Source organism: Pangasianodon hypophthalmus, chromosome 19, assembly GCF_027358585.1.
Source record: "Pangasianodon hypophthalmus isolate fPanHyp1 chromosome 19, fPanHyp1.pri, whole genome shotgun sequence".
NCBI lineage: Eukaryota > Metazoa > Chordata > Actinopteri > Siluriformes > Pangasiidae > Pangasianodon > Pangasianodon hypophthalmus.
This window is the reverse complement of record NC_069728.1, coordinates 20084242-20155057: the sequence shown is the minus strand read 5'-3', so window position 1 is coordinate 20155057 and position 70816 is coordinate 20084242. Positions and strand designations below refer to the sequence as shown.

The 70816-nt window shown below is 41.1% G+C and overlaps 5 protein-coding genes, 1 pseudogene and 2 gene segments (V, D, J or C); 4 read left to right on the top strand and 4 right to left on the bottom strand.

The window, feature by feature from the left end:
* Positions 1–5814: 5814 nt before the first annotated feature.
* Positions 5815–6641, bottom strand: LOC128321771 (Ig kappa chain V-V region MOPC 149-like). The segment is given in 3 exon segments: positions 5815–5912; positions 6085–6177; positions 6329–6641. Coding segments are annotated over 3 exon segments (504 nt in total).
* A 4752-nt stretch (positions 6642–11393) lies between these two features.
* Positions 11394–13072, bottom strand: LOC128317079 (uncharacterized). The gene is made up of 6 exons (XM_053242316.1): positions 13021–13072; positions 12761–12919; positions 12296–12490; positions 12052–12144; positions 11690–11727; positions 11394–11513 (listed from the first exon to the last, which is right to left on the bottom strand). The coding sequence occupies exons 1-6, from the start codon at positions 13070–13072 to the stop codon at positions 11394–11396; spliced, it is 657 nt and encodes a 218-aa protein (XP_053098291.1).
* A 4374-nt stretch (positions 13073–17446) lies between these two features.
* Positions 17447–20688, top strand: LOC113523941 (uncharacterized). Its single transcript, XM_053242266.1, has 5 exons — positions 17447–17517; positions 17619–17960; positions 18112–18204; positions 19700–19737; positions 19909–20688. The coding sequence occupies exons 1-5, from the start codon at positions 17466–17468 to the stop codon at positions 20026–20028; spliced, it is 645 nt and encodes a 214-aa protein (XP_053098241.1). The 5' UTR covers positions 17447–17465; the 3' UTR covers positions 20029–20688.
* Positions 20689–29504: 8816 nt separating this feature from the next.
* On the top strand, positions 29505–31017 carry LOC128321648 (uncharacterized). The gene is made up of 4 exons (XM_053241964.1): positions 29505–29561; positions 29663–30004; positions 30156–30248; positions 30420–31017. The coding sequence occupies exons 1-4, from the start codon at positions 29510–29512 to the stop codon at positions 30536–30538; spliced, it is 606 nt and encodes a 201-aa protein (XP_053097939.1). The 5' UTR covers positions 29505–29509; the 3' UTR covers positions 30539–31017.
* A 4969-nt stretch (positions 31018–35986) lies between these two features.
* LOC128321649 (uncharacterized) lies at positions 35987–37057 on the top strand (annotated as a pseudogene).
* A 3664-nt stretch (positions 37058–40721) lies between these two features.
* On the bottom strand, positions 40722–47327 carry LOC117599699 (Ig kappa chain V-III region PC 7183-like). The segment is given in 3 exon segments: positions 40722–44478; positions 44630–44971; positions 45073–47327. Coding segments are annotated over 3 exon segments (564 nt in total).
* A 6665-nt stretch (positions 47328–53992) lies between these two features.
* Positions 53993–56708, top strand: LOC113524711 (uncharacterized). The gene is made up of 5 exons (XM_053242270.1): positions 53993–54044; positions 54146–54490; positions 54642–54734; positions 56245–56282; positions 56453–56708. The coding sequence occupies exons 1-5, from the start codon at positions 53993–53995 to the stop codon at positions 56570–56572; spliced, it is 648 nt and encodes a 215-aa protein (XP_053098245.1). The 3' UTR covers positions 56573–56708.
* A 9529-nt stretch (positions 56709–66237) lies between these two features.
* LOC113525605 (uncharacterized) lies at positions 66238–68024 on the bottom strand. Its single transcript, XM_026912163.3, has 4 exons — positions 67941–68024; positions 67490–67813; positions 67246–67338; positions 66238–67065 (listed from the first exon to the last, which is right to left on the bottom strand). Exons 1-4 carry the CDS (start codon positions 67990–67992, stop codon positions 66917–66919), a joined length of 618 nt encoding a protein of 205 aa, XP_026767964.3. The 5' UTR covers positions 67993–68024; the 3' UTR covers positions 66238–66916.
* Between the last annotated feature and the right edge of the window lie 2792 nt (positions 68025–70816).

Below are 70816 nucleotides of genomic sequence, written 5' to 3'. Positions count from 1 at the left end.
GCAAATATTACAGCTGAGGTAGTATAAACAGTATAAACATAGTAGTAGCAGCAATAATAAGACATGTGCAAAACATGTGCAATGCATGTGCATAGAGGATGTTCCGTTGTGTGTATATATATGTATATATATATATATGTATGCGTGAGTTCCTTTGGACCAGTTCAGTTGTGTGTGTGTATATAAGTGTGTGTGTGTATATGTATGTGTGTGTGTGTGTGTGTGTGTGTGTGTGTGTTCCTTCAGTCCAGTTCTAGGTATTTAGGAGTCTGATGGCATGAGGGAAGAAACTGTTGCACAGTCTGGTTGTGAGGGCCCGAAAGCTTCGGTACCGTTTACCAGACGGCAGGAGTGTGAAGAGGGGTGTGTGGGGTCATCCACAATGCTGGTGGCTTTGCAGATGCAGCGTGAGGTGTAAATGTCTGTGATGGAGGGAAGAGAGACCCCGATGATCTTCTCAGCTGTCCTCACTATCCGCTGCAGGGTCTTGCGATCTGAAACAGTGCAATTCCCAAACCAGGCAGTGATGCAGCTGCTCAGGATGCTCTCGATAGTCCCTCTGTAGAACATGGTGAGGATGGAGGGTGGAAGATGTTCTTTCCTCAGCCTTCGCAGAAAGTACAGGCGCTGCTGGGCTTTCTTTGTTATGGAGCTGGTGTTGAGCTACCAGGTGAGGTTCTCCGCCAGGTGAACACCAAGAAACTTGGTGCTCTTGACGATCTCCACGGAGGAGCCATCGATGTTCAGCGGAGAGTGGTCATTCTGTGCTCTTCTGAAGTCAACAACCATCTCTTTAGTTTTGTCCACGTTCAGGGACAGGTTGTTGGCTTTGCACCAGTCCGTTAGCCGCTGCACCTCCTCTCTGTATGCTGACTCGTCGTTCTTGCTAATGAGACCCACCACGGTCGTGTCATCGGCGAACTTGATGATGTGATTTGAGCTGTGCATTGTGAACAGCAATGGACTGAGCACACAGCCCTGTGGGGCTCCGGTGCTCAGTGTGGTGGCCGTTCCCGATCTGGACTGACTGAGGTCTCCCGGTCAGGAAGTCCAGGATCCAGTTACAGAGGGAGGTGTTCAGGCCCAGCAGGTTTAGCTTTCCAATCAGGTGCTGAGGAATGATTGTATTGAATGCTGAACTAAAGTCTATGAACAGCATTCTAACATAAGTGTTTTTATTGTCCAGGTGGGTGAGGGCCAGATGGAGGGCGGTGGTGATGGCGTCATCTGTTGAGCGGTTGGGGCGGTAAGCGAATTGCAGGGGGTCCAGTGAGGGGGGCAGCAGGGTCTTGATGTGACGAGCCTCTCGAAGCACTTCGTGATGATGGGTGTAAGTGCAACGGGACGGTAGTCATTGAGGCAGGACACTGAAGACTTCTTTGGCACGGGGACGATGGTGGTGGCCTTGAAGCACGTCGGAACAACGGTGCTGCTCAGGGAGGTGTTGAAGATGTCCGTGAAAACATCTGCCAACTGGTCTGCACATCCCCTGAGCACCCTGCCAGGAATGTTGTCTGGTCCAGCAGCCTTTCATGGGTTGACTCTGTGTAGAGTCTTACTCACGTCAGCCGTGGTTAGACACAGCACCTGGTCATTGGGAGAAGGGGTGATCTTCCTCGTCGTCACGCCGTTCTGTGCCTCGAACCGAGCGTAGAAGTCGTTCAGCGCATCTGGGAGGGAGGCATCACTGTCACAGGCAGATGGTGATGACCTGTAGTTGGTGATGTTCTGGATGCCCTGCCACATGCGCCGGGTGTCTCTGCTGGTCTTGAAGTGGCCGTGGATTCTCTGAGCGTGTGTGCGCTTCGCCTCTCTGATGGCCTGGGATAGTTTGGCCCTTGCTGTTCTTAGGGCCACCTTATCGCCTGCTCTGAAGGCGGAGTCGCGGGTCCTCAGTAGCGCACGCACCTCTGCAGTCATCCATGGCTTCTGGTTGGAGCTTTAGGTGATGGTCTTGGAGGCGGTGACGTCATCAATACACTTGCTAATATAGCTGGTCACTGATGTCGCGTATTCCTCCAAGTCAGTGAAGTCGCCGTCAGTTGCCGCTTCCCTGAACATGTGCCAGTCAGTGTGTTCAAAACAGTCCTGAAGAGCACAGATGGCTCCTGCTGGCCAGGTTTTCACCTGCTTCAGAACCGGTTTGGAGCGTCTGACTAGCAGTCTGTATGCTGGTATTAGCATAACAGAGATGTAGTCTGAGTAGCCGAGGTGGGGGCGGGGCTCTGCGCGGTACGCGCTGGGGATGTTTGTGTAAACAAGGTCCAGCACGTTTTTCCCTCTCGTTGCAAAGTCCACATGCTGATGGAATTTAGGGAGCACTGACTTGAGATTTGCATGGTTGAAATCTCCGGCAACAATAAACAGTCCATCAGGGTGTGAATTCTGCAGCTCGCTAATAGCCCCATACAGTACACAGAGCGCCTCCTTAGCATTAGCGTTAGCACTGGGGGGAATGTATACACCGATTATGAAAACAGTAGTGAATTCCCGTGGTAAATAAAAAGGTCTACATCTAACAGTCATAAACTCCACCAGCGATGAGCAGTAACTAGAGACTAGCACAGAGTTCTTGCACCATTCCATGTTGATGTAAACACACAAGCCGCCCCCGGAGCCTTACCGCACAGAGCTGTGTTTCTGTCGGCACGAAACGAGGCTAGCCCATCTAGCTGAATGGCGGCGTCCAGAGCTCTGTCGCTGAGCCACGTCTCCGTGAAAACAAAGACACAGCAGTCTCTAAACTCACGCCGCATTTGTTTTTATCCTAGCACGAACCCCCGCCCTCTTGCCGCGCTTCTGCTTTCTCGCGCACCGCTTGCGACGTCCCCTCCCCCGGCCACCGGCATCGGGCGACGCCGAGGGCTGGAGGCCTGGTCCCCGCAGCAAGCCGAGATCGCGTAGCTTCTCCAACAGATCATCTTGCAGAGAGGCTGTATTGTAGTGTTTGAGGTTTATAAGTGTCTGGCAGTGGTAAACACGAACACCGGTAGCTCCGATGTCCATGTGCCATTAAAAAGTCGGCCTAAGGACGAAAAAAGCACCATTTTGTATCCGGAGTGGCCGCTGCGTGCTACTGCCGCACCGCCATCTTGGATCCAGCCCTAATTGAGACTGAGCATTAGAGCATGTGTAATCTGCTCACACATGCTGAGTTATGTAGCTAGTTTCATTTTAAAAAAATATGTAATTCATAAACTGATGGTCACTTAGTTTATTGTTGTTTTGTATTAATGTGAATTGATGGAAGTAATGATGGAATGAGTGTTTTATATTTTATTTTTTTAAATGTATGATTTATTTTGAGTTTCTGTCCACTATATGTTCACGGTCACCTTGGACATTATCTGGACATTACAAAGCAGAGCTTTATATCTCTCGCTGTCATTAAAACCTCCAAGTAACATCAGTCCACTATACGTTAACCAGCCTTTGGTCGTGTTTGTGCAAGGTCCAATAAAAGAAAACTGAGTGACTGTCCACCTGATCCCAAAGTGAATCTTTGCCTACCGCTAGTCACACATATATACTTACAAGGAATATTTTAAGAGCTGATAATGTCAGATTGTTAATGATTGTTTCTTTCGCTTGACTTTGATAGCTTCCTGACCCGTGCTGTAGTGTTTACTTCTAACATAAAGACGTTTGGATTGTTGAAGTGACGCAAAATAAGTCAGTGTGAGCTGCTGGCTAAAACTCTTAAGTCTGAGTCAGTGTTGTTTTTGTTAAAGTGAAAGCATTGTGTGATGTGAGAAAGTGCTGCTGCAGCCAGTAAAACTTCTTCAAATGCTTCAAGAGTGCTTTCAGTCTGCACTCAGGACTGATTCTGGGCTTGTTTGGGGCAGGCTTATAATTGCAGGTTTGCCTTCACATGGAAGAATTCCTTTACATACATCACTTTATGTTCATCCATTTGCTATTTTTAATTATCATTTTCCTTTGGTACCAACAGACATGCAACAAACAACAGCACTGTTTACAAGCATGGCATGGCATTGTGCAGGAAAACCTGGCAAAGAGAAGCCGTTTTCTTTTGTATGTTCTCAGTACAAACACTCACACCACAAGAGTAAGATAATTACAGTGCTCCAGTCTTATAAAAGTCTGACCGTTTTCCCATCATCACTAAACTTGAAACAGGTGACAAGTTGAACCAATCACATTACTCGGCATGCAGTGTGGCGCTGATAGCTTCCATACACAATGCAGACCGGAGCAGGGTTCAGATGAAGCAAAACCCCAGACCACTGCTTTCATTTTTCCCAATTGTAGTCAGTAAATCAGTAACTATAATGCATGATTATGTGTTTTAAATTACGTATGTTGTTGTAGCGATTCATGCAGATCAAAGATCACTCTGGAGAGCCTGGTTGTTGACGCTATTAGACTTCATTCTTTCCAGAATTAAACTGAGCAGTTGTCTGCAGACAAAAGCTCCCCAACTCTTCAGAAGGGCATTCTTATATACACTGACATGAAAAAGCTTCCACATCCTGATTTCCACAAGACCCAACATTCCCATATATGCTTATGTTATGGTTTAAGGCAGCCTTTCTCACTTAAATTTACAGCTTGTTCCTGCTCTCCCCACTTAGGAGGCTACCACTGCCTATGTAAGTTCGTATAGGGCGCTTTCAGGCCTCCGTGTTATACATTTCCTGCAGGCTACCCATTCCTATCTAAGGTCATATAGATCACTTTCAGGTCTCTGTGTCACCGTGTGCACTATACCGGCTCTATACATCTACACCATTGAGGATTAAATATTATCAAACCTGAATACACATTTTGTGGTTGATATTTTATGGTTACAATATTTCTATAATATTTCCATAAATATTAAGGGGCTTAAACTGTAAGAGGACTAAATATAAAAACCGTGTGGTTACTGCGTTACTGATTAGATTCTACTGCTTAAACTGAAATTAAATTCCAAATAGTAAATATTAAAATGGATAAAAAAAAAGTATATTAATGACTGATGAAGTGCAAAGTTATAATTTTCATTTCATTTTTATTTTACATGATTTACAGTGTGACTCATATTATTAAAAACTGGGGAACATCATTTTCTTAATTTGTTGTATGTGATATGTCTAATACACCTCCCTGGACTCTCAAACATGTACATGATGTGATGTGGAAAATATGATGTTATCTTTGAAGTTACAAAAAAAAATCTTAGAAATAAAGAGGACTACTGCTTTGTATATTCACTTCAGATTTTATTTAATTAAATGCATTTTTTGTATTTTTCCATGACTTCCTCTCTAATTTGTTCATAGCCAATTCCCTCCCTCCAGTTAGGTCTCCCCATCACACAACAGCTACCAACCAGGCAGGGTGAAGGCTATCACGTGCTATCTCCGAGACATGTGAAGCCAGCCAGCTGCATCTTTTCGAAATGCTGCTCATGCAACATCAGGATGCAGAATAACACACTCACAGATGCCCATGATTGGATAGTGTTGCTGTGATTGACAGGGGAGAGAGAGTATGTCCCTCCCTCCCCGAGAGCACGGCCAGTTTTGCTCTCTTGGACACCAGGCCACAGATGGTTGTGGTATCGTTTGGATTAGAGCTCGAGATGATAGGGTGAACGATTTTTTACTGTGTCACTCAGGAGCCCTTAAATGCAGCTGTAAGTACAGCTGGTAAATACCTCCACATTACAGTTAGACCAAAATCATTCCAATATACAGCCAATATCAGCAATTAGCTCTAGTTAAATCTAACACATTGTTTTCTTAAATCACAATTTTTTCCAGTTGTTTTTGAATTTCTAATTTAATCTTAATTTGAAAACAAGGAGGATTATTGGAAAGACAATAATAATATAATGAAGGCAAGAACTCCAACTCTAACAATGGAGAGCCAGAACAGCACATGCATCTGATCAGTACAACTGTAACCTGTATGGAAAAATAAAATTGTTTTAAAAAACATCTTAAACTAAAGTACATAATGGAGTACACTGAAAAAATACTTTACATTATTGGATGATTTATTAACAGGAAAAGGTTTTAACTAGAGAAAATTCTGTTGTAGAAAGTGAAAGGAAGCTTATTTGATTAAAACTCTTACCTTTTCCGTCGCTGCTGTCTGAACCCTGGAGTGTAACAGAATCTGTGTTCTTGTTAACCGTTCCAGGTGTAGGACAGAGTTTCATCTCTTTATCTTTACAAATAAAATGGAAAAGCAGCAAATAAACAGAAATGATACTAAATATGAATAATGTGAAATATTCAACATTTAATGCATATGTACACATAATTCTGGTTAAAGTGTTGATCTGGAATTAGCAGGTTATCAGAGTAAAACTGTTTACCTTCAAATTGCAGACGTGTTCCAGATGTGAACTTTAGTGTACTTCCCTCCAGTTCTACACAGAAATATTCTCCTCCATCATCTTCTCTTGCTCCATTAATGTAGAGATCAAACTTATGGCCATTTACAGTAATACTGAAGCGGCTATCTTTAAATCCCTCAGCAAATGTGTAGCCCAAAGTGTTACTGTAATGTCTTGCTATAAACTGAGGCAATTTTCCAAAACTCTGTCTGTACCAAACTAACTTATTTTTCTTTTTGGTGTTAAGGTTACACACCATAGTTACATTTTCTCCACGCTTTACTGTTTTCATGTGAAGCTCCTGGATGTCAGACGTTTTCACTGTAAAACAGTATTTAATATTTAATGTTTAATGATGTCAGTAAATTAGATAAATATGTAATATTACTATTTTAAATTCAAGTTTTCAAAATATTATGTGAATTCTTGCACCATTCCGTGTTGATGTAAACACACAAGCCACCGCCACGAGCCTTACAGCACAGAGCGTTGTTGTGACACATTAACATAACATTTTAAGATAAAAGAGCAAAAAGAAAGAAAAAAACAAAAATAAATGTACACCATCTGTGATTCCACCATTATTCCTGTCCCCAAAACTGCCTGTCCTGCCTCCCTGAATGACTACCGTCTTGTGGCACTCACTTCTATAGTGATGAAGTGCTTTGAAAAGCTGGTTAGAAACTACATCTGCTCCTCCTCCCCAGCTGCCAGACCAATTACAGTTTGCATACCAGTCCAACAGGTCCACAAATGATGCCATCAACCACACCTTACACACTACCCTCTCCCACCTGAACCAGAGGAAAGGAAACTATGCGCGAATGCTGTTTGTGGATTATAGCTCCTCCTTTAAAACCATTGTCCCCTCACACCTCTGCAAAAGGACCATCAGGACTTCTCTCCCCTGCATCACATACATCTACAACCAGCAATGCAAGACCAAGGCCAGGAGGATTGTAAAAGATTTTCACCACCCTGGAAACAGTATCTTCTCATTGCTCCCATCAGGGAACCGCTACCGGATCCTGAGGACCAACACAAAGAGACTCAGAAGGAGTTTCTACCCTCAGGCAATCCGGCTACTGAATGAGGACACTTAAGAAGTCTGCATATTACTCTACCTCACACAAAGACACACATACACAAACAGTTGCACTATGTATAAACAAAAACTCTTGCACTATGAGACAATTTTTTGCACACTTTATTCCCCTAAAAGCTGCTAGACATATTTTTTACATATAACGTCTATATGTCTACTAGATTCTATTTTATTTTTCTATTTTATTTCATTATATTCTGCTTTTATTATATTTTGTTTTATTATGCATCACTGTTGCACTCTTGGACGAGGCACTAAGGAAAAACATTTCACTACATTAATACATCACATGTATGTAATATGTATGTGACAAATAAAGAACCTTGAACCATGAACCTTGATTTAAATAAAATTGAAAAGGCTTAGCAAAGTAATAGATTCACAGAATTTCTTGTTTGGTAGAAAATGCAAACTCCTTAACTCTTTTAAATTAGCAGTTATCAAGCCCTTGATTAAAAACCTGACCTTGACCCCTGTCAGCTATCTAACTATAGACTAATATCAAACCTCCCCTTTATCTCCAAGGTCCTAGAAAAGGTTGTAGCACAGCAGCTATGCTCATACTTACATAGGAATAACATTCATGAAATGTATTAGTCAGGATTTAGGCCTCATCATAGCACAGAGACAGCACTGGTAAAAGTGGTAAATGACTTACTGCTGGCCTATGATCAGGGTTGTGTCTCCTTGCTTGTGCTGCTTGACCTTAGTGCAGCTTTTGATACCACTGATCATGCTATTCTCCTCGATAGACTAGAAAATGTAGTAGGCATTAAGGGAACGGCCCTTTCCTGGCTCAGGCCTTATTTGACTGATCGTTATCAGTTTGTAAACGTAAATGGTGACTTCTCTTCTCATACTAAGGTAAAGTTTGGTGTCCCACAAGGCTCTGTTTTAGGCCCACTGCTCTTTTCTTTATATATGCTACCTCTGGGCAAAATTTGTAAACATGGTATTAGCTTCCACTGTTACGCTGATGACACACAGTTGTATGTTTCAGCAAATCCAGATGACAGACACCAGCTTAATAAAGTTGAGGAATGTGTAAAAGACATTAGAAACTGGATGCTTATTAACTTTCTTTTACTTAATTCTGACAAGACAGAAGTACTTGTACTAGGACCACATGCAGTTAGAAGTAAGCTTTCTGATTACATAATAACACTGGATGGCCTTGGTGTGATTATCGACTCTAGTCTTTCTTTTGAAGCTCATGTAGATAATATAACTAGGATCGCTTTCTTTCATCTCAGAAATATTGCTAAAATAAGAAATATATTGTCACTACACGATGCAGAAAAATTAGTTCATGCTTTTGTTACCTCTAGGTTGGATTATTGTAATGGCTTACTGTCTCTATGTTCCAGTAGATGCATAAACAAGCTCCAGTTAGTCCAGAATGCAGCAGCGAGAGTCCTTACTAGAATTAGAAGATATGACCACATCACCCCTATCTTATCCACACTGCATTGGCTCCCAATCAAATTTCGTATTGATTATAAAATACTACTATTGACTCGGACACTCAGGCAAAGTACATTGTCCTTAGCCATTAGAGGACAAAAGCTTACCTAACAATCTCTCCCTCTCTCTCCCTCTCTCTCCCTCACTCTCTGTCGAGCTACACATGCTACTTCTGAGATGCCAGTGATCCTGAGCCCTTCTGCTCATCCTCGCTGCCTGACCCATCCTGATGCCCTACTTCTGGTCTGAGTTCTCATCGGTTGAGTTCGCTCGCTGCTGCTGGGGGTGGCCCCATATGGAGGCCTGAAGAACCATTTGGATTGCTGGGGATAGTGCCACCTGGGGGCTGTGGAGATCACATATGGGGAGCTGTACTGTACTGTAATGGCTTGGGACTGCGATTGCTGTAGTGGCTTTCGGGCTGCAGTTGCCACAAGCACCTTCGTACTCAGGACTCCATCAGTGGACAGTGGATAGATTTTAACCAACCGGACTTTTTGAAAAAACTGTGATGAATTTACTGGTTGCATAATTGCACTATTTGTCCATATAGTACACAGTAATAGAAGGGATTTATTTATAATTGCACTATCCTTTGCACCCAGATGAGGATGGGTTCTCTTTTGAGCCTGATTCCTCTCAAGGTTTCTTCCTCATATTGTCTTAGGGAGTTTTTCCTTGCCACCGTCGCCTCTGGGTTGCTCATAAGTGATAAAATCACATATTTACAATATATTTTTTGCGAATCCATTTATTTCTGTAAAGCTGCTTTATGACAATGTCCATTGTTAAAAGCACTATACAAATAAAATTGAGTTGAATTGAATTGAATTAATACAGATATATAATTACACAGATTTGTGTGTATAAATGATTTATGATTTTGACTTGTGTAAATAAAATTTAGCTCTTACTTTAATAAAATTTATTATAAAGCACTCATTAGAGTTAAATAAAGGGTCATCAACAAGTAATAAAATGTAGTCGTGTTTAAAAGGTATTTCTTTACCAATCCTTTTATACACACAATAAAAAAGTGTACACTAGATTCCGTAGCTCCTTTACAGAAAAAGTATAAATCACTTATGTGCTTAAAGTTGCATTAACAGGGTAAAATCTATGCAGTATTATAAAAAGTAGATCTCTTATTTTGTTACTGAGGACATATTTATAGGGGACAGAGCCTACTGAACACCAGTTCTGTCTTTGTTGACTTTACCACTGAAAGGCTGATACAGGTATAGTTTTCTTGACTAATATGTTCCTCAGCAGCAGTGAGTGATTTCCAAGTGATGAGAACTCCAACCAGAAGTAGGGCATCAGGATGGATCAGCAGGCCCAGAGAGCAGAAGGGGTCAGGATCAGTGGTCAGGGGTCAGGGGTAATTCAGTGCTAAAATCAGTGCTTTATAGGTCAATAGTACTATTTTATAATCAATGCGAAATTTGACTGGGAGCCAATGCAGTGTGGATAAGATAGGGGTGATGTGGTCATATCTTATGATTCTAGTAAGAGCTCTGACTGCTGCATTCTGGACTAACTGGAGCTTGTTCATACACCTACTAGAATATCCAGACAGTAAGGCATTACAATAATCCAACCTAGAGGTAACAAAAGCATGAACTGGTTATTCTGCATCGTTTAGTAACGTTATATTTCTTATCTTAGCAAAATTTCTGAGATGAAAGAAGCCTATCCTAGTAATATTATCAACATCAGCTTCAAAGCAAAGACTGGAGTCAATAAAAGTGTTGATCTGAAAGATGGGTTTATTAATTATAAACTAAAAAAAGAATTTTAATAATTGTTGAAAAAGTTAAATTAAATTGAAGTAAATATGGTCACTAATATAATTTACAAAAGTTTTTATCTGGAATTTAGTTTCAGGTTATGCAGTTGAATTTCATCAGTAATGCAGTAACCACTCGTCTTTATATTCAGCCCTGTTGCACTTAAAGGCCCTTAGTATTTCTGGAAAAGTGGAAAATGTATTACGTTTACAGATGAACTGGCTACAAAAATGTTTTAGCTAATCTAAAGTAACTACAATATTCACAAGATTTAGCATGAAATATATATAAATATAATAAAAGTTTATAAAATATTTATATAAATATTTATAATGCTCCCAAGCAAAATAAATTACAAAACAAAAGTTTAATCAAGTTGTGTACCATGAGCCATTTCTTGATAGTTTAACCTTCAGAATTGAACAAAAATTTAATGTTTTAACATTGTAGAAATAGTGTGCACTATGTTTAGAGAAAATGCTGAGAAAACATGCCAAATGGAAAAGTAAAACAACCTACATCCATTAAGTACAGCAAAAGAGTACATTAAACATGTTTGAAAATGAAGGTAAAACTTACAGCAATAAAAAGTTTTTGTCTGATTAAAATATGACACATCTGTCTACAAACTGGATGAATTATTACATTTATATTGTTTTTCAAGTCTGAATTAATTTCACTCCATCTATTTTATTTTAACTTGTGCATAAACGTCTTCATGGCTCTTGCCTCTGGTTGTTCTGGAGGATGAAGGTTTCTTAGCAAAACTCACAGCTGCATAGTTCAAGACATCTTCATCATCAGCCTGATAAAGAACAAGAGCCATTTATAAACCGGAGCAGATTAAAAGACTACCAATAATTATTACATTGATATTTTGTAAATTGTTGTCTGTTAAAATTCTCTGTGTATTGTGGATTGTAGGTCAGATGTGGATTTATTTATCAGAAGAGAATCACAGTTAATAGAAGACTGGATTACCTGATTGGTGGGAATTGGATGTTTTCTTGATGAAGCACCTGAACAATAATACACATAAGTAAAGTTTAAATGTAGAAAGGATTCACATTTTGGTGACAACTTTATACAGTATCTCTATAAATAATAATAATTAAACAAACCTTTTCTGTGATTTTTAAATAAAACTCCAATCAGAACCACGATTAGAATAAGAGATATTATTATGGAGGTTATTAAGGCAATAATCCAATACTCAATTCCTGAAATGATAAAAATGCACAACTTGTATGAATATTGTATGACTCCTTAACAGGAAATGGTTTTAACTAGAGAAGATTCTGTTACAGAAAGTGAAAGAAAGCTTATTTGGTCAAAACTCTTACCTTTTCCATCGCTGCAGTCTGAACCCTGGAGTGTAACAGAATCTGTGTTCTTGTTAACCGTTCCAGGTGTAGGACAGAGTTTCATCTCTTCACCTTTACAAATAAAATGGAAAAGCAGCAAATGAACAGAAATGATACTAAATATGAATAATGTGAAATATTCAACATTTAATGCATATGTACACATAATTCTGGTTAAAGTGTTGATTTGGAATTAGCAGGTTATCAGAGTAAAACTGTTTACCTTCAAATTGAAGACGTGTTCCAGATGTAAACTGTAGTGTACTTTTCTCCAATTCTACACAGAAATATTCTCCTCCATCATCTTCTATTGTTTTGATAATGTTGAGATCAAACTTATGGTCATTTACAGTAATACTGAAGCGGCTATCTTTAAATCCCTCAGCAAATCTGTAATTATTTTGCCCGTAATGTCTTGCTAAAAACTGAGGCACTTTTCGAAAACTCTGTCTGTACCAAACTACCTTATCTTTGTCATTGACCCTGCTAATGTCACACTCCATAGTTACATCTTCTCCACGCTTTACTGTGAACTTTAGTGCACTTCCCTCCACTTCTCCACAGAAATATTCTCCTTCATCATCTTCTATCATTCCATTAATGTTGAGAGCAAACTTATGTTTTTTTAAAGAAATACTGAAGCGGCTGACTTTAAATCCCTCGGCAAATGTGTAGCCCAAAGTGTCACTGTATGGTCTTGCAAAAAACTGAGGCAATTTTCCAAAACTCTGTCTGTACCAAGCTAACTTATCTTTGTTTTTGACCCCGGTAATGTTACACTCCATAGTTACATTTTCTCCACGCTTTACTGTTTTCACGTGAAGCTCCTTGATGTCAGAGGTTTTTACTGTAAAAAAGTGTTTAATATTTAATGTTTAATGATGTCAGTAAATGAGTTAAATATGTTATATTACCATTTTAAATGAAAGTTTTCAAAATGTTACTCACCAGCTGTGCAGAGACAAAGCAGAGAGTAAAGAGCGACAAAGAGTGTGATCATCGTTCCTGTTTAGACAAAGTGATAGTGAGGTAATGAACTTGTGTGTTCAGTAGAAAACCAGGTCCAGACTCACGCCTGATTGGATGTTTTGAAGCTGTGGACTGATTTGATTGGTCCATTAGCTGTAATGAGATGTGAAGCTGACAGTGAATTCTTGTCTATTCTGATGCTGTGATGAGTCACATGACTTTACAGATATGATCTACTGGAGCTCTATCAGTCCTGTGTGCTGGAACCTCTCTGATAGAAGAAGTTTAATCAAGTGCTTTTAGGTCAGCAGATCTAACGACCCCAAAGAGGAATAATGTGTAAATCCCATTGTGGGGGAGCGGGACGCAGTACAGTTTCAGTATGGTCCTTTCACAAATCATTTGTCTAAGGTAGAAACTGGAGTGAGCGTTTATACAGGGTTTTACAGCAACCATCAGACACTTGAGGGGAAAAAGCTCTGTATTATTTAAGATGTAGACAATAGAAAGGTTTACAGTAGAAAAGGTTACTTTTATTCTTTATTTCTTTTTAAAAAGATGTTGCGTACAGCAGTTAATGAGAAAGTGCGTATATAAATTTATAGGTTTAACATTTAATTCTAAAAAGAGGAGTGACAGCTTCTTTTCGTCGATGTGCTTAGTGGTTACCGTAAAACCCTGCATATACACACACTAGAGTTTCTACACAACAGATTTACCATCGATAATTAAATTATATATTTAATGACATGTTCTTACCACCTATCGAATCCACATGTTTCATGTGTTAATTAACTTTCTAACCACATCAATGCACTCACCCTTTTAAGTTTCATATGCAGTGTTATTTCATGACATTAGCAGCATTTGACATGTAAATTAGTCACAATAGTTAAGTACTTAGCATTTCTAGCTAAGTCCCAGCATTTCTACCATAATAAATGAATGTAGTGTGTGATTTCTGCTTGTGTAACTCCAATTACTAACTGATGCCTTTGTATGTAAGTTTCACTTTCACTCCTTTCAGGAAACTTAAACACCTCAACATCACGTCGTGGTCCAGGGGTCACTGTGTGGAGGAGTGGAACTTACTGGATAGCTGAGTGAGGTAGCCAGAGAGGCCAGTACACTTCCAGTTTCAAGTTTGGTGATGTTGGGGAAAGGGTTGTTATTGTCAGTGGAGGAGACAGAATGCCTTATTGATAAATAAAACCACACTTTGCTAGGACTGGAGCAACTTCACTGTAATGAGCTGACCCTTGTGCTGTGAGTGTTTGTATGGAGATTATTAAAAAATACACACGTCTCATGTCGGCCTCCGTGGCTAAAATCTTCTTACACCAGAACAGCTCCTCATTTGCAGGGATTCCTCCATGATGACATGTCACTTGAGTGCTGGTATCAAATGAAACTAATAAAAAGACAATAAAACGATGAACCTCCAGCAAAGTTGCATATGCATAAGTGACGTATGGAATTGCAGAAGTGATCCATGGCTCAGAAATAATTCCTCTGTGTGAAAGCAAACCTGAGATTATGAGCCCCGTCCCCAAACAAGCCTAGAAGCAGTCATGAGAGTGGACTCAAGTGTTCAGGCAAACACTCTTAACGCATTTGTAGAAGTGTTACTGGCTGCAGCAGCTCTCTCACATCATGAAGTTGTTTTAGTTTAACAGAAATAGCATTGTGGTTTCTGAGTTTCTGATACCAAGTGTTTTAATCAGCAGCGCACGCTGACATATTTTGGATCACTTCAAGAGTCCAAATGTCTTTGTGTTAGAATCTCAGGCTGACACAGAAAAGAGCTGGAGTTCATTAATAAAAATATCTCTAAAAATATCATGTAGAATGTTGAGAGCACTATTTATTCAACTGTGCTACAGACTGTGCTCTATCTGTGGGAGGCCTGTTATCCACCCTAAAGGACATAACAACAGAGAAAGAATTGGTAATAATTAAAGTATAATCTCACAACTTTTGGTAGATATGAATCCTTTAATGATTAACCTGTATAAAAAAGGTTTAAACTTATTCATGCAAAACGTTTAGACACAGTGCTGCTGCAGTCTATGAGTCTGGCAGTTTCAGCACCTTTGATGTGGTAAAAACCTTAATGACCTCACGCTGGTGTTTGGTTTGAGACGTTTGTTCTCTAGTTTCCATCTCACACCAGAGAGTGTGTGTCAGTGTTAATGGAAACAGCACTGTGGTTTAAAGTGAGAGTTATAAACTAAAGGGTTTGATTATTTCTTTATCGGGGCTGTTAGAGATGTTAGACTTTTATAAATCCAGTGGTTCTGACCGAGATGGAGGTGTGGTAGCACACAGCAGGCACTTCAGGTCTAGAAATATAGTGCATTCTTACGTGTAGTCCATACCACCACCAAAGAGAACGAGACCAGATTTTATAAAAATTCATATTATATTAAGTTTTTTTCTTAGGTCACACTGTTTGTATTTGTCAGTGTGTGTGATGGATTTATGGCTCAGGCTCGGTGTTTGGCTCTTCAAAGATGTAATGGCCCACCCCTCCAGTGTTCACACAAAAACACGCACACAGTAAAGCCTGCTTTAAACTTTTGTTTTAACGTGTATTTTGTCTTTGTGTGATGAAACAGAGAGGGGGATTATGGGTAAATGTGGCACACAGAAACGTGCTAGCACAGTCCTGTTTTATAGAGCACAGTCTCTAGCACAGTTTGAATAAATAGTGCCTTCAACATTCTACATGATATTTTTGAGACATTTTAATTAATGAACTCCAGCTCTTTTGTTTGTCAGCATGAGATTCTAACACAAAGACATTTGGACTCTTGAAGTGACCCAAAATAATTCTGTGTGAGCTGCTGATTAAAACACTCGGTACCAGAAACTCAGAAACCACAATGCTATTTCTGTTAAACTGAAACAACTGCATGATGTGAGAGAGCTGCTGCAGCCAGTAACACTTCTACAAATGCATTAAAAGCGTTTTCACACTTGGCCTGAACACTTGAGTCCACTCTCATGACTGCTTCTAGGCTTGTTTGAGGGCGGGGCTCATAATCCCAGGTTTGCTTTCACACAGAGGAATTAATTCTGAGCCATGGATCACTTCTGCAATTCCATACGTCACTTATGCATATGCAACTTTGCTGGAGGTTCATCCTTTTATTGTTTTTTATCAGTTTCATTTGGTACCAGCACTCAAGCAGCATGTCATCATGGAGGAATCCCTGCAAATGAGGAGCTGTTCTGGTGTAAGAAGATTTTAGCCACGGAGGCCGACATGAGACGTGTGTATTTTTTAATGTTCTCACTACAAACACTCGCAGCACAATGGTGACCTCATTACAGTAATGTTGCTCCAGTCCTAGCAAAGTGTGGTTTTATTTATCAATAAGGCTTTCTGTCTCCTCCACTGACAATAACAACCCTTTCCCCAACATCACTAAACTTGAAACTGGAAGTGTACTGGCCTCACTGGCTACCTCACTCAGCAATCCAGTAAGTTCCACTCCTCCACACAGTGACCCCCGGACCACGATGTGATGTTGAGGTGTTTAATTTGCATGAAAGGAGTGAAAGTGAAATATACATACAAAGGCGTCAGTTAGTAATTGGAGTTACACAAGCAGAAATAACACACTACATTCATTCATTATGTTAGAAATGCTGGGACTTAGCTAGAAATGCTAAGTACTTAACTACTGTGACTAATTTACATGTCAAATGCTGTTAATGTCTTGAAATAACACTGTACATGAAACTTAAAAGGGTAAGTAAATTGATGTGGTTAGAAAGTTGATTAACACGTGTGGCTTTAATCGATGGTAAGAATGGGTCGTTATACATATAATTTAACAATAAACTATGAAGTTATATGCATAAGTTTTTATTTACTGCTGTATTCAACATCTTTTGTAAATAAATAATGAATAAAAGTAACCTTTTCTGCTGTAAACCTTTCTAGGGTCTACATCTTAAATAATACAGATAAGCTTTTTCCCTCAAGTGTCTGATGTTTACTGTAAAACCCTGTATAAACGCTCACTCCAGTTTCTACCTTAGACAAATGATTTGTGAAAGGACCATACTGAAACTGTACTGCATCCCGCTCCCCCACAGCGGGATTACACATTATTCCTCTTTGGGGTTGTTAGATCTGCTGACCTAAAAGCACTTCATTAAACTTCTTCTATCAGAGAGGTTCCAGCACACAGGACTGATAGAGCTCCAGTAGATCATATCTGTAAAGTCATGTGACTCATCACAGCATCAGAATAGACAAGAATTCACTGTGAGCTTCACACCTCCTTACAGCTAATGGACCAATCAAATCAGTCCACAGCTTCAAAACATCCAATCAGGCGTGAGTCTGGACCTGGTTTTCTACTGAACACACAAGTTCATTACCTCACTATCACTTTGTCTAAACAGGAACGATGATCGCACTCTTTGTCGCTCTTTACTCTCTGCTTTGTCTCTGCACAGCTGGTGAGTAACATTTTGAAAACTTTCATTTAAAATAGCAGTATTACATATTTAACTAATTTACTGACATCATTAAACATTAAATATTAAACACTTTTTTACAGCAAAATCTTCTGACATCAAGGAGCTTCACGTGAAAACAGTAAAGCGTGGAGAAAATGTAACTATGGAGTGTGACATCAGCAGGGTCACAAACAAATATAATTTAGTTTGGTGCAGACAGAGTTTTGGAAAAGTACCTAAGTTTTTAGCAAGACGTTACGGTCAAAATAATTCCAAATTTGCTGAGGGATTTAAAGATAGCCGCTTCAGTATTACTGTAAATGACCATAAGTTTGATCTCAACATTATCAAAATGGTAGAAGATGATGGAGGAGAATATTTCTGTATAGAACTGGATGGAAGTTTACTAAAGTTCACATCTGGAACACGTCTTCAATTTGAAGGTAAACAGTTTTACTCTGATAACCTGCTAATTCCAGATCAACACTTTAACCAGAATTATGTACACATATGCATTAAATGCTGAATATTTCACATTATTCATATTTAGTATCATTTCTGTTTATTTGCTGCTTTTCCATTTTATTTGTAAAGATAAAGAGATGAAACCCTGTCCTACACCTGGAACGGTTAACAAGAACACAGATTCTGCTACACTCCAGGGTTCAGACAGCAGCGATGGAAAAGGTAAGAGTTTTGATCAAATAAGCTTCCTTTCACTTTCTACAACAGAATTTTCTCTAGTTAAAACCTTTTCCTGTTAATAAATCATCCAATATTGTAAAGTATTTTTTCAGTGTACTCCATTATGTACTTTAGCTCCTGATGTTTTTTTTAAAACAATTTATTTTTTCCATACAGGTTACAGTTGTACTGATCAGATGCATGTGTTGTTCTGGCTCTCCATTGTTAGAGTTGGAGTTCTTGCCTTCATGATTATTGTCTTTCCAATAATCCTCCTTGTTTTCAAATTAAGATCAAATTAAAAATTCAAAAACAAATGGAAGAAATACTGATTTAAGAAAACAATGTGTTAGATTTAACTAGAGCTAATTGCTTATATTGGCTGTATACTGGTATGATTTTGGTCTAACTGTAATGTGGAGGTATTTACCAGCTGTACTTACAGCTGCATTTAAGAGCTCCTGAGTGGCTCAGTACAAAATCCTTCACCCTATCGTCTCGAGCTCTAATCCAAACGATGCCACAACCATCTGTGGCTTGGAGTCCAAGAGAGCAAAACTGGCCATGCTCTCGTGGAGGTAGGGACATACTCTCTCTCCCCTGTCAATCACATCATCACTATCCAATCATGGGCATCTGTGAGTGTGTTTTTCCGCACCCTGATGTTGCATGAGCAGCACTTCGAAAAGATGCAGCTGGCTGGCTTCACATGTCTCGGAGATAGCACGTGATAGCCTTCGCCCTGCCTGGTTGGTAGCTGTTGTGTGCTAGGGGAGACCTAACTGGAGGGAAAGAATTGGTCATGAACAAATTAGAGAGGAAGTCATGGAACAATACAAAAAATGCATTTAATAAAAGTAAAATCTAAAGTGAATATACAATGCAGTAGTCCTCTTTATTTCTAAAATTTTTTTTATAACTTGAAAGATAACATCGTATTTTCCACATCTGCTAATTCCAGATCAACACTTTAACCAGAATTATGTGTACATATGCATTAAATGTTGAATATTTCACATTATCCATATTTAGTATCATTTCTGTTTATTTGCTGCTTTTCCATTTTATTTGTAAAGGTAAAGAGATGAAACCCTGTCCTACACCTGGAACGGTTAACAAGAGCACAGATTCTGGTACACTCCAGGGTTCAGACAGCAGAGATGGAAAAGGTAAGAGTTTTGATCAAATAAGCTTCCTTTCACTTTCTATAACAGAATTTTCTCTAGTTAAAACCTTTTCCTGTTAATGAATCATTCAATATTTATACAAATTGTGCATTTTCATCATTTCAGGAAATGAATATTGGATTATTGCCTTAGCAGCCTCCATAATAATATCTCTTATTCTAATCGTCGTTCTGATTGGAGTTTTATTTAAAAATCAAAGAAAAGGTTTGTTTACTTTTATTATTATTATTTATAGAGTTACTGTATAAAGTTGTCACCAAAACGTGGATCCTTTCTACATTTAAACTTTACTTATGTGTATCATTGTTCAGGTGCTTCATCAAGAAACCATCAAATTCCCACCAATCAGGTAATCCAGTCTTCTATTAACTGTGATTCTGTTAAATAAATCCACATCTGACCTACAATCCACAATACACAGAGAATTTTAACAGACAACTATTTACAAAATATCAATGTAATAATTATTTGTAGTCTTTCAATCCGCTCTGGTTTATAAACGGCTCTTGTTCTTTATCAGGCTGATGATGAAGATGCTTTGAACTATGCAGCTGTGAGTTTTGCTAAGAAACCTTCATCCTCCAGAACCTCCAGAGACAAGAGCCATGAAGATGTTTATGCACAAGTTAAAATAAAATAGATGAAGAGAAATGACTTCACACTTGAAATACAATATAAATACAATTATTCACCCAGTTTGTAGACAGATGTGTTATATTTTAATCAGACAAAAACATTTTTATTGCTGTAAGTTTTATCACCATTTCCAAACCTTTGTAATGTACTAATTTGCCTTACTTGATGGATGTATTTGTTTTTTAATTTATTTAATGATTTTTATCCCTTTTATTTTAATTTTATTTTCATTATCTGCTGTTTTTTTTCTGAAAGCCTTACATTTGGAATGTTTTCTCAGTATTTTCTCTTAAAGTTTCTAGTTTTCTAGAATGTAAAAAAATTTTTTTATTTTTTTTTTTATTTTGAAGGTGATCAAGAAATGGCTCATGGTAAACAATTTGCTTAAACTTTTATTTTGTAATTTATTTTGCTTGGGAGCTTTATAAAGATGCTAAATCTTTTGAATATTGTAATTACTTTAGATTAGCTAAAACATTTTTGTAGCCAGTACATCTGTAAACGTAATACATTTTCCACTTTTCCAGAAATACTAAGGACATTTATGTGCAACAGAGCTAAATATAAAGACGAGTGGTTACTGCATTACTGATGAGATTTGAGTGCTTAACCTGAAACTAAATTCCAGATAGACATTTACGTGAATGATGTCAATCACCATAATTAATCCAATTTCATTTAATTTTGTTTAAATCAATTTTCAACATTTATTAAAAAAATGTTTATTTCATAATAAATTTCATTATTTCTTAGTCAACTCATCTTCCAGATCAACATGTTTATTGACTCCAGTCCTTCACTTGAAGCTCATGTAGCTAATATTACTAGGATAGCCTTCTTTCATCTCAGAAATATTGCTAAGATAAGAAATATAATGTCACTACACAATGCAGAAAAACAGTTCATGCTTTTGTTACCTCTAGGTTGGATTATTGTAATGCCTTACTGTCTGGACATTCTACTGGTGCATAAACAAGCTCCACTTAGTCCAGAATGCAGCAGCTAGTGTTCTTACTAGAACCAGACGATATGACCACATCACCTCTATCTTATCCACTCTGCATTGGCTCACAATCAAATTTCGCATTGATTATAAAATACTACTGCTGACCTATAAAGCACTGAATGGTCTTGTGCCGCAGTACCTGAGTGAACTTCTGGTGTTTTATGATCCAGCACACCTACTTCGATCAAAAGGCTCTTTGTTGGTACCTTGAATAGTGACGACTACAGCAGGGGGCAGAGCTTTCTCTTACAAAGCCCCACAGTTATGGAACAGCATTGCAACTAGTGTTCAGGACTCAGATACAGTCTCAGTGTTTAAGTCGAAGCTGAAAAACATGTTTCTTTAGTCAAGCCCTTTGTCAATAGTGGTTTTCTTAGGTTAAGGAGCGGATCTGGAGAGCTCATGGGCATAGAGTGTTTAGGGGAACTGGGATGTTTGGATGCTGTTTTTCCCCCACTCTCATACGTTCACTCAGGTTTATTGACGGTGGAGTGGCTGGCCGCTTTATGTTCCAGGTCACCCTCATGTCTGTTTTACTGGTAGGATCTCCTTTTTATTTATGATGTCATACCTTCTCTTGCTGGAGTCCCTGCTTGCACTCTACACACAATGTACAATTTCTTTAACCATTATGTGACAATGAGGATACCTAATAATCTCTCTCTCTCTGTCTCTCTTTCTCTCGAGTTACACATACTACTCCTGAGATACCAGTGATCCTGACTCCTTCAGCTCTCTGGGCCTGCTGATCCATCCTGATACCCTATTTCTGGTTGAAATTTTCAATGGTAAAATAAACAAAGACAGAACTGGTGTTCAGTAGGGCCTCTCCCCTATAAATATTCCCTCAGTAACAAAAGAAGAGATCTACTTTTTATAATACTGCATAGCTTTTACCCTGTTAATGCTGCTTTAAGTACGTGAGTGATTTTATATGTTTTTTGTAAAGGAGCTACAGAATTCAATTAAATTAATTAAATTTTATTTGTATAGCGCTTTTAACAATGGACATTGTCACAAAGCAGCTTTACAGAAATAAATGGATTCACAAAAAATATACCCATCATTCTCGAAGTCGGTGCTCTTCATCAAGACCAAATCTCCCTATTAGTCCCCATCACTACGAAATTTTCCATTGTTCTGGGATTTCTCCGGATGCACACTCATGAGCTACAGATTTCCTGGTCCAATAGAGAAAATCGTTTTGAATTTGTTTGTCGTTGCAAAAATAAAGAAACTGCAACCGTCACTGATGCCACCACCTGTTGTAATGATATTGTATGCATATATTATAATGTTTAGGTTCATATAAAATGTAAAATAAAAATGGAAAATTACAAAAAAAAATCAAATACTGTTAATGTTATGAAATAACAAGGAATATGAAACTTAAAAGGGCAATTGTGCATTGGTCTTTAGAAAGTTAATTAACACATGAAACGTGTGGCTTTGATAGATGGTAAGAATGGGTCGTTAAATATATAATTTCCTTTTAATGTTTACCATTAAAAATACACTCTGAATATTGATACTTGTCATCTCAACATATATACTTACAAGGAATGTTTTAAGAGCTGAAAACGTCAGATTGTTAATGATTGTTTCTTTCGCTTGACTTTGATAGCTTCCTGACCAGTGCTGTAGTGTTTACTTCTAACATAAAGACATTTCAGTTGGTGAAGTGACGCAAAATAAGTCAGAGTGAGCTGCTGGCTAAAATGCTTAAGTCTGAGTCATGAGAACACAGTGTTATTTCTGTTAAAGTGAAAGCATTGTGTGATGTGAGAAAGCACTGCTGCAGCCAGTAAAACTTCTTCAAATGCTTCAATAGTGCTTTGAGACTTGGTCCAAATAATTACATCTGCAGACAGGACTGATTCTGGGCTCGTTTGGGGTGGATTTATAACTGGAGGTTTGCCTTCACATGAAAGAATTCCTTTACATACATCACTTTATGTTCATCCATTTGCTGTTTTCATTATTATTTATTATTATTATTACGTTAGTGATGAGGTTCGACTGCTTAACCTGAAATTAAATTCCAGATACTAAATATTAAAATGGGATTAAAAAAAGTATATTAATGACAGATGAAGTGGCAAGTTATTATTTTCATTTCATTTTTTATTTTACATGATTTACAGTGTGACTCATTTTATTACACATTGAGGGACATCATTTTGTTAATTTGTATGTGATATGTCTAATACACCTCCCTGGACTCACAAACATGTGCCTGTTGTGATGTGAAAAATATGATGTTATCTTTGAAGTTATGAAAAAATCTTAGAAATAAAGAGGGCTACTGCATTGTATATTCACTTTAGATTTTATTTTATTAAATGCATTTTTTGTACTTTTTCCATGACTTCTCTAATTTGTTCATGAGCAATTCCCTTCATCTAGTTAGGTCTCCCCTATCACACAACAGCTACCAACCAGGCAGGGCGAAGGCTATCACGTGCTATCTCTGAGACATGTGAAGCCAGCCAGCTGCATCTTTTTGAACTGCTGCTCATGCAACATCAGGGTGCGGAATAACACACTCACAGATGCCCATGATTGGATAGTGTTGCTGTGATTGACAGGGGAGAGAGAGTATGTCCCTACCTCCCCGAGAGCACGGCCAGTTTTGCTCTCTTGGACACCAGGCCAGAGATGGTTGTGGTATCGTTTGAATTAGAGCTCGAGACGATAGGGGGAACAATTTTCTACTGTGCCACTCAGGAGCTCTTAAATGCAGCTGTAAGTACAGCTGGTAAATACCTCCACATTACAGTTAGACCAAAATCATTCCAGTATACAGCCAATATAAGCAATTAGCTCGAGTTAAATCTAACACATTATTTTCTTAAATCAGTATTTCTTCCATTTGTTTTTGAATTTCTAATTTAATCTTAATTTGAAAACAAGGAGGATTATTGGAAAGACAATAATCATGAAGGCAAGAACTCCAACTCTAACAATGGAGAGCCAGAACAACACATGCATCTGATCAGTACAACCTGTATAGAAAAATAAAATTGTTTTAAAAAACATCTTAAGCTAAAGTACATAACGGAATACACTGCAAAAATACTTTACAATATTGGATGATTTATTAACAGGAAAAGTTTTAACTAGAGAAAATTCTGTTACAGAAAGTGAAAGGAAGCTTATTTGATCAAAACTCTTACCTTTTCCATCGCTGCTGTCTGAACCCTGGAGTGTAACAGAATCTGTGTTCTTGTTAACCGTTCCAGGTGTAGGACAGAGTTTCATCTCTTTACCTTTACAAATAAAATGGAACAGCAGTAATTAAAAAGAAATGATACTAAATATGAATAATGTGAAATATTCAACATTTAATGCATATGTACACATAATTCTGGTTAAAGTGTTGATCTGGAATTAGCAGGTTATCAGAGTAAAACTGTTTACCTTCAAATTGCAGACGTGTTCCAGATGTGAACTTTAGTGCATTTTCCTCCAATTCTACACAGATATATTCTCCTCCATCATCTTCTATTGTTTTGATAATGTTGAGATCAAACTTATCGTCATTTACAGTAATAGTGAAGCGGCTATCTTTAAATCCCTCAGCAAATGTGTAGCCCAAAGTGTTACTGTAATGTCTTGCTAAAAACTGAGGCAATTTTCCAAAACTCTGTCTGTACCAAACTAACTTATTTTTGTTTTTGGTGTTAAGGTTACACTCCATAGTTACATTTTCTCCACGCTTTACTGTTTTCACGTGAAGCTCCTGGATGTCAGATGTTTTCACTGTAAAACAGTGTTTAATATTTAATGATATCAGTAAATTAGTTAAATATGTAATATTACTATTTTAAATTCAAGTTTTCAAAATATTACTCACCAGCTGTGCAGAGACAAAGCAGAGAGTAAATAGCGACAAAGAGTGCGATCATCGTTCCTGTTTAGACAAAGTGATAGTGAGGTAAGGAACTTGTGTGTTCAGTAGAAAACCAGGTCCAGACTCACGCCTGATTGGATGTTTTGAAGCTGTGGACTGATTTGATTGGTCCATTAGCTGTAAGGAGCTGTGAAGCTGACAGTGAATTCTTGTCTATTCTGATGCTGTGATGAGTCACATGACTTTACAGATATGATCTACTGGAGCTCTATCAGTCCTGTGTGCTGGAACCTCTCTGATAGAAGAAGTTTAATGAAGTGCTTTTAGGTCAGCAGATCTAACAACCCCAAAGAGGAATAATGTGTAATCCCGCTGTGGGGGAGCGGGACGCAGTACAGTTTCAGTATGGTCCTTTCACAAATCATTTGTCTAAGGTAGAAACTGGAGTGAGCGTTTATACAGGGTTTTACAGTAAACATCAGACACTTGAGGTAAAAAGGCTTATCTATATTATTTAAGATGTAGACACTAGAACGGTTTACAGTAGAAAAGGTTACTTTTATTCCTTATTTCTTTTTAAAAAGAAGTTGCATACAGGAGTTAATAAGAAAGTGTGCATATAAATTTATAGTTTTAAGATTTAATTATAAAAGGAGGAGTGGCAGCTTTTTTTCTCGAAGTGCTTGGTAGTTAGGGTAAAACCCTGCAAATACACACACTAGAGTTTCTACACAATGGGCTTTACCATCGATCATTAAATTATATATTTAATGACATGTTCTTACCATCTATCAAAGCCTCACTTTTCATGTGTTAATTAACTTCTAACCACATCAATGCACTTACCTTTTTAAGTTTCATGTGCAGTGTTATTTCATGACATTAACAGCATTTGACATGTAAATTATTCACAGTAGTTAAGTACTTAGCATTTCTAGCTAAGTCCCAGCATTTCTAACATAATGAATAAATGTAGTGCGTGATTTCTGCTTGTGTAACTCCAATTACTAACTGATGCCTTTGTATGTATATTTCAGTTTCACTCCTTTCATGCAAATTAAACACCTCAACATCACGTCGTGGTCCGGGGGTCACTGTGTGGAGGAGTGGAAGTTACTGGATAGCTGAGTGAGGTAGCCAGTGAGGCCAGTACACTTCCAGTTTCAAGTTTGGTGATGTTGGGGAAAGGGTTGTTATTGTCAGTGGAGGAGACAGAAAGCCTTATTGATAAATAAAATCACACTTTGCTAGGACTGGAGCAACTTTACTGTAATGAGCTGACTCTTGTGCTGTGAGTGTTTGTACTGAGAACATTAAAAAATACACACGTCTCATGTCGGCCTCCGTGGCTAAAATCTTCTTACACCAGAACAGCTCCTCATTTGCAGGGATTCCTCCATGATGACATGTTGCTTGAGTGATGGTATCATATGAAACTAATAAAAAAGAATAAAAGGATGAACCTCCAGCAAAGTTGCATATGCATAAGTGACGTATAGAATTGCAGAAGTGATCCATTGCTCAGAATTAATTCCTCTGTGTCAAAGCAAACCTGAGATTATGAGCCTCGTCCCCAAACAAGCCTAGAAGCAGTCATGAGAGTGGACTCAAGTGTTGAGGCCAAGTGTGAAAACGCTCTTAACACATTTGTAGAAGTGTTACTGGCTGCAGCAGCTCTCTCACATCATGCAGTTGTTTTAGTTTAACAGAAATAGCATTGTGGTTTCTGAGTTTCTGAGACCAAGTGTTTTAATCAGCAGCTCACACTGACTTATTTTGGGTCACTTCAACAGTCCAAACGTCTTTGTGTTAGAACCTCAGGCTGACACACAAGAGCTAGAGTTCATTAATTAAAATGTCTCGAAAAATATCATGTAGAATGTTAAGAGCACTATTTATTCAAACTGTGCTACAGACTGTGCTCTGTCTATGTAAGGCCTGTTATCCACCCTAAAGGACATAAAACAGAGAAAGAATTGGTAATAATTAAAGCATAATCTCACAGCTTTTGGTATATATGAATCCTTTAATGATTAACCTGTATAAAACATATCAAAAATCTTCAAACTTATTCATGCAAAACGTTTAGACACAGTACTGCTACAGTCTATGAGTCTGGCAGTTTCAGCACCTTTGATGTGGTAAAAACCTTAATGGCCTCACGCTGGTGTTTGGTTTGAGACGTTTGTCCTCTAGTTTCCATCTCACACCAGAGAGTGTGTGTCAGTGTTAATGGAAACAGCACTGTGGTTTAAAGTGAGAGATATAAACTAAAGGGTTTGATTATTTCTTTATCAGGGCTGTTAGAGATGTTAGACTTTTATAAATCCAGTGGTTCTGACCGAGATGGAGGTGTGGTAGCACACAGCAGGCACTTCAGGTCTAGAAATATAGTGCATTCTTACGTGCAGTCCATACCACCACCAAAGAGATCGGGACCAGATTTTATAAAAATTCATATTATATTAAGTTTTTTTCTTAGGTCACACTGTTTGTATTTTTCAGTGTGTGTGGTGTATTCATGGCTCAGGCTCGGTGTTTCATAGATGTAGCAGCCCATCCCTCCAGTGTTCACACCTAAACACACTCACACACACACAGACACACACACACACACAGACACACACACACACAAAGAGTAAAGCCTGGTTTAAACTTCTGTGTTAACACGTATTTGTGTCTTTGTGTCGTGATACTGAGGGGAGGATTATGGGTAAATGTGGCACGCAGAGATGTGCTAGCGCAGTCCAGTTTTATAAAGCACAGTCTCTAGCACAATTTGAATAATCATTGCCTTCAACATTCTACATGATATTTTTAGAGACATATTAATAAATGATCTCCAGCTCTTTTGTGTGTCAGCCTGAGATTCTAACACAAAGACATTTGGACTGTTGAAGTGATCCAAAATAATTCTGTATGAGCTGCTGATTAAAACACTCGGTACCAGAAACTCAGAAACCACAATGCTATTTCTGTTAAACTGAAACAACTGCATGATGTGAGAGAGCTGCTGCAGCCAGTAACACTTCTACAAATGCGTTAAGAGCGTTTTCACACTTGGCCTCTACACTTGAGTCCACTCTCATGACTGCTTCTAGGCTTGTTTGGGGGCGGGGCTCATAATCCCAGGTTTGCTTTCACACAGAGGAATTAATTCTGAGCCATGGATCACTTCTGCAATTCCATACATCACTTATGCATATGCAACTTTGCTGGAGGTTCATCCTTTTATTATTTTTTTCAATAAGTTTCATTTGGTAGCAGCACTCATGCAGCATGTCATCATGGAGCAATCCCTGCAAATGAGGAGCTGTTCTGGTGTAAGAAGATTTTAGCCACGGAGGCCGACATGACGTGTGTATTTTTTAATGTTCTGCGTACAAACACTCACAGCACAAGGGTGAGCTCCTTACAGTAAAGTTGCTCCAGTCCTAGCAAAGTGTGGTTTTATTTATCAATAAGGCGTTCTGTCTCGTCCACTGACAATAACAACCCTTTGCCCAACATCACCAAACTTGAAACTGGAAGTGTACTGGCCTCACTGGCTACCTCACTCAACTATCCAGTAAGTTCCACTCCTCCACACAGTGACCCCCGGACCACGACGTAATGTTGAGGTGTTTAATTTGCATGAAAGGAGTGAAAGTGAAGCATACATACAAAGGTGTCGGAAAGTAATTGGAGTTACACAAGCATAAATCACACACTACATTCATTCATGCTAATATTATAAATGCTGGGACTTAGCTAGAAATGCTAAGTACTTAACTACTGTGACTAATTTACATGTCAAATGCTGTTAATGTCATGAACTAACACTGAACATGAAACTTAAAAGGGTGAGTGCATTGAAGTGATTAGAAAGTTAATTAACACATGAAACGTGTGGCTTTGATAGATGGTAAGAACGGGTCTTTAAATATATAATTTAATGATCGATGGTAAATCTGTTGTGTAGAAACTCTAGTGTGTGTATATGCAGGGTTTTACGGTAACCACTAAGCACATCGAGGAAAAAAGCTGTCACTCCTCTTTTTATAATTAAACGTTAAAACTATGAATTTATAGGCAAACTTTCTTATTAACTGCTGTATGCAACATCTTTTTAAAAAGAAATAAAGAACAAAAGTAACCCTTTCTGCTGTAACCTTTCTAGTGTCTACATCTTAAATAATACAGATGAGTTTTTTTCCCTCAAGTGTCTGATGGTTGCCGTAAAACCCTGTATAAACGCTCACTCCAGTTTCTACCTTAGACAAATGATTTGTGAAAGGACCATACTGAAACTGTACTGCGTCCCGCTCCCCCACAGCGGGATTACACATTATTCCTCTTTAGGGTTGTTAGATCTGCTGACCTAAAAGCACTTCATTAAACTTCTTCTATCAGAGAGGTTCCAGCACACAGGACTGATAGAGCTCCAGTATATCATATCTGTAAAGTCATGTGACTTATCACAGCATCAGAATAGACAAGAATTCACTGTGAGCTTCACATCTCCTTACAGCTAATGGACCAATCAAATCAGTCCACAGCTTCAAAACATCCAATCAGGTGTCAGTTTGGATCTGGTTTTCTACTGAACACACAAGTTCATTACCTCACTTTGTCTAAACAGGAACGATGATCACACTCTTTGTCGCTCTTTACTCTCTGCTTTGTCTCTGCACAGCTGGTGAGTAACATTTTTAAAACTTTCATTTAAAATAGAAATATTACATATTTAACTAATTTACTGACATCATTAAACATTAAACATTAACCACTTTTTTACAGCAAAAACTTCTGACATCAAGGAGCTTCACGTGAAAACAGTAAAGCGTGGAGAAAATGTAACTATGGGGTGTAACTTTAACATCAAAAACAAAGATAATTTATTTTGGTACAGACAGAGTTTTGGAAAATTGCCTAAGTTTTTTGCAAAACCATACAGAGGCACTTTGGGCTACACATTTGATGAGGGATTTAATGATAGCCGCTTCAGTATTACTGTAAATGCCCATAAGTTTGATCTCAAAATTAAAGAAATAAGAGAAGATGATGGAGGAGATTATTTCTGTATAGAAGTTGATGGAAGTTTACTAAAGTTCACATCTGGAACACGTCTGCAATTTGAAGGTAAACAGTTTTACTCTGATAACCTGCTAATTCCAGATCAACACTTTAACCAGAATTATGTACACATATGCATTAAATGTTGAATATTTCACTTTATTCATATTTAGTATCATTTCTGTTCATTTGCTGCTTTTCCATTTTATTTGTAAAGGTAAAGAGATGAAACCCTGTCCTACACCTGGAACGGTTAACAAGAACACAGATTCTGGTACACTCCAGGGTTCAGACAGCAGCGATGGAAAAGGTAAGAGTTGTGATCAAATAAGCTTCCTTTCACTTTCTATAACAGAATTTTCTCTAGTTAAAACCTTTTCCTGTTAATAAATCATCCAATATTGTAAAGTATTTTTTCTGTGTACTCCATTATGTACTTTAGCTTCTGATGTTTTTTAAAACAATTTATTTTTCCATACAGGTTGTACTGATCAGATGCATGTGCTGTTCTGGCTCTCCATTGTTAGAGTTGGAGTTCTTGCCTTCATGATTATTGTCTTTCCAATAATCCACCTTGTTTTCAAATTAAGATCAGATTAGAAATTCAAAAACAAATGGAAGAAATACTGATTTTAGAAAACAATGTGTTAGATTTAACTAGAGCTAATTGCTTATATTGGCTGTATACTGGAATGACTTTGGTCTACCTGTAATGTGGAGGTATTTACCAGCTGTACTTACAGCTGCATTTAAGGGCTCCTGAGTGGCGCAGTAGAAAATCGTTCACCCTATCGTCTCGAGATCTAATCCCGAAGATGCCACAACCATCTGTGGCTTGGAGTCCAAGAGAGCAAAATTGTCCGTGCTCTCGGGGAGGGAGGGACATACTCTCTCTCCCCTGTCAATCACAGCAACACTATCCAATCATGGGCATCTGTGAGTGTGTTATTCCGCACCCTGATGTTGCATGATCAGCAGTTCAAAAAGATGCAGCTGGCTGGCTTCACATGTCTCGGAGATAGCACGTGATATCCTTCGCCCTGCCTGGTTGGTAGCTGTTGTGTGACAGGGGAGACCTAACTGGAGGGAGGGAATTGCTCATGAACAAATTAGAGAGGAAGTCATGGAACAATACAAAAAATGCATTTAATAAAAAAAAAATCTAAAATGAATATACAAAGCAGTAGTCCTCTTTATTTCTAAGATTTTTTTTTATAACTTCAAAGATAACATCATATTTTCCACATCACATCATGTACATGTTTGAGAGTCCAGGGAGGTGTATTAGACATATCAGATACAACAAATTAAGAAAACGATGTTCTCCAGTTTTTAATAATATGAGTCATGCTGTAAATCATGTAAAATAAAAATGAAATATAAATAATAACTTGGCACTTCATCAGTCATTAATATACTTTTTTTTATCCATTTTAATATTTAGTATTTGGAATTTAATTTCAGTTTAAGCAGTCGAATCTCATCAGTAACGCAGTAACCACACGTTTTTTATATTTAGTCCTCTTACAATTTAAGCCCCTTAATATTAATCGAACTATTATAGAAATATTGTAACCATAAAATATTAACCACAAAATGTGTACTCAGATTTGATAATATTTAATCCTCAATGGTATAGATGTATGGATCCGGTATAGTGCACAAGGTGACACAGAGGCCTGAAAGTGATCTATATGACCTTAGATAGGAATGGGTAGCCTGCAGGAAATGTATAACACGGAGGCCTGAAAGCGCCCTATATGAACTTACATAGGCAGTGGTAGCCTCCTAAGTGGGGAGAGCAGGAACAAGCTGTAAATTTAAGTGAGAAAGGCTGCCTTAAACCATAACATTAGCATATATGGGAATGTTGGGTCTTGTGAAAAACAGGATGTGTAAGCTTTTTCATGTCAGTGTATATAGGAATGTCCTTCAGAAGAGTTGGGGAGCTTTTGTCTGCAGACAACTGCTCAGCTTAATTCTGGAAAGAATAAAGTCTAATGGCGTCAACAACCAGGCTCTCCAGAGTGATCTTTGATCTGCATGAATCGCTACAACAACATACGTAATTTAAAACACGTAATCATGCATTATAGTTACTGATTTACTGACTACAATTGGGAAAAATGAAAGCGGTGGTCTCGGGTTTGCTTCATCTGAACCCTGGTCTGGACTGCATTGTGTGTGGAAGCTATCAGCGCCGTGTTGCAGCCGAGTAATGTGATTGGTTCAACTTGTCACCTGTTTCAAGTTTAGTGATGATGGGAAAATGGTCAGTTCCCCTTCAGGAACTTGAGCTGCGTCACGAAACGCTATGGGAACGCCCCCGCGTGACTTCGCTCTGAATCACGTGTCTAATCCGTCCAATGGATGGGCGAGACGTCACGGGCGGGGTGACGTAGCGACCCGGAAGCATAAAAGCCCGAGCGGCAAGCCCCGCGTTAGCTTCCTGTTTTCAGCAAGCGCTCTATGTTTATTGTCTGTCTATTTTCTGTCTGGTTTGTGTTTTATCATTGGCATGCCTAAAGCCAAGGATAAGACGAAGGGCGAGGGCGGGCAGCGCTTCAGGCTGTGTGTTCCTCCCTGTCCGCGATTTATTACGGGCGGGGATACACACAGTCTGTGCGTTGCCTGTTTGGGACCGGAACACGCTCAGTCGGCTCTCGAGGGAGCCGGCTGCGCACATTGCGAGCGTTTACCGCTGCGCACTCTCCGCTCCCGCTGGGCTCTCTTTGAGGAGGGAGCCCTCACTAGCGTGCCTCGCGGTGCCGGTCCCGCTTCTGCCGAGGCAGAGCGGCGGTTGCGCTCATGGGGCTCGCAGATGGACCTGGCGGAGGGAATGGAGACGGGCCCGTCCCTTTCTCCTTCCTCACCCTCCAGGTCCTCTGTCCCCTCCCTGGGCTCGGAAGCACGCTCTGCGGTTTCTTCCCCCCGGGGAGCGGAATCGGCACTCCACCTATCCTCCTCCGAGGAGGTCGATGTGGAGAGCGTCGACCCTGAGCCGCAGTCTCCTCAATACGGGGAGCTGCTCGAGGTGGTTACGCGGGCAGTCACTAAGCTTAGCATTGACTGGCCCGCTGAGTCACTAGAGCCTCAGGGCTCTAGACTGGAGGAGCGTTTTTTGCGCAGTAAAATAATTGCCTGCCCTTTTTTCTGGACCTCCACACTGAGGTGTCGAGGTCCTGGAATAGGCCGTTTTCAGCCCGGTTGTTCAGCCCCACTTCTTCCCATTACGCTAATGTGGCGGGGCTGGACTACTCCGGCTACAGGGCGATGCCCAGGGTTGAACAGACGCTAGCCAGCTATCTGTCCCCTGCTGCTGCATCGTCCCTGAAGGCTCCGGCGTTGCCTTCCAAGCCGCTGCAGACCACCTCAGCGCTGGTAGGCAAGGCGTACACGGCAGCAGGTCAGGCCGGTGCGTGTCTGCACACCATGGCGGTGTTACAGGCGTACCAGGCTGACCTGCTTAAAGAGCTGGGTGAGCAGGGGGAGAGTACGTCTGAGCAGGTAGCTGAGCTCAGGCGGGCCGCTGATCTGTCCCTCCGCGCCACCAAGGAGACCGCCCGTGCTATCGGTCGGTCTATGGCAGTCCTGGTGGCGGCGGAGAGGCATCTCTGGCTGACCCTGTCCGATATGACAGGGTCGTGCTCATGGACGCCCCGCTTACTCCCTCGGGCCTGTTTGGCGACGCGGTAGACTCCGTCGTCGAGAGATACCAGCAGGCCCGTGCTCAGGCGGCGGCGTTCCAGCGGTTCCTCCCCCGTCGCTCTCTAGCTTGTGGGGCTGCCGGGCGGGGGCAGCCCCCTCCGTGTACGGCCCCCTCCTACAGGGAGGCCCAAAAGCAGAGCGTCGCCTCCCGTGCTCCCCCGAGGCGGGAGCAGGAGTCGCGACGACGCTCTGGGCCCGGCCCTTCGGGCACTAAGGCGGATCTGAGGACCGTCCTCATGTCCAGAAGGGCCGCGGCTAAGAAGCCCTGATGGTTTTGGCCCAGGGCTTCCGAGGGCGGGCCCCTCTGGGGCGACGCGGCGTACACCTCATCTTACGGTGCCCAGGTCCCCCCAGTGCCCTCAGGAGGCCGATCTGCCAACCCTGCCACCTATGGTGCATCAGGGCGCAGCGGTCTCCGGCGAGCGCCTCTCCCAGTTCTCGCCCGGCAACGTAGCGGGTCTGGGAGGCTCGCGGCCTCTCCTGAGGCCTTCGCAGCGGTTAGCTCATTTCCCCCATGTCGGTTCGCCGCCTCAGGGCACCCAGCTAACCGCTTCTATTACACCAGAGGTCAGTCTCGAGAGACTGATTCCCTTAGTGAGCTTTCTGGCAGCGTGGAAACTTCTGCCGAATGTGTCTCATTGGGTCCTGCGTACTGTAGAAAGAGGCTACCGAATTCAGTTCGGCTCGCCTCCACCTCGTTTTTCTGGGGTTCTTCCCACTGTGGTGGGCCCCGAGCAGGCTCTGGTATTGGAGCAGGAAGTACGTACTCTCCTGAGGAAGGAGGCGATCGAGGTGATCCCTCCTCACAACAGATAGTCAGGGTTCTACAGCCGGTACTTCATTATTCCCAAGAAGGGGGGAGGGCTGCGTCCCATTTTGGACTTGCGGCAATTGAACCTCTCAGTCGCTCGAATGAAGTTCAGGATGCTTACGGTCACTCAGGTCGTGTCTCAGATCAGGTCCGAGGACTGGTTCGTCACGATCGACCTAAAAGATGCGTATTTCCACATCTCCATCCTTCCCCCGCACAGGAAGTTCCTGTGGTTCGCTTTCGGGGGCGAAGCTTACCAGTATCGGGTTCTTCCCTTCGGCCTAGCACTCTCACCCCGCACCTTCACGAAGTGCGTGGATGCTGCCCTGGCTCCTATGTGACTACAGGGCATCCGCATACTGAACTATATCGACGACTGGTTGATTTTAGCTCATTCAGAGCAGATGGCGGCTCGGCATCGAGATACCGTTCTCGCCCATATGAAGGAACTGGGGTTAAGACTAAACGCCGAGAAAAGCGTGCTTTCTCCACCTCAGAGAACCGCTTATCTAGGCGTCGTGTGGGATTCGACCACGATGCAGGCACGTTTGTCTCCTGCTCGGATCGAGTCGGTCCTCACAGCGGTCGCGAGAGCGAAAGTAGGCCGGTCACTCACTGTAAAGCAGTTTCAGAGACTGCTGGGCCTATTGGCAGCTGCGTCCAACGTGATACCTTTTGGCCTGCTGCACATGAGACCCCTACAGTGGTGGCTCAAGACCAGGGGTTTTTTCCGAAACAGAGGAAACCCGCTCCGCATGATCAAGGTCACGCGGCGATGCCGCCGTGCCTTAGCTGTGTGGAGAGAACCTGGGTTCTTGTCTCAGGGCCCAGTCCTGGGAGCTCCTGGTCGCCGCGTAGTGCTAGCGACGGATGCGTCCCTCACCGGATGGGGAGCGGTCATGAGTGGCCGTCCTGCCCGTGGTCTGTGGAGCGGCCGCCATCTCACTTGGTACATCAACCGCCTGGAGATGCTGGCCGTGTTTCTAGCTCTGAAACACTTTCTCCCAGACCTAAGAGGCCGCCACGTGTTGGTGCGCACCGACAACACGACGGTGGTCTCTTACATCAACCGCCAGGGAGGTCTGCGTTCGCGCCCCCTTTACAGGCTGGCGCTCCAGATCCTTGTGTGGTCCCAAGGGAACCTCCTCTCATTGAGAGCGGCCTACATCCCTGGTCATCTCAACGTGGGAGCGGACGCCCTGTCGAGGCAGGGGCCGGTGCCCGGGGAATGGAGCCTCCACCCCGAGGTCGTGGAGCTCATATGGCGTATGTTCGGCAGAGCCCAGGTGGATCTGTTTGCGACGCAGGAGACGTCACACTGTCCCCTTTGGTTCTCTCTGATTCATCCAGCTCCTCTTGGACTGGATGCCATGGTACAGCCGTGGCCGAGGCTGCGTCTGTACGCTTTTCCTCCGGTCGCTCTGCTCCCGGGAGTTCTGGAGAGAGTGCGCCGGGACAGAATTCGTCTACTGTTCTATTCGTCACTGAGTATGGTTCTCGGACCTGATTTCCCTCCTAGACGGCTCCCCATGGGAGATTCCGATCAGGAGGGATCTCCTCTCACAGGCGGGGGGCCATCTTCACCCCCGCCCGGAGCTGTGGAAGCTGTGGGTGTGGCCTCTGAGGGGGCACAACTCCGTGCTTCCGGTCTCTCAACCGAGGTTGTGGAGACCATCCTCCAGTCCAGAGCTCCCTCTACGAGGAAACTGTACGCCCTGAAGTGGAACCTTTTCACTTCCTGGTGCGGAGACCGCCAGCTTGACCCTGTTCACTGCCCAGTTGGTACAGTGCTGGAGTTCTTGCAGGCCCGCCTCTCCGCGGGACTGACCCACTCCACCCTGAAGGTGTACGTGGCGGCTATTGTGGCCTGCCATGCCCCTCTCGATGGCCAGTCAGTGGGCAGGCACCCCTGGGTGACACGTTTCCTCCACGGTGCACTGAGGATCAGACCTCCAGCTCGATCTCGGGTCCCCTCGTCGGACCTGGCCGTGGTTTTAGAGGCTCTCTGCAAACCCCCCTTCGAGCCCATAGAGGAGATTTTGGACCGTCTTCTGACGTTGAAAACTGCCTTTCTCTTGGCAATTTCCTCTCTTAGGAGAGTGGGGGATCTTCAGGCCCTCTCGGTGGCCCCTTCCTATTTAGACTTTGCGCCTGGTTTGGCCAAAGCATTCTTGTACCCCTGAGCGGGGTACGTACCGAAAGTCCCCTCCTCGGCACCACGGCCGGTCGTGCTGCAGGCTTTCTGTCCTCCTCCCTTCAGGGAGCCCGACCATCGGAAGCTCAATTGTATGTGTCCAGTGCGAGCACTGGACGGGTACGTCCACAGAACTGCCCTGTGGAGAAAGGCGGACCAGTTGCTTGTTTGCTTTGGTCCCCCTAAGAGGGGTTTTCCTGCTTCTAAGCAGACCCTCAGCCGGTGGATTGTAGAATCCATTTCTCTGGCTTTCGAGTACTCTGGTCTCCCCAGTCCCCTGGGGGTCAAGGCTCACTCTACCCGAGCGGTGGCGGCCTCTAAGGCCTTTCTGGCAGGTGTGTCCTTACCGGACATCTGCAACGCGGCGGGATGGTCCACGCCCCTGACCTTTGCCAAGTTTTATGACCTAGATACCCGAGCCACTCCCGGCTCCTCTGTCCTTGTGCCTTAGGCTTGCCTCCTCCTGGAGGGAGGGACTTGTAAGTCTGGCGGCGTGGGTATACTCGTTCCCATAGCGTTTCGTGACCTAGCTCGAGTTCCTGAAGGGGAGCGTCTCTAGGTTACGTATGTAACCATGGTTCCCCGAGGGAACGAGATGCTGCGTCTCGGTGCCACACTTCCGGCGTCCCTGCGGCGCTTGCTTCATTTTCCAGTAAGCTAACGCGGGGCTCGCCGCTCGGGCTTTTATGCTTCTGGGTTGCTACCTCACCCCGCCCGTGACGTCTCGCCCATCCATTGGACGGATTAGACACGTGATTCAGAGCGCGGTCACGCAGGGGCGTTCCCATAGCGTTTCGTGACGCAGCGTCTCGTTCCCTCGGGGAACCATGGTTACATACGTAACCTGGAGACGACTTTCATAAGACTGGAGCACTGTAATTATCTTACTTTTGTGGTGTGAGTGTTTGTACTGAGAACATACAAAAGAAAACGGCTTCTCTTTTCCAGGTTTCCTGCACAATGCCATGCCATGCTTGTAAACAGTGCTGTTCTTTGTTGCATGTCTGTTGGTACCAAATTAAAATAATAATTAAAACAGCAAATGGATGAACATGAAGTGATGTATGTAAAGGAATTCTTCCATGTGAAGGCAAACCTGCAATTATAAGCCTGCCCCAAACAAGCCCAGAATCAGTCCTGGGTGCAGACTTAATTATTTGGACCAACTGTCAAAGCACTCTTGAAGCATTTGAAGAAGTTTTACTGGCTGCAGCAGCACTTTCTCACATCACACAATGCTTTCACTTTAACAGAAGTAACACTGTGTTTTCAAGCCTCAGACTTAGAAGTTTTAGCCAGCAGCTCACACTGACTTATTTTGTGTCACTTCAACAATCCAAACGTCTTTATGTTAGAAGTAAACACTACAGCACGGGTCAGGAAGCTATCAAAGTCAAGCGAAAGAAACAATCATTAACAGTCTGACATTTTCAGCTCTTAAAATATTCCTTGTAAGTATATATGTGTGACTAGCGGTAGGCAAAGATTCACTTTGGGATGAGGTGGACAGTCACTCAGTTTTCTTTTATTGGACCTGGGATAAACACGACCAAAGGCTGGTTAACATATAGTGGACTGATGTTGCTCGGAGGTTTTAACGACAGAGAGAGATATAAAGCTCTGCTTTGTAATGTCCAGATTCACAAGGTGACCTTGAACATATAGTGGACAGAAACTCAAATTAAAGCATACATTTAGGAAAATTAAATATAAAACACTCATTCCCTCATTACTTCCATCAATTCACATTAATACTGTAATGAATGCTGGGGATTTCTCTTTTGTCTGGCTTTGACCCCGCCTACTTGAGCTTTTACACAGCGTAATCTCTTCCCATTGACGGAGGGCAGAGATTGATTGAACTCACCTGGAGGGAAGGAAATTTAAGAGACGATGTGAGAGGAAAGCGGGGCGTTAGAGTGAACGTGACTGGCTTTTGTGCTCAGGGGAAGAACTGGGACGCTTTTGTGTTGCTCGAGACCATTAGGGTTTGTCCGGCAATGAAGATAGCTAGATAGATTGTATTTTTTGGGTTTAGTTAGATAGTGAGGGGAATTTAGGAGCGCTGGCCACCTGTTCAAGGAGCATTTCAAAGGAAGGTGCTGTTTCAAGAGGACTCATCAGTTTCCCAATAAAAGTGTGCTGCACAGAGGGGACTCATCAGTACCAGTGACGTTGTGATTCTCCAAAAGTCATTGATTGCCGTGACTGTCGGGACGGGAATAAAGGACAGAAGAGCGCATGCTGTCTCTGAGGACGTTGACTCGGCATGGCTGATTCCTTTCCCTAGACCCCGGGGCGGGGTCTTTTTTCCTGGAAAAGGGGAAGTGTTTTATCTTTTAAATTCTCTTTTGTTTGTTGTGTGTATGTATGAGTGTGTATGTTGTATTTGTGATTTTTAATGTTCCTATGAATAACTCTGTGCATGCTGAGCTAGGGGAAGAGCTGATTTTTCCCACTGTGTAACATGCTTAGTGTTTAATCACGATGTTGTTGTGCTGTGTTGGGCGGGGAATGACCACGAGAGTGTAGCGCAGTGCAGTGCTGGAGTGTCACTTGTGTATCGCTGTTTGTTCTAGCGAGGACATATAGAGTTAATGTTTGTCGCACTTATTCAGATGTTTATTTAAATAATGTTTCTATTTTTCCAAATAAAATTGGCAATAAAGTGATCTCTTTGTAAAAAAGAGCTGGTGGTGTGATGTTCCCTCTGTCCTCCATACAAGTCTGGTTAAACTTCTTTAAATAAAAATGGATATTACCAAATAAACCACATACCTGGAATTAGATACCATCGGCTTTATCATTGCAAATATCATACACTGGACCTGACCGACAGAATCTGAATGCTGAAAGATGAAAGAAGTAACATTTTGTGTGATTCAAGCTCTAAACCTGCACCTGAAAACAACCATAATTCATTTTTACTTACAATAGAGCAATCATCAGAGCAACTTACTGACAGCGAGAGATATAAAGCGTAGCACCACCCCACCATATAAGGTATGCAAATATATGCAAATATAGTGGTGCAACAGCCAATGGTAAGTTTTCCCATTTTCGGCATGAATTTATGAGCAATTTATCAATATTCAGAGTGTATTTTTAATTTTAAACATTAGAAGGAAATTATATATTTAATGCCCTGTCATCTATCAAAGCCACCCGTTTCATCTGTTAATTAACTTTCTAATGACCAATGCACATTTGCCCTTTTAATTTTCATATTCCTTGTTATTTCATAACATTATCCATATTTGATTAATTTTTTCATTATAATTTTACATTTTTACATCACATTTTATTTGAACTTGAACATTATAATATATGCATACAATATCATTACATCAAGTTGTGGAATCAGTGACAGTTGCAGGTAAAGTTTCTTTATTTTTGCAAAGACAAACAAATCCAAAATGAGAAGCAGCATCAAAGTCAACAAACAGGCAGAAGTCAGGAGATGTGCAAACAACGTTACTTGGGCAAGAGACAAAGATATAAACCAGAATCCAGAAACGTAGCCATAACCATAAACACTAGAGCACAGAGATAGAAAGCATGGTATAGACAGGTATGTGAGACTGAGAGTGTATTTCACATTGAGCTGTTGAAGTGAGAGTCTTTAAGTAGTGTGACTGTGATTGAGTCCAGGCATGTGCAATCTGAATAATGATGAACATGAGAAAGTACGTGAAGGATGGGTGTTGTAGTCCTGTTTTTAGGCCTGTCTGTGTTACGTGAGCTGGAGGGCACTGCCTCTTCCTTTGTTGATATGACACATTAACATAAGGGGGGCAGTCGTGGCCTAATGGTTAAAGAGTCAAACTTGTAACCTGAAGGTCGTGTGTTCGAGTCTCAGGTCCGGCAGGGATTGTAGGTGGGGGTAGCGAAGGACCAGTGCTCTCTTCCTCCCTCAAGGCACTGAACTCCCCACTGTTCCAGGTGTGTGTGTGTGTGTGTGTGTCTCCACCTGGATGGGTTAAATACAGAGCACAAATTCCCGAGTATGGGTCACTATACTTGGCTACACGTCACTTCACTTTCACTTTCACTTTCATAATGTCGCATGATGGACTAATGCCTATCTGCCCGAGTTGTTGCTGGGATAGTTGTTACTGTGACACTCGTGACGTCATTAATTGGCACCGTGTTGAGCGTATATATATGTGACACACACCGGTAGCTCAGATATGCGGTGATTTCCCTGGATATCACCCCGTTTCCTGGCCTGTGGTTGGAAGCTGCTCTGACACCTTTTGCTGTCTGCTCTTCCGAGTTGGCTTCATTGTTTGAAAAGTGGGTGATAACATTACTGCCGGTTTAGTGCTTTCCATCTTATCACGTCTGGATTAAATTGATATACATCTGCCCTTCATTGTAGTTTATTTGATTAACACAACATTGTATCGGCTGTTGTAGTTGGGCGATTGGCAATTTATTCTATTTTCAGCTTAGCGCTATCGGTTATGCATACAGACGGCGATTGTTGAATGTAGGCCGAATAATTGAGTACCATGTTAGATCCAGAGTCCTGAGGCCTTTTTAACGGTAGGTTAGTGTTTCTTAGTAATTTTCCTCTTTGAACATTGAATATGATTATTTTAAACCGTATCCACTGTCTGCAGGGTGAAGTGCCGGTTCTTTGCAGTGCATTACCGCTGCTTTGTTCCTAGTGGTCTGCATCAAGCACATCGTGTGTTTGTTCCTGTGTGTTAACCCTCATCGAGGATACTTTTCTTTTGTTTTTTGTGTTTGTTAATTGGTTTTGTTTATTTGTTTACAGAGCCGCAGCTCTGTGAAGTTGCCTTTAATGTAATGGGATATTTAGGTGTTTACCTTTTTAAGTGAAGGCTATATTGTGTTACTGTATTTTGTTGTAAAAAAGTATTTTTTTTTGTTTGAGAATAGATACCTGTGTCTCCATGTTTTATTCTGCCTTTGGGTGGGGAACCCGTGTGTAGCTTTAGGGGTAAATTCTGTGGGTGAAATTCCCATAGTGGCGTAGTCAGAAAGCAGATTTTTTGAATTATTTCTTTGGTTTAAGTAACGTTTTAATTCAGATCTTGCTTCAGGCCATACTGCCTGGTCACAGTAACAAAAAATATGAAGTAAAAAGAAAGAAAATAAATGTAGTGGTTTTTAAAAGGTATTTCTTTACCAATCCTTCTACGCAATAAAAATGAGTGTGCAATAGATTCTGTATCTGCATTACAAAAAATCTCTTATTTTGTTACTGAGGAAATATTTATAGGGGAGAGGCCATACTGAACACCAGTTCTGTCTGTGTTTATTTTACCATTGAAAGGTTGCTGCATCTACAGTTTTCTTGACTAATAGCTTCATCAGCAGCAGCAAGTGATTTCCAAGTGATGAGAATTTCAACCAGAAACAGGGCATCAGGATCAGCAGGCCCAGAGAGCTGAATAGGTCAGGGTCACTGGTATCTCAGGAGTAGCATGTGTAGCTCAAGAGAGAGAGAGAGGGACAGAGATTATTAGATATGCTGACTGTCACATAATGGTTAAAGAAATTGTACATTGTATGTAGAGTGCAAGCAGGGACTCCAGCAAGAGAAGGTATGACAACATAAATAAAAAGGAGATCCAACCAGTAACATAGACATGAGGGTGACCTGGAACATAAAGTGACCAGCCACTCCATCATCAACAAACCTGAGTGAACGTATGAGAGTGGGGGAAAAACAGCATCCAAACAACCCAGTTCCCCTAAACACTCTATGCCCATGAGCTCTCCAGATCTGCTCCTTTACCTAAGAAAACAACTATCGACAAAGGGCTTGACTAAAGAAATATATTTTCAGCCTCGACTTAAACACTGAGACTGTATCTGAGTCCTGCACACTAATTGGAGTGCTGTTCCATAACTGTGGGGCTTTGTAAGAGAAAGCTTTGCCCCTTGCTCCAGCCGTTACTATTCGAGGCACCAACAAAGAGCCTTTTGATCGAAGTAGGTATGGTGGATCATAAAACACCGGACGTTCACTCAGGTACTGTGGCATGAGACCATTCAGTGCTTTATAGGTCAGTAGTAGTATTTTATAATCAATGCGAAATTTGATTGTGAGCCAATGCAGTGTGGATAAGATAGAGGTGATGTGGTCATATCGTCTGGTTCTAGTAAGAACTCTGGCTGCTGCATTCTGGATTAACTGAAGCTTGTTTATGCACCACTAGAATGTCCAGACAGTAAGGCATTACAATAATCCAACTTATAGGTAACAAAAGCATGAGCTGGTTATTCTGCTTGGTGTAGGAACATTATATTTTTTATCGTAGCAATATTTCTGAGATAAAAGAAGGCTATCCTAGTAATATTAGCTACATGAGCTTCAAAGGAAAGACTGGAGTCAATAAAAGTGCTGATCTAGAAGATGTGTTTATTAATTATAAACTAAACAGAACTTTTAATAAATGTTGAAAATTGATTTATTTTTTAATGACATTTGATTAATTATGGTCATTAACATGATTCGCATAAATTTCTATCTGGAATTTAGTGCAGTAACCACTTGTCTTTATATTCAGCCCTGTTGCACTTTTAAAGGCCCTTAGTATTTCTGGAAAAGTAGAAAATGTATTACGTTTACAGATGTACTGGATACAAAAATGCTTTAGCTGATCTAAAGTAATTACAATATTAATAATATTTAGCATCTTCATAAAGCTCCCAAGCAAAATAACTTGCAAAAAAAAAAGTTTAGGCAAGTTGTGTACCATGAGCCATTTCTTGATAATGTAACAAAAATATTTTTTTACATTCTAAAATCTAGAAACTTTAAGAGAAAATGCTGAGAAAACATCCCAAATGTAAGGCTTTCAGAAAGAAAAAAACAGCAGAGAATAAAAGTAAAATAAAGTTATAAAAATAAGTAAATAAATAAAAAAACTACATCCATCAAGTAGGGCAATTTAGTACATTAAAAAGCTTTGGAAATGGTGATAAAACTTACAGCAATAAAATTTTTTGTCCGATTAAAAAAAAGACACATCTGTCTACAAACTTGTTAAATAATTACGTTTATATAGTTTTTCAAGTCTGAGTTCATTTCTCTTTAACTATTTTATTTTAACTTGTGCATAAACGTCTTCATGGCTCTTGTCTCTGGAGGTTCTGGAGGATGAAGGTTTCTTAGCAAATCTAACAGCTGCATAGTTCAAGACATCTTCATCATCAGCCTGATGAACAACAAGAGCCGTTTATAAACCAGAGCACATTAAAAGACTACAAATAATTATTACATTGATATTTTGTAAATAGTTGTCTGTTAAAATTCTGTGTGTATTGTGGATTGTAGGTCAGATGTGGATTTATTTAACAGAATCACAGTTAATAGAAGACTGGATTACCTGATTGGTGGGAATTTGATGGTTTCTTGATGAAGCACCTGAACAATGATACACATAAGTAAAGTTTAAATGTAGAAAGGATCCACATTTTGGTGACATCTTTATACATTAACTCTATAAATAATAATAATAAAAGTAAACAAACCTTTTCTCTGATTTTTAAATAAAACTCCAACCAGAACCACAATTAGAATAAGAGATATTATTATGGAGGTTGTTGAGGCAATAATCCAATGTTCATTTCCTGAAATGATGAAAATGCACAATTTGTATAAATATTGTATGATTTATTAACAGGAAAAGGTTTTAACTAGAGAAAATTCTGTTACAGAAAGTGAAAGGAAGCTTATTTGATCAAAACTCTTACTTTTTCCATCGCTGCTATCTGAACCCTGGAGTGTAACAGAATCTGTGTTCTTGTTAACCGTTCCAGGTGTAGGACAGGGTTTCATCTCGTTACCTTTACAAATAAAATGGAAAAGCAGCAAATAAACAGAAATGATACTAAATATGAATAATGTGAAATATTCAGCATTTAATGCATATGTGTACATAATTCTGGTTAAAGTGTTGATCTGGAATTAGCAGGTTATCAGAGTAAAACTGTTTACCTTCAAATTGCAGACGTGTTCCAGATGTGAACTTTAGTAAACTTGCATCCAATTCTCCACAAAAATATTCTCCTCCATCATCTTCTCTTATTTCTTTAATTTTGAGATCAAACTTATGGGCATTTACAGTAATACTGAAGCGGCTATCATTAAATCCCTCATCAAATTTGGAATTATTTTTCCCGTAATGTCTTGCTAAAAACTGAGGCACTTTTCCAAAACTCTGTCTGTACCAAAATAAATTATCTTTGTCTTTGACCCTGCTAATGTCACACTCCATAGTTACATTTTCTCCACGATTTACTCTTTTCACGTGAAGCTCCTTGACGTCAGAAGTTTTTACTGTAAAAAAGTGTTTAATATTTAATGTTTAATGATGTCAGTAAATTAGTTAAATATGTAATATTACTATTTTAAATGAAAGTTTTCAAAATGTTACTCACCAGCTGTGCAGAGACAAAGCAGAGAGTAAAGAGCGACAAAGAGTGTGATCATCGTTCCTGTTTAGAAAAAGTGATAGTGATGTAAGGAACTTGTGTGTTCTGTAGAAAACCAGGTCCAGACTCACACCTGATTGGATGTTTTGAAGCTGTGGACTGATTTGATTGGTCCATTAGCTGTAGTGAGATGTGAAGCTCACAGTGAATTCTTGTCTATTCTGATGCTGTGATGAGTCACATGACTTTACAGATATGATATACTGGAGCTCTATCAGTCCTGTGTGCTGGAACCTCTCTGATAGAAGAAGTTTAATGAAGTGCTTTTAGGTCAGCAGATCTAACAACCCCAAAGAGGAATAATGTGTAATCCCGCTGTGGGGGAGCGGGACGCAGTACAGTTTCAGTATGGTCCTTTCACAAATCATTTGTCTAAGGTAGAAAGTGGAGTGAGCGTTTATACAGGGTTTTACAGTAAACATCAGACACTTGAGGGAAAAAGCTTATCTGTATTATTTAAGATGTAGACACTAGAAAGGTTTACAGTAGAAAAGGTTACTTTTATTCTTTATTTCTTTTTTAAAAGATGCTGCATACAGCAGTAAATAAAAACGTATGCATATAAATTTATAGTTTTAACGTTTAATTATAAAAAGAGGAGTGACAGCTTTTTTTTTCGATGTGCTTTGTGGTTACCATAAAACCCTGCATATACACACACTAGAGTTTCTACACAATGGCCTTTACCATCGAACATTAAATTATATATTTAATGACATGTTCTTACAACATATCAATTCCACATGTTTCATGTGTTAATACAATTCACATTAATACAAAACAACAATAAACTAAGTGACCATCAGTTTATGAATTACATATTATTTTAAAAATGAAACAGAACAAGAAAAGCTAGCTACGTAACTCAGCTACATAACTCAGCACGTGCGAGCAGATTACACGTGCTCTAATGCTCAGTCTCAATTAGGGCTGGAATTTCTTACACAGAACATGGATATTACCAAATAAACCACATACCTGGAGCAAACACGACCAAAGGCTGGTTAATATACAGTGGACCGATGTTGCTCTGAGGTTTAAACTGAAATAAACAGAGGTTCAGAGTTCACTTGCAGGTTAATGGCGCAATTAGATACCCTCGGCTTTAACATTGCAAATATCATACACTGGACCTGACCGACAGAATCTGAATGCTGATAGATGAAAGAAGTAACCTTTTGTGTGATTCAAGCTCTAAACCTGCACCTGAAAACAACCATAATTCATTTTCACTTACAATAGAGCAATGATCAGAGCAACTTACTGACAGCGAGAGATATAAAGCGTAGCACCACCCCACCATATAAGGTATGCAAATATATGCACATATAGTGGCGCAACAGCCAATGGTAAGTTTTCCCAATTTCAGCATGAATTTAACATTCTCTCCCTCTCTCTCGATCTCTCTCTCTCTTTTGCTCTCTGTCGAGCTACACATGCTACTTCTGAGAAGCCAGTGGTGCTGACCCCTGTTGCTCCCCGGACCTGCCTGACCCATCCTGATGCCCTACTTCTGGTTCGAGTTCTCATCGGTTGAGTTCGCTCGCTGCTGCTGGTGGTGGCCCCATATGGACGGCCTGAAGAACCGTTTGGTTTGCTGGGGATGGTGCCACCTGGGGGCTGTGGAGATGGCATGGGGATCTCATATGGGGAGCTGTACTGAAACGGCTTGGGACTGTGATTGCTGTAGTGGCTTTGGGGCTGCAATTGCCATGACCAGCTTCGTACTCAGGACTCCATCAGTGGACAGTGGATAGATTTTAACCAACCGGACTTCTTGCAAAAACTTTGATGAATTTACTGGTTGCACAATTGCACCATTTGTCCATATAGTACACAATAATAGAAGGGATTTATTTATAATTGCACTATCCGTTGCACCCAGATGAGGATGGGTTCCCTTTTGAGCCTGGTTCCTCTCAAGGTTTCTTCCTCATATTGTATCAGGGAGTTTTTCCTTGCCACCGTCGCCTCTGGCTTGCTCATTAGGGATAAATTCACATATTTACAATATATTTTTTGTGAATCCATCTATTACTGTAAAGCTGCTTTGTGACAATGTCCATTGTTAAAAGAGCTATACAAATAAAATTGAATTGAATTGACTTTAACAGCAATATTTGAACTCCGTTACATATGTTGTGATGACAAGTATCAATATTCAGAGTGTATTTTTCATTTTAAACATTAAAAGGAAATCATATATTTAATGACTTGTTCTTACTGTCTATCAAAGCCACACGTTTCATGTGTTAATTAACTTTCTAATGACCAATGCACAATTGCCCTTTTAAGTTTCATATTCCTTGTTATTTCATAACATTATCCATATTTGAATAATTTTTTTGTTGTAATTTTACATTTTTATTTTACATTCTATTTGAACACAAACATTTTGATATATGGATACAATATCATTACATCAGGTAGTGGAATCAGTGACAGTTGCAGGTAAAGTTTCCTTATTTTTGCAATGACAAACAAATCCAAAATGAGAAGCAGGGTCAAAGTCAACAAACAGGCAGAAGTCAGGAGATATGCAAACAAAGTTCCCCTTCAGGAACTCGAGCTGCGTCGAAACACTTTGGGAACGCCCTGGCGAGACCACATTCTGAAACACGTGTGAAATCAGTCCAATGGAGAAGTGAGACGTCACGAGCGGGGTGACATGAGCAACCAGGAAGCATAAAGGTAGACCCGGCAAACGCACGTTAGCTTTTGCTCATCAGCGATCGTGTCTGTTTATGTGCGTGTGTGTGAAGCAATGTCAAAGCGAAAATCAAAGTCTGTGGCGAGCAGACGGCGTTTCAAATTGTGTGTTGTTCCCTGCCCACGCTATCTCTTGGGTGGGGATATACACGATTTGTGCGTCGTCTGTTTGGGAGCGGAGCATGCACGGTTAGCTCTCGAGGGGGCTAACTGTCATGATTGTGAGCTTCTTCCACTCCGTGTGCTCCACTCCCGTCTGGCCATCTTTGATGAAAGCGGCCAGGTTCGCGATCCTGCTGGGTCCGGCCGAGGCACAGCGGAGAGTGTTATCGTGGGGATTGCAAGTGGATTTAGCGGAGGGATCTGAGACGGTTATCTCTGTCCTCACCCACTAGATCCACGGCTCCCTCTCAGGGATCGGAAGCCCGCCCCGCAGTTTCTTCCCCCCAGACAGAGAGCCAGGCGTTTCATCCGTCTTCCTCCGAGGAGGTCGACGTGATGAGCGTCGACACAGAGGAGACTGTGGGCTCGCCACCACAGTCCCTCACGTATGAGGAGCTCATGGAGGTTGTGACTGAATGAAAGCTGGATGAGCACTTCCTTTGAGCTAAATCACAGCTCTCACGACGGGGCCTTCCGTTTTTCCCTGATCTCCACGCCGAGGTGTCTAGATTGTGGGAGAAACCATATTCTTTCTGACTCTTCAGCCCTACTGTTTCGAATTACTCAAACATCACAGAGCTGAATGAGAATGGATACGGGGTGATGCCGATGGTGGAGGAGACGCTCGCGAGCTATCTCTCCCCGTATTCAGCATCGTCCCTGAAGGCCCCAAGGCTTCCCACCAGGCCAGTAAGACTGACATCCAGCCTGGTTGGCAAAGCTTATACGGTGGCAGGTCAGGCCGGTGTGTGTCTGCACACCATGGCGGTGCTGCAGGCATACCAGGCCGACCTGCTAAAAGACCTAGATGAAAGGGAGGAAGGGGAATCCGACGTGGTCGCTGAACTATGTCGGGCCACAGATCTATCGCTCCGGGTCACCAAAGAAACGGCCAGATAGCGGCTCGGCATCCAACATGATACCTTTTGGCCTGCTGTACATGATCAAGGTCACGTGGCGATGCTTACGTGCCTTAGACATGTGGAAGAAACCTTGGTTCCTGTCACAAGGCCTGGTGCTGGGGGCTCCTTGTCGTCATGTAATGCTAATGATGGACGCCTCCCTCATGGGTCATGAGTGGCCACTCTGCCCAGGGTCTGTGGGAAGGCCATCATCTCATGTGACACATAAACTGCCTGGAGATGCTGGCCGTGTTTCGAGCTCTTAAACACTTCCTTCCAGACCTAAGGGGACATCATGTGGTTGTCCGCTCAGACAACACATCGGTGGTCTCCTACATCAACCGACAGGGGGGTCTGCACTCGCGCCCCCTATACAGGCTGGCAAACCAGATCCTACTGTACGCTCAGGGAAAGCTCCTCTCACTCAGAGCAGTCTACATCCCTGGGCACCTCAATCAGGGAGCAGACATCCTGCCGAGACAGGGGCTGAGGCCTGAGGAATGGAGGCTCCACCCCGAGGTGGTGCAGCTCCTCTGGAGGGAGTTCGGCCAGGCAGAAATGGATCTATTTGCATCGCAGGAAATGACACACTGTCCGCTCTGGTTCTCCCTCACGCATCCAGCTCCGCTTGGGCTGGATGCCATGGTGCAGATGTGGCCGAGGCTTCGTCTTTATGTTTTTCCCCCGATCGCTCTGCTCCCGGGAGTTCTGGAGAGATTACGCCAGGACGGGATCCGTCTTCTGCTAGTAGCCTCGTTCTGGCCGGCCCAAGTATGGTTCTCGGACCTTGTGTCCCTCCTCGACGGCTGTCGACTGGAGATTCCGATCAGGAGGGACCTCCTCTTTCAGACGGGGGGGCACCATCCTTCACCCCCGCCTGGAGTTATGGAAGCTGTGTGCGTGGCCCCTGACGGGGCACAGCTCCTAGCATCCGGTCTCTCAACTGAGGTTGTTGAGACCATACTCCAGTCCAGAGCTCCCACCACAAGGAAACTGTACGCCTTGAAGTGGAAACTTTTCACTTCTTGGTGCGGACAGCGAATGCAAGACCCAGTCAACTGCCCAGTTGGTACAGTTCTGGAGTTTCTGCAGGAGCACTTCTCTGCAGGGTTATCTCCCTCGACTCTGAAGGTTTAATACAGATGAGAAGAAGAAGAAGAAGAAGTTTAATGAAGTGCTTTTAGGTCAGCAGATCTAACAACCCCAAAGAGGAATAATGTGTAATCCCGCTGTGGGGGAGCGGGACGCAGTACAGTTTCAGTATGGTCTTTTCACAAATCATTTGTCTAAGGTAGAAACTGGAGTGAGCTTTTATACAGGGTTTTACAGCAACCATCAGATACTTGGTGGGGAAGAAGCTCATCTGTATTATTTAAGATGTAGACACTAGAAAGGTTTACAGTAGAAAAGGTTTTATTCTTTATTTCTTTTTAAAAGATGTTGCCTGCAGCAGTTAATAAGAAAGTGTGCATAAAAATGTATAGTGTTTATGTTTAATTATAAAAAGAGGAGTGGTAGCTTTTTTCGTTGATGTGCTTTGTGGTTACCGTAAAACCCTGCATATACACACACTAGAGTTTCTACACAATGGGCTTTACCATCGATCATTAAATTATATATTTAACGACCAGTTCTTACCATCTATCAACTCCACACGTTTCATGTGTTAATTAACTTTCTAACCACATCAATGCTCTTACCCTTTTAAGTTTCATGTTCAGTGTTACTTAATGACATTAACAGCATTTGACATGTAAATTAGTCACAGTAGTTAAGTACTTAGCATTTCTAGCTAAGTCCCAGCATTCCTAACATAAGCATGAATGAATGTAGTGTGTGATTTATGCTTGTGTAACTCCAATTACTAACTGATGCCTTTGTATGTAATTTTCACTTTCACTTCTTTCATGTAAATTACAGACCTCGACATCACGTCGTGGTCCGGGGGTCACTGTGTGGAGGAGTGGAACTTACTGGATAGCTGAGTGAGGTAGCCAGTGAGGCCAGTACACTTCCAGTTTCAAGTTTGGTGATGTTGGGGAAAGGGTTGTTATTGTCAGTGGACGAGACAGAATGCCTTATTGATAAATAAAATCACACTTTGCTAGGACTGGAGCAACTTTACTGTAATGAGCTGACTCTTGTGCTGTGAGTGTTTGTACAGAGAACATTAAAAAATACACACGTCTCATGTTGGCCTCCGTGGCTAAAATCTTCTTACCCCAGAACAGCTCCTCATTTGCAGGGATTCCTCCATGATGACATGTTACTTGAGTGCTGCTACCAAATGAAACTAATAAAAAACAATAAAAGGATGAACCTCCAGCAAATTTGCATATGCATAAGTGACATATGGAATTGCAGAAGTGATCCATTGCTCAGAATTAATTCCTCTGTGTGAAAGCAAATCTGGGATTATGAGCCCCGCCCCCAAACAAGCCTAGAAGTCATGAGAGTTTACTCAAGTGTTCAGGCCAAGTGTGAAAATGCTCTTAATGCATTTGTAGAAGTGTTACTGGCTGCAGCAGCTCTCTCACATCATGCAGTTGTTTTAGTTTAACAGAAATAGCATTGTGGTTTCTGAGTTTCTGAGACCGAGTGTTTTAATCAGCAGCTCACACTGACTTATTTTGGGTCACTTCAACAGTCCGAATGTCGTTGTGTTAGAATCTCAGGCTGATACACAAAAGAGCTGGAGATCATTAATTAAAATGTCTCTAAAAATATCATGAAGAATTTTGAGAGCACTATTTATTCAAACTGTACTACAGTCTGTGCTCTATCTGTGCCAGGCCTGTTATCCACCCTAAAGGACATAACAACAGAGAAAGAATTGGTAATAATTAAAGTATAATCTCACAGCTTTTGGTACATATGAGTCCTTTAATGATTAACCTGTATAAAACATATCAAAAATCTTCAATGCAAAACTTTTAGACAAAGTGCTGCTTCAGTCTATGAGTCTGGCAGTTTCAGCACCTTTGATGTGGTAAAAACCTTAATGACCTCACGCTGGTGTTTGGTTTGAGACTTTTGTCCTATAGTTTCCATCTCACACCAGAGTGTATGTGTCAGTGTTAATGGAAACAACACTGTGGTTTAAAGTGAGAGTTATAAACTAAAGGGTTTGATTCTTTCTTTATCAGGGCTGTTAGAGATGTTAGACTTTTATAAATCCAGTGGTTCTGACCGAGATGGAGATGTGGTAGCACACAGCCGGCACTTCGGGTCTAGAAATATGGTGCATTGTTACGTGTAGTCCATACCACCACCAAAGAGATCGGGAACAGATTTAATGAAAATTTATATCATGTTAAGTGTTTTTCTTAGGTCACACTGTTTGTATTTTTCAGTGTGTGTGATGGATTCATGGCTCAGGCTCAGTACTTGGCTCTTCACTGATGTAGTGGCCCACCCCTCCAGTGTTGACATCTAAACACAGAGACACACACACAGACACACACACAGTAAAGCCTGGTTTAAACTTCTGTTTTAACACGTATTTGTGTCTTTGTGTCGTGATACAGAGGGGAGGATTATGGGTAAATGTGGCATGCAGAGATGTGCTAGCGCAGTCCTGTTTTACAAAGCATAGTCTGTAGCACAGTTTGAATAAATAGTGCTCTCAACATTCTACATGATATTTTTTGTGAATTATTATTAATGATCTCCAGCTCTTTTTGTGTGTTAGCCTGAGATTCTAACATAAAGACATTTGGACTGTTGAAGTGACCCAAAATAAGTCAGTGTGAGCTGCTGATTAAAACACTTGGTATCAGAAACTCAGAAACCACAAAGCTATTTGTGTTAACATGAGACGTGTGTATTTTTTAATGTTCTCTGTACAAACACTCGTGGCACAAGGGTGAGCTCATTACAGTGAAGTTGCTCCAGTCCTAGCAACGTGTAGTTTTACTTATCAATAAGGCATTCTGTCTCCTCCACTGACAATAACAACCCTTTCCCCAACATCACCAAACCTGAAACTGGAAGTGTACTGGCCTCACTAGCTACCTCACTCAGCTATCCAGTAAGTTCCACTCCTCCACACAGTGACCCCCGGACCACAATGTGATGTCGAGGTGTTAAATTTGCATGAAAGGAGTGAAAGTGAAACATACATTCAAAGGCATCAGTTAGTAATTGGAGTTACACAAGTGTAAATAACACACTGCATTCATTCATTATGTTAGAAATGCTCGGACTTAGCTAGAAATGCTAAGTACTTAACTACTGTGACTAATTTACATTCAAATGCTGTTAATGTCATTAAGTAACACTGCATATGAAACTTAAAAGGGTAAGTGCATTGATGTGGTTAGAAAGTTAATTAACACACAAAACATGTGGATTCAATAGGTGGTAAGAACATGTCTTTAAATATATAATTTAATGATCGATGGTAAAGCCCATTGTGTAGAAACTCTAGTGTGTGTATATGCAGGGTTTTACAGTAACCACAAAGCACATCGAGGAAAAAAGCTGCCACTCCTCTTTTTAGAATTAAACGTAAACACTATACATTTTTATGCACACTTTCTTATTAACTGCTGTAGGCAACAGCTTTTAAAAAGAAATAAATAAAGAAAGTAACCTTTTCTACTGTAAACCTTTCTATTGTCTACATCTTAAATAATACAGATGAGCTTCTTCCCCACCAAGTATCTGATGGTTGCTGTAAAACCCTGTATAAAAGCTCACTCCAGTTTCTACCTTAGACAAATGATTTGTGAAAGGACCATACTGAAACTGTACTGCGTCCCGCTCCCCCCACAGCGGGATTACACATTATTCCTCTTTGGGGTTGTTAGATCTGCTGACCTAAAAGCACTTCATTAAACTTCTTCTATCAGAGAGGTTCCAGCACACAGGACTGATAGAGCTCCAGTAGATCATATCTGTAAAGTCATGTGACTCATCACAGCATCAGAATAGACAAGAATTCACTGTGAGCTTCACATCTCCTTACAGCTAATGGACCAATCAAATCAGTCCACAGCTTCAAAACATCCAATCAGGCGTGAGTCTGGACCTGGTTTTCTACTGAACACACAAGTTCATTACCTCACTATCACTTTGTCTAAACAGGAACGATGATCACACTCTTTGTCGCTCTTTACTCTCTGCTTTGTCTCTGCACAGCTGGTGAGTAACATTTTGAAAACTTTCATTTAAAATAGTAATATTACATATTTAACTAATTTAGTGACATCATTAAACATTAAATATTAAACACTTTTTTACAGTAAAAACTTCTGACATCAGGGAGCTTCACGTGAAAAGAGTAAAGCGTGGAGAAAATGTAACTATGGAGTGTAACATTAGCAGCGTCAAAAACAAAAATAATTTATTTTGGTACAGACAGAGTTTTGGAAAATTGCCTCAGTTTTTTGCAAAACCATACAGTAACGCTTTGGGCTACATATTTGCTGAGGGATTTAAAGATAGCCGCTTCAGTATTACTGTAAATGACCATAAGTTTGATCTCTACATTAATGGAGCAAGAGAAGATGATGGAGGAGAATATTTTTGTGGAGAACTGGATGGAAGTTTACTAAAGTTCACATCTGGAACATGTCTGCAATTTGAAGGTAAACAGTTTTACTCTGATAACCTGCTAATTCCAGATCAACACTTTAACCAGAATTATGTATACATATGCATTAAATGCTGAATATTTCACATTATTCATATTTACTATCATTTCGGTTTATTTGCTGCTTTTCCATTTTATTTGTAAAGGTGAAGAGATGAAACCCAGTCGTAGACCTGGAACAGTTAACAAGAACACAGATTCTGTTACACTCCAGGGTTCAGACAGCAGCGATGGAAAAGGTAAGAGTTTTGATCAAATAAGCTTCCTTTCACTTTCTATAACAGAATTTTCTCTAGTTAAAAAATTTTCCTGTTAATAAATCATCCAATATTGTAAAGTATTTTTTTCTGTGTACTCCATTATGTACTTTAGCTGTTTCATCAGCTGTTTCATCATTACTTCCGATGTTTTTTTAAAACAATTTTATTTTTCCATACAGGTTACATTTGTACTGATCAGATGCATGTGCTGTTCTGGCTCTCCATTGTTAGAGTTGGAGTTCTTGCCTTCATGATTATTGTCTTTCCAATAATCCTCCTTGTTTTCAAATTAAGATCAAATTAAAAATTCAAAAACAAATGGAAGAAATTCTGATTTAAGAAAACAATGTGTAAGATTTAACTCGAGCTAATTGCTTATATTGGCTGTATACTGGAATGACTTTGGTCTAACTGTAATGTGGAGGTATTTACCAGCTATACTTACAGCTGCATTTAAGAGCTCCTGAGTGGCGCAGTAGAAAATCGTTCACCCTATCGTCTCGAGCTCTAATCCAGACGATGCCACAACCATCTGTGGCTTGGAGTCCAAGAGAGCAAAATTGTCCGTGCTCTCGGGGAGGGAGGGACATACTCTCTCTCCCCTGTCAATCACAGCAACACTATCCAATCATGGGCATCTGTGAGTGTGTTATTCCACACCCTGATGTTGCATGAGCAGCATTTCGAAAAGATGCAGCTGGCTGGCTTCACATGTCTCAGAAATAGCACGTGATAGACTTCGCCCTGCCTGGTTGATAGCTGTTGTGTGATAGGGGAGACCTAACTGGATGAAGGGAATTGGCCATGAACAAATTAGAGAGGAAGTCATGGAACAATACAAAAAATGCATTTAATAAAAGTAAAATCTGAAGTGAATATACAATGCAGTAGTCCACTTTATTTCTAAAATTTTTTTTATAACTTCAAAGATAACATCATATTTTCCACATCACACACCTGCTAATTCCAGATCAACACTTTAACCAGAATTATGTGTACATATGCATTAAATGTTGAATATTTCACATTATCCATATTTAGTATCATTTCTGTTTATTTGCTGCTTTTCCATTTTATTTGTAAAGGTAAAGAGATGAAACTCTGTCCTACACCTGGAACAGTTAACAAGAACACAGATTCTTACACAGGTAAGAGTTTTGATCAAATAAGCTTTCTTTTCACTTTCTATAACAGAATCTTCTCTAGTTAAAACCATTTCCTGTTAAAAAAAATCATACAATATTCATACAAGTTGTCCATTTTTTTTATCATTTCAGGAAATGTGTATTGGATTATTGCCTTAACAACCTCCATAATAATATCTCTTATTCTAATCGCGGTTCTGATTGGAGTTTTATTTAAAAATCAAAGAAAAGGTTTGTTTACTTTTATTATTATTATTATTATTTATAGAGTTACTGTATAAAGTTGTCACCAAAATGTGAATCCTTTCTACATTTAAACTTTACTTATGTGTATTAATGTTCAGGTGTTTCATCAAGAAACCATCAAATTCCCACCAATCAGGTAATCCAGTCTTCTATTAACTGTGATTCTGTTAAATAAATCCACATCTGACCTACAATCCACAATACACAGAGAATTTTAACAGACAACTATATACAAAATATCAATGTAATAATTATTTGTAGTCTTTAATCCACTCTGGTTTATAAACAGCTCTTGTTCTTTATCAGGCTGATGATGAAGATGCCTTGAACTATGCAGCTGTGAGTTTTGCTAAGAAACCTTCATCCTCCAGAACATCCAGAGACAAGAGCCATGAAGACGTTTATGCACAAGTTAAAATAAAATAAAGAGAAATTAATTCAGACTTGAAATACAATATAAATGCAATTATTCACCCAGTTTGTAGACAGATGTGTCATATTTTAATCGGACAAAAACATTTTTATTGCTGTAAGTTTTATCACCATTTCCAAACCTTTGTAATGTACTAATTTGCTGTACTTGATGGATGTATTTTTTTTTTTTAAATTATTTGATGATTTTTATCACTTTTCTTTTAATTTTACTTTCATTATCTGCTGGTTTTTTTTCTGAAAGCCTTACATTTGGAATGTTTTCTCAGCATTTTCTCTTAAAGTTTCTAGTTTTCTAGAATGTAATTTTTTTTTTTTTTTTTCGATTTCTAAGGTTAAACTATGGCTAAGGTAAAGAAATGGCTCATGGTACACAATTTGCTAAAACTTTTACTTTGTAATTTATTTTGCTTAGGAGCTTTATAAAGATGCTGAATCTTGTGAATATTGTAATTACTTTAGATTAGCTAAAACATTTTTGTAGCCAGTAGTTCTGTAAACGTAATTCCACGTAACATTTTCCACTTTTCCAGAAATACTAAGGGCCTTTAAGTGCAACAGGGCTGAATATAAAGATGAGTGGTTACTGCATTACTGATGAGATTCGACTGCTTAACCTGAAACTAAATTCCAGATAGAAATTTATGTGAATGATGTTAATGACCATAATTAATCCAATTTCATTTAATTTTGTTTAAATCAATTTTCCACATTTATTTAAAAAATTTGTTTATTTCATAATAAATTTCATTATTTCTTAGTGAACTCATCTTCCAGATCAACATGTTTATTGACTCCAGTGCTTCACTTGATGTTGATGTAGCTAATATTACTAGAATAGCCTTCATTCATCTCAGAAATATTGCTAAGATAAGAAATATAATGTCACTACACAATGCAGAAAAAACAGTTCCTGCTTTTGTTAATTCTAGGTTGGATTATTGTAATGCCTCACTCTCTGGACATTCTACTGGTGCATAAACAAGCTCCACTTAGTCCAGAATGCAGCAGCCAGAGTTCTTACTAGAACCAGACGATACGACCACATCACCTCTATCTTATCCACACTGCATTGGCTCACAATCAAATTTCGCATTGATTATAAAATACTACTACTGACCTATAAAGCATTGAATGGTCTTGTGCTGCAGTACCTGAGTGAACATCCGGTGTTTTATGATCTGCTACGCCTACTTCGATCAAAAGGCTCTTTGTTGGTGCCTGGAATAGTGACGACTACAGCAGAGGGTAGAGCTTTCTCTTACAAAGCTCCACAGTTATAGAACAGCATTGTGTAACCCCTGTGTGGAACTCCTGGGTAAAAGCAAATAATGTCTGTGGTAGATTTTGTATAAATTAATTATCCTCAATTGGGTCTTCCAATCACCTTAGTCTGTAATACCTGATATGAGGAAATCTGCCTGGCAACTAGAGTCTATTAGCTGATGAAAATTTGCTATTCTTCATATTATGATCAAATAATTTCTCTGAGTTGATCATCCCTGAGTTTTATCATTGATGTGTGATGTAAATGCTCTAGTGCTGAGCAGCCTTTTTAATGCGTTGTTGAGAACGCATAATGTGATTCATGGTAAGAAACGTGAATGTGATGTAAAAGTTCTATGCATAGACAAAAGTGAATGTTGATTACTGTTAATTATTTATAATATGAAAGTCACGTTGTTGACAACATGATTAACTGAGTGGGCTTTCTGTATCTGAAGTAGGTATATTGAGTGAATTGAGCACATGATTGTGAATGTTTAAGAAGTCGAGTTCATGATTTGAATTCATTTATTGTGTTTAAACAGAGTTTATTGTACATTAAGGTCTGTATTAATTGACTATCAGCTGATTAATGAGTAACTGGATATATGGATAATAATATGGATGTGCCTGTTACATTGCAGGCCAGGTTCTTTTTTGTATGCTATTGAATTCTTCTGGAAGGAAGATGGCGAGCCACCCACCCTTGGTCGTTGGATCCATGGAGTCACTGCTTTCTGAAGGATGTTCCAGATGATACCACTGTGCAGTAGGATCTCAGTGGGCCTTGATTGCACCCCTTTTGGATATATATCTTTTTCCCCTATCAACTCCTAAGTTCCAGATTTGAATCAATAGAACATTTTTTGGCCTCACCTTATTTTTGGTTGTTTTTTCCTTCATCATTAAAAACAAAAAAAGACAGAGCTTATTTCTACAATAAGGGAACATTTCTCCATTATCTTCAAGACTGGACTGTGGAACTTGAAAAAAACTGAACACATACACTGATTGCGCACCACACTTTATTGATGTTCTTGGTACAACAGTTGAGTTATATTTTGTACACATTTCAATGCAGTTCATGTGAAAGGGTAATCAATCTGTGTGTTGTCAATGACTTCCAATCGTACCATTCACCACATTAGAATCCAACTGACTTGGATACGAGTATTCGAACTTAGTGTGTATTTACCTTAGAGAGGGTTACAATTGCACTTAGTGTTCAGGACTCAGATACAGTCTCAGTGTTTAAGTTGAGGCTGAAAACATGCTTCTTTAGTCAAGCCCTTTGTCAATATTTGCACTATTGTCACTTGGTCACTTTCAAACAGAACTGCGTACTGTCTTGTTCTGTCTTGTGCATCCGCACCTTTGCACTTGTGCACTTTATGTTTAATTTATGTAGTCCCCGTAGTTTTGTGTCATTCTGTGTTTTCTTATGTAGCACCTTGGTCCTGGAGAAACATTGTTTCGTTTCACTATGTACTTGTATATGGCTGAAATGACAATAAACTCCACTTGACACTTGACTTGACTTGAATAGTTGTTTTCTTAGGTAAAGAAGCAGATCTGGAGAGCTCATGGGCATTGAGTGTTTAGGGGAACTGGAATGTTTGGATGCTGTTTTTCCCCCACTCTCATATGTTCACTCAGGTTTGTTGACGGTGGAGTGGCTGACCGCTTTATGTTCCAGATCACCCTCATGTCAGTGTTACCTTCTGGATCTCCTTTTTAGTTATGTTGTCATACCTTGTCTTGCTGGAGTCCCTACTTTCACTCTACACACAATGTACAATTTCTTTAGCCATTATGTGACAGTGAGCATATCTAATAATCTCTCTATCTCTCTTTCTCTCTCTGTCTCTCTTTCTCTCAAGTTACACATACTACTCCTGAGATACCAGTGATCCTGACTCCTTCAGCTCTCTGGGCCTGCTGATCCATCCTGATACCCTATTTCTGGTTGAAATTTTCAATGGTAAAATAAACAAAGACAGAACTGGTGTTCAGTAGGGTCTCTCCCCTATAAATATTCCCTCAGTAACAAAAGAAGAGATCTACTTTTTATAATACTGCATAGCTTTTACCCTGTTAATGCTGCTTTAAAGACATGAGTGATTTATATGTTTTTTTGTAAAGGAGCTACAGAATCTATCGTATATATCTAATCCCTCTATAGAAATACCTTTTAAAAACCATTACATGTTATTACTCGTTAATACACCTTTATTTAACTCTAATGAGTAATCTGCTTCTTTGCTTATTGCACACCCCGCCACACACTCAGGTGATCCCGCTTCATGTAAAGGTCTCATGCTCATGCTGGAGAGAGTGGAAAAAAGTCCCTAGGTTACATCTGTAACCATGGTTCCCCGAGGGAACTCGAGCTGCGTTGACAACACTTTGGGAACCCCTCTGGGTGACCACGCTCTGAATCACATGTGTAATCCCTCCAACGGAATCGCGTGACGTCACCGGCGGGATGACGTAGTGACCCGGAAGTATAAAAGCGCATAAGGTGGAGGCAGTGCCAGCTTTGGGAGAGTGAAGAAAGCGCTTGCAGGGATGCAGGAAGTATGGCACCGAGACGCAGCGTCTCGTTCCCTCGGGGAACCATGGTTACAGACGTAACCTAGGGACGTTCCCCTTTGGGAACTCAAGCTGCGTCGACAACGCTTTGGGAACGAGTATCCAACGCCACCAGACTGACAAATCCCTGCCTAGTGTGGAAGGGCACAACTAGGTCGAGAGAACTGAGGAATGGGGAGTGGCATCGAGGTCAAGGCTGTAAAACCTGACGAAAGTCAGAGGGGTGGACCATCCCGCAGCATTGCAAATATCCTGGAGAGGAACACCAGAGGAGAAGGCCTTGGACGCCGCCATACTTCGGGTAGAATGAGCCTTAACCCCCAACGGAGAGGGGAGATCAGAGGACTCATAAGAAGTAGTGACAGCATCCGCTATCCACCTGCTGAGGGTCTGCTTGTTCGCAGGAAGACTCTTCTTATAAGGACAGTAGCAGACAAATAGCTGGTCCGACTTCCTCCACAGGGCAGCTCTGTGGACGTATGCATCCAGTGCTCGCACTGGACACACACAATTAAGCTTTTTCTGGTCATGGTCCCGAAAGGGAGGTGTACAGAATGCCTGAAGCATGACTGGCCGTGGAACCACAGAGGGCACCTTAGGAACATACCCCGGTCTGGGGTAAAGAAAGGCTCTGGCCATGCCAGGGGCAAACACTAGAAAAGAGGCGGCCACAGAAAGAGCATGAAGGTCACCGACTCTCTTCAGGGAAGAGATAGCTAATAGAAATACAGTCTTGACTGTAAGAAATCTCAGAGACACCTCCTCCAAAGGTTCAAAGGGAGGTTTAGAAAGGGCCTCTAAAACCACGGCCAAATCCCAAGAAAGCATTCTAGGTCGTGCCAGGGGCCTCAGCCTCCTGGTACCATGGAGGAAACATGTCACTAATGGGTTACCCCCAGAGATTGCCCACACAGCGGAGCATGATATGCAGCAATAGCAGCCACATGAACTTGTAAAGTGGATGGAGATAACCCTGTGGCAACCCGCTCTTGCAGAAATTCCAGCACTGAACCAACCAGGAAGTTAACTGGTTCTAACTGATGGTTTTTACACCATGACGTGAACAGATGCCACTTAGCAGCGTACAATTTCCTCGTGGAGGGAGCTCTGGATTGGAGTATGGTCTCCACAACCTCGGTTGAGAGACCAGAGGCTATGAGCTGTGCCCCCTCAGGGGCCACAGCCACAGCCTCCATAACTCCGGACGAGGGTGAAATAGGGTACCCCCCGCCTGAGAGAGGAGATCCCAGCTGACGGGAATCTCCCAAGGAGAATCTTCAAGAAGGGCTACCAGGTTTGCAAACCATGGCCGGCCCGGCCAGTAAGTGGCTACTAATAGAAGACGTACTCCATCTCGGCGGACCCTCTCCAGAACTCCTGGGAGCAGAGCGATCGGGGGGAAAGCATACAGGCGCAGCCTCGGCCACGTCTGTACCATAGTGTCCAGTCCAAGAGGAGCTGGGCGAGTGAGGGAAAACCAGAGGGGACAGTACGAAGTCTCTTGAGTCGCAAACAAATCCACTTGTGCTCTGTAAAACCTCCTCCATATCTGCTCCACCACCTCTGGGTGAAGCCTCGATTCCCCGGGCCTCAGCCCCTGCCTCGACAGGATGTCTGCTCCCTGATTGAGATGCCCCGGGATGTATACTGCCCTCAGTGAGAGCAGCTTCCCTTGGGCCCACAGAAGGATCTGGCATGCCAGCCTGTAAAGGGGGCATGAGCACAGACCCCCCTGCAGTTTCAGTTAGGAGACCACTGAAGTGTTGTCTGTGCAGACCAACACATGATGGCCCCTCAGGTCTAGGAGAAAATGTTTCACTGCTCGAAACACGGCCAGCAGTTTATGTGCCACTTTAGATGGGGCCCTTCCCACAGACATTGGGCAGAGTGGCCGCTCATGACCGCCCCCCAGCCCATGAGGGAAGCATCCGTCGTTAGCGTTATGCGATGACAAGGAACCCCCAACACGGTGCCTTGTAACAGGAACCATGGTTTCTTCCACATGTCTAAGGCCCGTAAGCCTCGCCGCATGACCTTGATCATGCGAAACGGGTTGCCCCTGGGGGAAAACCCTTTGGTCCTGAGCCACAACTGCAAAGGTCTCATGTACAGCAGGCCAAAAGGTATCATGTTGGATGCAGCTGCCATCAGACCCAACAGTCTCTGAAACTGTATAGCAGTGAGAGACTGGCCTTCTCTCATTCTCTTGACAGCCATGAGGATCGACTCAATCCGAGCAGGAGACAGACGTGCCATACACCACGCCTAGATAAGTGGTCCTCTGCACTAGAGAAAGCACACTTTTCTTTGCATTGAGTCTTATCCCCAATTCTCTCATATGGGCGAGAACGGCATCTCGATGTCGAACCGCCACCTGCTCCGATTGAGCTAAAATCAACCAATCGTCGATGTGATTGAGTATGCTGATGCCCTGGAGTCACAATGGAGCCAGAGCAGCATCTACACACTTGGTGAAAGTGGGGGGTGAGAGTGCAAGACCGAAGGGAAGAACCCGATATTGGTAAGCTTCGCCCCAAAAGCAAACAACCTCAGGTACCTCCTGTGCTGAGGAGGAATGGAAATGTGGAAGTACGCTTTCAGATCTATCGTGACAAACCAGTCCTCGGACCTGATTTGAGACACGACTTGTTTGAGCATGAGCATTTCGAACTTGAGTCTCATGACTGAGTGGTTCAGCAGACACAGATCTAAAATAGGACGCAACCCTCCATCCTTCTTCGGAACTATGAAGTACCGGCTGTAGAACTCGGACTCTCTGTCGAGAGGAGCCTCCTTCCTCGATGGCCTCCTTCCTCGGGAGAGTATCTACTTCTCGTTCCATGACCAGAGCCTCCTTGGGGCCCACCACAGTGGGAAAAATCCCGTTGAATAGAGGAGGACGAGACCCGAACTGAATCCGAACTGAATCTTGTAGCCTTTTTCTACGGTATGCAGGACCCATTGAGAAGCTTTCACACTGCCAGAAAGTCTACTAAGGTAATCAGTCTCTCGAGACTGACCTCTGGCGTACTTAGAGCAGCTAGATCGGTGCCCTGAAGTGGAGGACCAGCAGGGAACGGCCGATTTAGCTGTTCTAGAGACCTACTAGGAGGTAGCGAGCCCCCCAGAACTGCTATGTTTCCGGGCGGAAGCCAAGAGAAGCGCTTGCTGGAGACCGCTGTGCCCTGAAGCACCAGGGGTGGCAGGGTTGAAAAAACGATCGCCTGAGGGCACTGAGGAGAGACGGGCACCGTATGATGAGGTGTACACCTCCCTTCCCCAGACGGGCCTGCCCTCAGAGGTCCCGACTTATCAGGACCTTTTTTGTCGAAGCCCTCTTATTGACAATGATGGTCCACAGATCAGTCATCTCCCTTGGCCTCGACCTGGAGCGCCACCCTGACTCCCTCTTTTCAGGGGGAGTGCGAGTGGCGACGCTCCGTTTCTGGACCTCACGGTGTGAGGAGCTGGTACACGGCTGGGGCTGATCCTGCCGAGCAGCCCCGTGAGAGCGGCGAGGGAGAAATCGCTGGAATGCCGCCGAGTGTTTCTTGGCCTCCTGGAACTTGTCGACGACTGTATTTACAGCGTCGTCAAACAGGCCAGTTGGCGCTATCGGGGCATCCAGGAGAAAGACCCTGTCTTTTTCTTTTAAATTAGACAGAGTCAACCACAAATGTCTCTCCATAGCCACCAGGGCCGCCATAGACTGACCAATTGCCCTGGCGATCTCTTTAGTGGCCCGGAGAGACAAATCTGGGGCACGACACAGTTCTGCATATTTTTATTTATATTATCTCCCTCGTCCAACTCTTTAAGCAGGTCAGCCTGGTATGCCTGCAACACCACCAAGCACCAGCCTGACCCACCGCCTTGTACGCTTTGCTCACCAAAGCCAAGGAGGTCCGAAGCGGCTTGGAGGGCAATACCGCGGCATTAAGGGACGATACACCGCCGGGAGATAGCCTGCAAGCATCTCTTCAACCCGGGGAATCGCCCCATAACCGTGCTCCTTCAGTCCCACCACATTAGAGTAGTGAGAAACATTGGGACTGAAGAGGCAGGCCGAATATGGATTATTCCACGATCTGGACACATTATAGTAGCCCATTCAAACTTCAAGGATCAATGAAGTGACCTATAAGCTTGACCTTCCATGCCACTGCCACCTTGCCCCTTCGTTTCATGTCTCCAAACTCAAAGCAGTCCACTACCTGTAAACATTTTACCCCCTGACAACCCCCCAACCCCCTACCCCACCCCACCCCGCCCCAGCTCAGGTAGACATGGAAGTACAACTTGCACCGTGAAAGAGATCTTCGACTCCCACTGAAGAGAAGGCAAGCTAAAATACCTCACTGAGTAGGAGGGCTATGGACTGGAAGAAAGGTGCTGCAGCCTGGGATGTACTTGACAGTCTAATGTGATGTGGTGTCATGGCAATAGTGGAATTGGCGCTGCTCACCAGGTGACGTAACACGGTGCAGCCTACAAACATGGCTGCCAACCTCAACTCCCAGAGTGTAACACAGCCTACAAACACGGCCACTGAGGACTATAACACCCAACGTTCATGTACTTTCTCACATTCATGTTCACCATCATTCTGATTGCACAGACCTGGACTCAGTCACATGACTTTTAAAGACTCTCACTTCAACAGCTCATTGTAAAGTATATGTTCAGTGTCACATACCTGCCTGTACCAAGCTTTCTATCTCTGTGCTCTAGTGTTTATGGTTATGGCTACATTTCTGGATTCTGGTTTATGTCTTTGTCTCTTGCCCAAGTAACTCTGTTTGCACATCTCCTGACTTCTGCCTGTTTGTTGACTTTGACCCTGCTTCTCGTTTTGGATTTGTTTGTCATTACAAAAATAAAGAAACTTTACCTGCGACTTTCACTGATTCCACCATCTGTTGTAATGATATCGTATCCATACGTTATAATGCTTACGTTCATAAGAAATGTAAAATAAAAATGTAAAATTACAAAGAAAATCAAATGCTGTCAATGTTATGAAATAACGTGGAATAAAAACCTTAAAAAGGCAATTGGGCATTGGTCTTTAGAAAGTTAATTGACACATGAAACTTGTGGCTTTGATAGATGGTAGAACAAGTCATAAAATATATAATTTCCTTTTAATGTTTACCATTAAAAATACACTATGAATATTGATACTTGTCATTTAAACATATATACTTACAAGAAATGTTTTAAGAGCTGAAAACATCAGATTGTTAATGATTGTTTCTTTCGCTTGATTTTGATAGCTTCCTGACCCGTGCTGTAGTGTTTACTTCTAACATAAAGACATTTAGATTGTTGAACTTATCTTGCATCATGTCAGTGTGAGCTTCTAGCTAAAACGCTTAAGTCTGAGTCATGAAAACACAGTGTTATTTCTGTTAAAGTGAAAGTATTGTGTGATGTGAGAAAGTGCTGCTGCAGCCAGTAGAACTTCTTCAAATGCTTCAAGAGTGCTTTGAAACCCAGCACTGATTCTGGGCTCATTTGGGGCGGGGCTTATAATTGCAGGTTTGCCTTCACATGGAAGAATTCTTTGACCTACATCACTTTATGTTCATTGATTTGCTGTTTTTATTATTATTATTTATTATTGTTATGTTACTGATGAGTTTTGACTGCTTAAGCTGAAATTACATTCCAGATACTAAATATTAAAATGGGATTTAAAAAAGTATATTAATGACAGATGAAGTGGCAAGTTATTTTCATTTCTTTTTTTATTTTACATGATTTACAGTGTGATTCATTTTATTACACATTGAGGGACATCATTTTGTTAATTTGTATGTGATATGTCTAATACACCTCCCTGGGCTCACAAACATGTGCATGTTGTGATGTGAAAAATATGATGTTATCTTTGAAGTTATAAAAAAATCATATAAATAAAGAGGACTACTGCATTGTATATTCACTTTAGATTTTATTTTATTAAATGCAGTTTTTTTTTTCATGACTTCCTCTCTAATTTGTTCATGAGCAATTCCCTCCCTCCAGTTAGGTCTCCCCTATCACACAACAGCTACCAACCAGGCAGGGTGAAGGCTATCATGTGCTATCTCTGAGACATGTGAAGCCAGCCAGCTGCATCTTTTTGAAGTGCTGCTCATGCAACATCAGGGTGCAGAATAACACACTCACAGATGCCCATGATTGGATAGTGATGATGTGATTGACAGGGGAGAGAGAGTATGTCCCTCCCTCCACGAGAGCATGGCCAATTATGCTTTCTTGGACTCCAAGCCACAGATAGTTGTGGCATCGTTGGGATTAGAGCTCGAGATGATAGGGAGAACGATTTTCTACTGCGCCACTCAGGAGCTCTTAAATGCAGCTTTAAGTACAGCTGGTAAATACCTCCACATTACAGTTAGACCAAAATCATTCCAGTATACAGCCAATATAAGCAATTAGCTCTAGTTAAATCTAACACATTATTTTCTTAAATCAGCATTTATTCCATTTGTATTTGAATTTATAATTTGATCTTAATTTGAAAACAAGGAGGATTATTGGAAAGACAATAATCATGAAGGCAAGAACTCTAACAATGGAGAGCGAGAACAGCACATGCATCTGATCAGTACAACTGTAACCTGTATGGAAAAATAAAATTGTTTTAAAAAAAACATCAGGAGCTAAAGTACATAATGGAGTACATACTTTACGTATTTATACTTTACAATATTGTATGATTTATTAACAGGAAAAGGTTTTAACTAGAGAAGATTCTGTTACAGAAAGTGAAAGGTAGCTTATTTGGTCAAAACTCTTACCTTTTCCATCGCTGCTGTCTGAACCCTGGAGTGTAACAGAGTCTGTGTTCTTGTTAACCGTTCCAAGTGTAGGATGGGGTTTCATCTCTTTACCTTTACAAATAAATTGGAAAAGCAGCAAATAAACAGAAATGATACTAAATATGAATAATGTGAAATATTCAGCATTTAATGCATATGTACACATAATTCTGGTTAAAGTGTTGATCTGGAATTAGCAGGTTATCAGAGTAAAACTGTTTACCTTCAAATTGCAGACGTGTTCCAGATGTGAACTCTAGTGCACTTCCCTCCGAATCGTCATCATCGTCTATCGCTTCATTAATGTTGAGATCAAACTTATGGTCATTTACAGTAATACTGAAGCGGCTATCTTTAAATCCCTCATCAAATTTGTAGCCCAAAGTGTTCCTGTATGGTCTTGCTAAAAACTGAGGCAATTTTCCAAAACTCTGTCTGTACCAAACTAAATTATCTTTGTTTTTGATGTTAAAGTTACACTCCATAGTTACATTTTCTCCACGCTTTACTGTTTTCACGTGAAGCTCTTTGATGTCAGAAGTTTTTACTGTAAAAAAGTGTTTAATATTTAATGTTTAATGATGTAAGTAAATGAGTTAAATATGTAATATTACATATTTGTACAATTTACATATATGTACATTTTAAATGAAAGTTTTCAGAATGTTACTGACCAGCTGTGAAGAGACAAAGCAGAGAGTAAAGAGCGACAAAGAGTGTGATCATCGTTCCTGTTTAGACAAAGTGAGGTAATGAACCTGTTTAGACAAAGTGAGGTGGGGAACTTGTGCATTCAGTAGAAAACCAGGTCCAGACTCACACCTGATTGGATGTTTTGAAGCTGTGGACTGATTTGATTGGTCCATTAGCTGTAATGAGATGTGAAGCTGACAGTGAATTCTTGTCTATTCTGATGCTGTGATGAGTCACATGACTTTACAGATATGATCTACTGGAGCTCTAGCAGTCCTGTGTGCTGGAACCTCTCTGATAGAAGAAGTTTAATGAAGTGCTTTTAGGTCAGCAGATCTAACAACCCCAAAGAGGAATAATGTGTAATCCCGCTGTGGGGGAGCGGGACGCAGTACAGTTTCAGTATGGTCCTTTCACAAATCATTTGTCTAAGGTAGAAACTGGAGTGAGCGTTTATACAGGGTTTTACAGTAAACATCAGACACTTGAGGGAAAAATCTCATCTGTATTATTTAAGATGTAGACCCTAGAAAGGTTTAAAGTAGAAAAGTTTTTTTTCTTTCTTCATTTCTTTTTAAAAAGCTGTTGCATACAGCAGTTAATGAGAAAGTGTGCATAAAAATGTATAGTTTTTACATTTAATTATAAAAAGAAGAGTGACAGCTTTTTTACTCAACGAGCTTGGTGGTTACCTTAAAACCCTGCATATACACACACTAGAGTTTCTACACAACGGGCTTTACCATCGATCATTAAATTATATATTTAACGACCCGTTGTTACCATCTATCAAAGCCACACATTTCATGTGTTAATTAACTTTCTAATCACATCAATGCACTCACCCTTTTAAGTTTCTTGTTCAGTGTTATTTCATGACATTAACAGCATTTGACATGTAAATTAGTCACAGTAGTTAAGTACTTAGTATTTCTAGCTAAGTCCCAGCATTTATAATATAAGCATGAATGAATGTAGTGTGTGATTTATGCTTGTGTAACTCCAATTACTAACTGACGCCTTTGAAGTACGTTTCACTTGTTATTGTCAGTGGACGAGACAGAACACCTTATTGATAAATAAAACCACACTTTGCTAGGACTGGAGCAACTTTACTGTAATGAGCTCACCCTTGTGCTGTGAGTGTTTGTACAGAGAGCATTAAAAAATACACACGTCTCATGTCGGCCTCCGTGGCTAAAATCTTCTTACACCAGAACAGCTCCTCATTTGCAGGGATTCCTCCATGATGACATGTTGCTTGAGTGCTTGTACCAAATGAAACTATTTGAAAAAAAACAATAAAAGGATGAACCTCCATCAAAGTTGTACATGCATAAGTGATGTATGGAATTGCAGAAGTGATCCATGGCTCAGAATTAATTCCTCTGTGTGACAGAAACCTGAGATTATGAGCCCCGCCCCCAAACAAGCCTAGAAGCAGTCATGAGAGTGGACTCAAGTGTTGAGACCAAGTGTGAAAACGATCTTAATGCATTTGTAGAAGTGTTACTGGCTGCAGCAGCTCTCTCACATCATGCAGTTGTTTCAGTTTAACAGAAATAGCATTGTGGTTTCTGAGTTTCTGAGACCGAGTGTTTTAATCAGCAGCTCACACTTATTTTGGGTCACTTCAACAGTCCAAATGTCTTTGTGTTAGAATCTCAGGCTGACACACAAAAGAGCTGGAGTCCATTAATTAAAATGTCTCTAAAAATATCATGCAGAATGTTGAGAGCAATATTTGTTCAAACTGTGCTCTATCTGTGAGAGGCCTGTTATCCACCCTAAAGGACATAACAACAGAGAAAGAATTGGTAATAATTAAAGTATAACCTCACACCTTTTGGTAGATACGAATCGTTTAATGATTAACCTGTATAAAAAAGGTTTAAACTTATTCATGCAAAACGTTTAGACACAGTACTGCTACAGTCTATGAGTCTGGCAGTTTCGGCACCTATGATGTGGTAAAAACCTTAATGACCTCACGCTGGTGTTTTGTTGAGACGTTTGTCCTATAGTTTCCATCTCACACCAGAGAGTGTGTGTCAGTGTTAATGGAAACAGCACTGTGGTTTAAAGTGAGAGATATAAACTAAAGAGTTTGATTCTTTCTTTATCAGGGCTGTAAGAGATGTTAGACTTTTATAAATCCAGTGGTTCTGACCGAGATGGAGGTGTGGTAGCACACAGCCGGCACTTCAGGTCTAGAAATATGGTGCATTGTTACGTGTAGTCCATACGACCACCAAAGAGATCGGGACCAGATTTTATAAAAATTCATATTATACTAAGTGTTTTTCTTAGGTCACACTGTTTGTATTTTTCAGTGTGTGTGATGGATTCATGGCTCAGGCTCGGTGCTTGGCTCTTCACAAATGTAGTGGCCCATCCCTCAAGTGTTCACACCTAAACACACACACACAAAGAGTAAAATCTGGTTTAAACTTCTGTGTTAACGTGAATTTGTGTCTTTGTGTTGTGAAACAGAGAGGGGGATTATGGGTAAATGTGGCACGCAGAGACGTGCTAGCACAGTCCTGTTTTATAGAGCACAGTCTCTAGCACAGTTTGAATAAATATTGCCCTCAACATTCTACATGATATTTTTAGAGACATTTTTATTAATGAACTCCTGCTCTTTTGTGTGTCAGCCTGAGATTCTAACACAAAGACATTTTGACTGTTTAAGTGACCCAAAATAAGTCAGTGTGAGCTGCTGATTAAAACACTCAGAAACTCAGAAACCACAATGCTATTTCTGTTAAACTAAAACAACTGCATGATGTGAGAGAGCTGCTGCAGCCAGTAACACTTCTACAAATGTGTTAAGACCGTTTTCACACTTGGCCTG

Bases quoted from the DNA above. Each gene is read 5' to 3' on its own strand.
- LOC128317079 (XM_053242316.1), bottom strand. From the start codon at position 13,072: ATGATCACACTCTTTGTCGCTCTTTACTCTCTGCTTTGTCTCTGCACA. The intron at 12,920-13,020 runs GTGAGTAACATT...ACTTTTTTACAG, and splicing joins GCTTTGTCTCTGCACAGCTG to TAAAAACCTCTGACATCAAG. The intron at 12,145-12,295 runs GTAAACAGTTTT...TTATTTGTAAAG, and splicing joins AACACGTCTTCAATTTGAAG to GTGAAGAGATGAAACTCTGT.
- LOC113523941 (XM_053242266.1), top strand. From the start codon at position 17,466: ATGATCGCACTCTTTGTCGCTCTTTACTCTCTGCTTTGTCTCTGCACA. The intron at 17,518-17,618 runs GTGAGTAACATT...ACTTTTTTACAG, and splicing joins GCTTTGTCTCTGCACAGCTG to CAAAATCTTCTGACATCAAG. The intron at 18,205-19,699 runs GTAAGAGTTTTG...ATCATTGTTCAG, and splicing joins AGACAGCAGCGATGGAAAAG to GTGCTTCATCAAGAAACCAT.
- LOC128321648 (XM_053241964.1), top strand. From the start codon at position 29,510: ATGATCACACTCTTTGTCGCTCTTTACTCTCTGCTTTGTCTCTGCACA. The intron at 29,562-29,662 runs GTGAGTAACATT...ACTTTTTTACAG, and splicing joins GCTTTGTCTCTGCACAGCTG to CAAAAACTTCTGACATCAAG. The intron at 30,249-30,419 runs GTAAGAGTTGTG...TTTTCCATACAG, and splicing joins AGACAGCAGCGATGGAAAAG to GTTGTACTGATCAGATGCAT.
- LOC113524711 (XM_053242270.1), top strand. From the start codon at position 53,993: ATGATCACACTCTTTGTCGCTCTTTACTCTCTGCTTTGTCTCTGCACA. The intron at 54,045-54,145 runs GTGAGTAACATT...ACTTTTTTACAG, and splicing joins GCTTTGTCTCTGCACAGCTG to TAAAAACTTCTGACATCAGG. The intron at 56,283-56,452 runs GTAATCCAGTCT...GTTCTTTATCAG, and splicing joins ATCAAATTCCCACCAATCAG to GCTGATGATGAAGATGCCTT.
- LOC113525605 (XM_026912163.3), bottom strand. From the start codon at position 67,992: ATGATCACACTCTTTGTCGCTCTTTACTCTCTGCTTTGTCTCTTCACA. The intron at 67,814-67,940 runs GTCAGTAACATT...ACTTTTTTACAG, and splicing joins GCTTTGTCTCTTCACAGCTG to TAAAAACTTCTGACATCAAA. The intron at 67,339-67,489 runs GTAAACAGTTTT...TTATTTGTAAAG, and splicing joins AACACGTCTGCAATTTGAAG to GTAAAGAGATGAAACCCCAT.